The following is a 72089-nucleotide window of genomic DNA, read 5'->3' on the forward strand; positions in this document are numbered from 1 at the left end:
CCATAGAACATTTCATATAACAAAGCACATACCTGTACAAATACTATCATTATCATTAACATATCTATCATATAATATCATACATTTTTCCAATCAATACCCATTTCATCCGATGAATATGTATTCTAAATATTTGATCATGACATTTCAATATGCATGTATCTATTACATGATAACATATATAATCATATCATGCACATACGAAACTTACCTTCTTGTACCACTTTTACTTTAAAGTTTGTATTTCAATTGCCCATGTATATTATTGAGAATAGAGGTATGTGAGTACATTGAGGTTGTGCACTAATGCTGTCACCACAGCTCGTATAATTGCACCGAAGTGCCACGTAGAATTGCACCGTAGTGCCATATAATAATGTCCATAAGGACCTCATATTATTCCTTAAGAATCATATACATATACTAGGGATCACGTATGTGTCTTACAAGACTTCACACATGTTCCACAGAATATATATATATCCCGAAGGACCGCGTAGAATTGCACCGTAGTGCCATATAATAATGTCCATAAGGACCACATATTATTCCTTAAGAATCATATACATATACTAGGGATCAAGTATGTGTCTTACAAGACTTCACACATGTTCCACAGAATATATATATATCCCGAAGGACCGCGTAGAACCCTCGACTCTTGGCATGCCAACTATACCTATAGCTCTCATATCATATACTATGGGCATTATTCTTATGTTTCATATCACTTGTTCCTTTTCTTCTGTCACATACTATATGTATGTGTGAACGTACATCTCATATCATATAACCTTTATCTCAAGTGCATGTAATCACGTATATCATTTCATATGGATTATATCATTTCTCATTTTTCATGTAAACACACATGTCATATCTTATTCACATATGTTCATATATACATCATATATCACATAGAATAACATATAAACTTATACAAGTATTCATGTACATACTTTCATATAGTTCATATATCAATGCCCTATAACTTATCTCACATTATTTATATCCTAGTTTCATATATTTACTTAATTCAATTTCACATAACTTGTTACCTATATATATTCTTATAACTTATCATCACATAACTCCCATAACATCTTCCTATAGCTTCATAGATATTTACTATGACTTATTTATTATATGTTCATTTAATCACTTCTGTCAATGTCTCCTAATTTAGATATTATTTTTATATTGTCCTATAGGTCAATGTTATTTAACTTGTCTCACTTTTCATTTCATCTCATAAGTTGGTTATACTAATTCTCATATATTTAACTCGTGTAATTTATATCTTGTTATTATATCTTCAACTAGACCTATATCCACATGTTCATAATCACATAACTTATATTCTTTTTCATATAATCACATATGTCTATGTCGTTTAACTTATCATTTATATCAATATCATCTATTTTATATCATTTTCTCTTGCTATCACATAAGTCCTTGTTATTTTTACATAGTTTGTGATCCTATAGTCAATTATAATAGCATATGCTTATCTTATCTAATATCATATAGTTCTTTAACTTATGTCCTATATCACATATTTATATTATAAACTTATATAATCACATATACTATTTAAACCCGTTCACCTAACTTATCACACTAACATATATTCATTCAATTCATGTAACATATGCAATACATATAACATATATACCCATTTTCATGCACTCATGTAAACATAAGAATCACAATTCAAATAACATTTTTAGGAGTCCCTTCTTACCATAGTGACTCCATCACTGGCTCATTGCAAGCCAATGTTTATTTGATACATAAGTACAATTTAAATTGCACTCACCTGGGCCTCGTTGTTTGAATCAATCCTAATCCTTAGTTTGTTCCGGAACAAGCTTTCATTCTATATCTACATAATAATACATTAATACTTATCAGTATACTGATTGATATATTCGAAACTATCACTCCTTAATCTCAAAGAAAAGCCAATTTCATCTTTTAATGAAGGTATACATCGATGCACTACACCATGCATCGATGCATAAATCCTATTCGATGTTTGTATTTAATGGGGATGCATCGATGCACTCCTTATGCATCGATGCATAAATCCTATTCGATGTTTTCTATTTAAATTCATGCATCATTGCACCTTAAACAATTTCTGGTATTTATCATCGATGCATCGGTGCACAATGAATGTGCATCGATGCACATTGCCCAGAACTGACATTTTAGCACGTAAATCATCAACTCTTCCCTTAATTCTTCTATTTTAAGCCCCTATTTTGACATTAAACTCAATTACCATTACTTGAACCAACTTATATCCATGTAAATCATCTTTAACCTCAAAATCCTATATTCTTTATGAGATTCAAGAATCATACCAAATTTTCTATATGTTCTAAATCCAATTCTATCACTCCAAATCTCTTAATTTAACCATTGACAAGTCAAATTTAACTTCCAATTTAAGAAATGAACTCTACTTCAAGATTTCACTTTTCTACTTCCTTTCTTTAATTCTTCATCTACTCCTCATCTTATGGTTTTAAGATAATCTAAGCTTTCCTTAAGCTTAGTTATTATCTAAGGATCAATAAGCAACCTTAAATTCATCAAGAATTTGATCCACAAGAAAACTCACCTTTAGCTTGGCTCTCCCACGTATGAAGAAGAAGAAAGGAGAAGAGAACTCTGGATGTTTCTCATTTCCCACGTTTATATTACCTTTAAAAGAAAGATAAAAATCTTTCTGATCAAATGACCATTTAACCCTTAACTTCTTTTAATAATTACAAAATAACCTTCATCATATATATTCAATAATCATTGAACTATTTCATTCTTATACTTTAGTCACCAAATTCTGAAACTTTACAATTTGGTCACTAACCCGGTATTGCGGATGTTACAAAAACAACGTCCATAATTGTAATATCCATGATCTTTATGCAATAATAGTATATGCCATTAAAAGTTTGCAACCACAATACTTGCAATGACCGCAATATCACCCGTTATATCCGCAATAGCGATAAACGCAACGTGATCAAAGACACAAATACAAACTGTATGTCGAAACGGTTTTTTTTCTTAAGGAAGCGAGATTTTGAAAACCACGCCAATTTTTAATTATTCTCTTAAGATTAAATTTAAATTAAAAATGAATGTGATTAAGAAAAACCTCTCGTTTCGAAAATTTGGAAATTCCTTTATGATAAAAAAACAGTTCGAGGAGTCGCCACCAATCTTTGATTAGGGTGTGATTGGGCACCCAAAAACGTTTTGTCATTTTAAATAAAAAATAATTTTAATTAAAACAACAAATTTAGGTCCGCATTACCAGAAAATGAGTTCGGGAGTCTGTTACACGTGGGGAAGGATTAACACCCCCACAACGCCCTAAATCGGTACCTAGTCGATTAATTAATTGTCTTTGCAATAAAATGTACAAGTTCGAAATTAATTTGATTTATGATCCCCTAAAATAACATTTTTCGAAATTTTAGATGAAAGATGATAATATTTACTTATTTCCTATCGAGAAGAAATGATCTATCATACCTTGAAGCAATTGATTCTTACTCCAATCGAAATAAAAAAATATTAAATTTTCATTCTAAATTTCAAAATAGTAACACCTAAAATAATTTTTAGAGATAAAATAATAATATTTAATTATTTATGATCAAACATTATTATTTTGAAAACCCCTTAAAAACCACATGGAAAAGTAAAAAAAAAACTATCAAGCAATTGATTAATTATTTATTTACCAATATTTAATGAGAATAAGGATATTCAATTAATTAAATATCAAGAGACGAGACCATAGATTCGATCTAACTGTCTTTTCTCACTGAATTTAATTAAAAGAATACGATCTTTTCCTCAATCCCCAAATTTTATAAAATGGATTTAATTTAATTGGTGTCACTTGGCGGGATAAACTTTCATTTTAAAATTATCGAAAGTAACTTTCTTATCCGTTAAGACAGTCACTTTACAACAATATTAAAATGCTCAAATATTACCCTTAATTTATTTATTTTGAATCGAGTCGAGTGATGCTGATGAGGGTATCATACAAATTGTACAAAAGGAATGTCATGCCAAAATTAATTAAACAAGTATTTATTACAATTATCATATAATGTGACATTTTAATACAAAAATTATACACATATTTTAATTATACTATAAATTATAAATTAGATATATTAATATGTAATGAATAAATGTGACTTAAACATACCAAATAAAAACATAACATCTCAAATTACAAATCTTAGAAAATAATTGTACTTATTAAAATAAGGACTAAATACCACTTTACTAACTTGAATGTAAACAAAATAATAATTTTTAAAAAAATAATATTATACTATAAATAATAATGGAACTTAAACAAAACAAAATGCCATTCTAAGGGACTAACATCAAAATAAACCTTAAATATGTAGGACTAAAAAAAACATGCAGAAAATTAAAAGTTAAATGTCTAAAACAACCATAATTAAATATAATGATACACGGGACTAAAATTGAATACGGGTAAAATATGGAGACATAATCGGAACACGAAAACAATGATTTAAGGAACAAATCACGTGAAACTAAAAATTTGGATGGCCCCTAAAATAGATAACCCGTAAGTGAATAATCAAACTCCCCTAGACTAAGCACTACTGTTTTGATGTACTAACTAAAGCCTAATATTTAACTTAAAAAACAAAACCACGTTAATCCTAAACTTTTCTCTCCTCTATGCGCCGCTTATCCTCTTCCAAACAGCATCTCATCTTATTTTCTTCTTTGGTGGTACACGAAACCAGATTCCAATGGAACCAAAGCCGGCTATCGAGCTATGGCACCTCTCGTCATCACTCACCAGCACATATCGAAGGCTCCCCTTTTCAAACTTCAATCGGTGTTAAACTCCCAACTAAAACACCCTATAAATTTCCAGTCAAGGAATCCAAACGACAACCCCGAATAAACCGAAACCTTCTTAACCAATTCCCCTAAAAGTTACCCAAAATCTTGGTTCGAAACCTTAGAGGAGGAAAATAATTACCCTCAGTGACCTATGACATCTGACTACCGAGAAACACCCCGACAACAACCCTGACGCCCGATCAAGGTAAGCTATCTTTCTCTCTCACTCTTACTAATTTTAATTCAAAAAAAATTCATTTACTAATATTAACATCAGATTTTTTTTTGGCGACTAGACTCTAACAGTTATAACATGGAGTTACCGACTGGAATTTGAACGACTTAGATAAACCCATCCCAGATCATCTTTGTTTTATTATAATTTTTATATCGACCTAATTATTTTGCTTATGATGGAACATGCATTGATTTCTTTGGGTTAGTTACTGGAATATGAAAATGATTATAAACATAGAGAACAGATTGTTTTACTGCTGATTTGGGTTTAAAAAAATAAATAAAGAACATGTACTGGAAATTAAAAACCAAACTAGGATTACCTCCAAAATGATTTTATTGCTTTTGAATTGAAAGATGAAATATTTCCCCTGCTTTCAGTTGTTTTCTTAAAGAAAAATAAACACCTCTTTTTTTTTCCGAATGGGATTCCCCTTTATTTTATCTCCATTTTCTTCACCAAATTTCTTTGTCGTTGCATGTTGATTTTCTTCATTTTGGTGAGACTTTGATTGGAGCAGGTAAAGTGAAATCCCAAAATTTTCGGGATTAAATTGCTTTCTTTTTCTTCTGACTTTGGTTGATGTTGATGATATTTTGATTTCTTGTTTGCTATTGGGTGCAGATTTGGTGGGGAGAATGGCGTGCGTTACTGGCTTCACGTGGGAGGCATGACTGGTGGCAACCTTCTCTCATTTTCTTCTATTCCCCTTTTTTTAATCTCCTCATTTTCAATCTTGTGTGTAGTTGGAGTTGTTGAATTGGGGTAGATGAAATGTTGACAGGACATGGGTCTACTCAATTGGTAGTGCTTCACATGGGGTGCTGCAAAATATGTAATAATAATAAGTAATAATAATAATAATATTTATATTTAGGACGGAAAAATGAGTGTCAACAGCTACCCCTCTTTGTTCTATTTTTGTGTCAACAAGAATAGGGCAAAGACGAAGAGACAATGCATTTTTTCGTCTGATTAACTTCATGGTTTGAAATATGATGAGGGATATGTTTCGTTGTCACTCAGGGAATATCAGATCTGGGGATGTTGATCTATTCCATCTGAAGGGAATATCAAATCTTTGAGAAGAGAGACCTATTCCGCTTACTCTGAAGGGACTATCAGATCTGGGGAAGTTGATCCATTGAATCGAAGCAGACTTGTTCCACTTACTCTGAAGGGAATATCAAATCTCGGAAAAGAGAGACATGTTCCGCTTACTCTGAAGGGAATATCATATCTGGGGGAGTTAATCCATTGAATCGAAGCAGACTTGTTCCACTTACTCTGAAGGGAATATCAAATCTTAGAAAAAAGAGATATGTTCCGCTTACTCTGAAGGGAATATCATGTATGGGGGAGTTGATCCATTGAATCAGGATAGACTTATTCCACTTACTCTGAAGGGAATATCAAATCTTAGAAAAAAGAGACATGTTCCGCTTACTCTGAAGGGAATATCATATCTGGGGGAGTTAATCCATTGAATCAGGGTAGACTTGTTCCACTTACTCTGAAGGGAATATCAAATCTTGGATAAGAGAGACATGTTTCGCTTACTCTGAAGGGAATATCAAATCTTGGATAAGAGAGACATGTTCTGCTTACTCTGAAGGGAATATCAGATCAGGAGGAATTGATCCATTGAATCGGGATCGAACCTGAAAAGTAAACATTAACCTTTGTTAGTATGTGTTTGAGGATTCAAAAACATCATACCTGAAAGACTTGGGATGATAATTTTTTAAAGAGATTTCTCTTGCGGAAGCTTGTCTTGCCACGACCAAACATGGAAATCCAGATTGGGTATTTCTATGTTAGGTCTTTATATCTCTGTCGTTTCTTTTAAGAGAACCTGCAAGCACTCATTATTATGCATTTTATGTCATGATCCGGTTTATGCCTAAAATGTGTGCAATGATACATTTATTTTGAGGGTATTTTCTTTTCAAATGAGAATTTTCTTTTGTTAACGGCCTTGTAATTCAGTCTGATTTGGGCACACACAAAAAATCAACAGTTCATCTCGATCGATAACCCTAGTTGGACACTCTTTGGTTGAGCCTGACTTTGATTCTTTTTGAACCCATATGCTTCTCATGACTCGATATTTGATCGGTGATAAAACCTCTTGGGTTATCTCACATTGTTGAGCATTCGTGTGTATCTCAAGGCTTTAACTTCTTGTGGCCTGACATTGTGTAAGACTTATGCTAAAACCATTTTCAGGTTCAGAATATCTGTATTTTCCAAAACTTTTTGTACAATAATGCACAATGATCTCATGTTTCCCGAGCTATTCTACATGTTTTTATTTTTAATCAGGATGTTTGCAAAGTGGCTAAAAACATATTTTTATTTATAAATAAAGAGTTTTTGGATGAATATATGACAAACTTTTAGCTGGAATAATTAAAAGAAAACACAGTAGACGTCATCAGACATCAATAGTACGAATGCTTTTGAACTGGCACGCCCGTAAGAGGACCCGAGTGTAGCTTCTGTCAAGGGGATATTGAGGACTATGGTAATGTGTAAGGGTATGAAGTTCCCCCTGTACTGCCAAATTCCCGACTATCGAACTACATAGGCCAGTGTTTGAATCTCATTTAATTTCTGGTTACCCAACTAATTCAACTCCACCATGCACAAATTCTGAATTTACACAATTCTCAAGCCGCCCTTTACGGGTTTTCAACCTGAGATCTTTTCTGGTTTCAATACGCCCTTTACGGGTTTTCATCTTGAACCCTCATTTTATTTTTTTCTTTTCTTTTTTCTCATTTTTTTCTTTCCTTATTCTTTAATTTTTCATTTTTGTCTTTTTCATTTTTTTCAGGCGAAATATTTCTTGACTACATCAGCATTCACAGGGTTAGGTAACTCTGGTCCATCTATATCGGTGAGGATCAAAGCTCCTCCAGAAAAGGCCTTCTTTACCACATAAGGTCTTTCCCAATTTGGCATCCATTTTCCTCGAAAGTCTTTTTGAATTGACAAAATCTTTCTTAGCACCAAGTCTCCTTCTTGAAACTCTCGTGGACGAACATTTTATTATGTGCCCTTATCATACGTTTCTGGTACATTTGCCCATGACAGATAGCTTTTAATCTTTTTTCCTCAATCAGGTTCAATTGATCATACCTAGCTTGCACCCATTCTGCTTCATCTAACTTAACCTCTGACAGCACTCGTAGTGACGGAATCTCAACCTCGATGGGTAACACAACCTCCATCCCATAGACTAAAGAAAATGGAGTTGCCCCAGTAGACGTCCTCACTGAAGTTCGATAGGCAAACAGAGCGAATGGTAGCTTCTCATGCCAGTCTCTATAAGTCTCAGTCATTTTCTGTATGAGCCTCTTGATGTTCTTATTGGCTGCCTCTACCGCTCCTTTCATCTTTGGGCGATAAGTGGTGGAATTATGATGTTTAATCTGGAATTGTTTACATACTGACTCCATCATCTGGTTATTTAAATTCAAGGCATTGTCAGTGACAATCCTTTCTGGTAGCCCATACCGACAAATAATTTCTCTCTTCAAGAACTTGCAAACTGTTGACTGAGTGACATTTGCATAGGAGGCCGCTTCTACCCACTTAATGAAATAGTCTATTGCCACAAATATAAAACGATGGCCATTAGAAGCTTTGGGTAAAATTTGCCCAATGACATCCATGCCCCACATAGAGAATGGCCACGGAGCAGTCATTACATGTAATGGATGAGGAGGGGTGTGGAGCTTATCTCCATAAATCTGGCATTTGTGACATTTTCTGGAGAAATTGATACAATCAGTTTCTAGGGTTGACCAATAATATCCAAATCTCATTATTTGTTTAGCCATTGAGTGTCCATTAGCATGAGTACCACATACTCCTTCATGTACTTCTTCAATAATCATTCTGGCTTCTTTGGCATCCACACATCACAACAAGACTTGATCATGACTTTTCTTGTACAAGACTTCACCATCAAGCACATATCCTGCCGCCATTCTTCGAATAGTTTTTTTGTCATTCTCAATGGCATGCTTAGGGTAGATTTGATATTTAATATATTGCAGGATGTTGTAATACCAGGGATTTCCATCCTCTTCCTCTTCTATGCTATAGCAATGGGCTGGATACCCGTAAGCTTTCATCGTAATAGGCATCATGCTTGAATATTCATTGACTTTGAAAGCTGCTGCTAAAGTGGCCAAAGCATCCGCCATTTGATTATCTTCTCTGGGGAGATAATGGAATGTCACCCTCTCAAATTCTTTAATGAGCTCTAGAACCAACTTACGGTATTCCACCAACTTTGTATCCTTTGTTTCCTATTCACCTCTAAGTTGATAAATTACCAGGGCTGAATTTCCGTATACTTCGAGTATTTTCACTTTATGCTCAATGGCAGCTTTAAGACCCATAATACATGCTTCATACTCGGCCATGTTATTTGTGCAATCAAAATTCAATCGGCTGGTGAAAGGATAGTGTTTTCCACAAGGTGAGACGAGAATTGCCCCAATCCCTTGCCCTAAAGCATTAGAGGCACCATCGAAATTCATCTTCCACTGTTTATTAGTAAAGGAAATTGCCTCATCTGTTGAAATAACCATTAAATCTTCATCTAGAAAATCGAAGTTCAGTGGTTCATACTCTTCAGAATCCCTACTTGCAATGAAATCGGCCACAACACTTCCTTTAACTGCTTTTTGGCTTACATATTGAATATCAAATTTCGACAATAAGGTTTGCCAATGAGCCAATCTTCCTGATAAAGTAGGTACACCCATTAGATATTTCAGAGGATCAAGTTTAGATATGAGCCAAGTAGAGTGATACAACATATATTGTCTGAGCCTTCGGGTAGTCCAAACTAAAGCACAACACAACTTTTCTATTGGTGAGTACCTTATCTCGCAATCAGTAAACTTTTTGCTGAGGTAGTAGATTGCTCTTTCTCTTTTCTCAGTTTGATCATGCTGCCCTAATACGCACCCCATTGAATTCTCAAAGATTGATAACTAGAGGATTAATGGTTTGTCGGATATTGGTGGCATTAATACTGGAGCATTCGACAAATATCCTTTTATTGCTTCAAAAGCTCCCTGACAATCATCATTCCATAACCCTGGGTTATTTTTACGAAGAAGGCGAAAAATGGGATCGCACTTCTCAGTTAATTGCGAAATAAATCGGGCAATGTAGTTTAATCTTCCCAGAAATCCTCAAACTTCTTTTTGTGTTTATGGGGTGGTAAATCCTAAATAGCTTTGACCTTGTCAGGATCTACTTCAATCCCTTTTTTGCTTACTATAAACCCCAAGTTTTCCCGATGTTACCCCGAAGGTACACTTGCTTGGATTGAGTTTTAACTGGCATCTCCTTAATCTTTGGAAGAGTTTCCTCAGATTCTCGATGTGTTCTTCCTCCGTTTTAGCTTTAACAATCATATCATCGACATAGACCTCTATTTCCTTGTGCATCATGTCATGGAATAGTGTTACCATGACCCTTTGATAGGTTGCCCCTACATTCTTTAGTCCGAACGGCATCACCTTGTAACAGAACGTACCCCACATGGTGATAAACGTAGTTTTTTCCATATCATCTGGATGCATCTTTATTTGATTGTAACCTGAAAACCCATCCATAAATGAAAATAGAAAGTTTCCAGCTGTATTGTTCACCAGGGTGTCTATGTGAGGCAGAGGGAAATTATCTTTTGGACTGGTCCGATTAAGATCTCTGTAGTCGACGCACATGCGAACTTTCCCATCTTTCTTTGGTACTGGAACGACATTTTCTACCCATTTCGAATACTTGGCTACTTTCAGGAACCCAACATCAAATTGTTTCTTTACTTCTTCTTTAATTTTAAGTAGCATTTCGGGTCGCATCCTTCTGAGCTTTTGTTGTACCGGTTTATATTCAGGCTTTATTGGCAATTTATGTACCACTAATTCAGTATCTAACCCTGACATGTCCTCATACGACCAAGCGAACACATCTCTGTACTCTCAAAGTAGCTAAATCAGACTTTGTCGTCCCTCAACAGATATGATGATGCCAATCTTTATCTCCTTTTTATCCTCCTCTGATCCTAGATTTAAGATCTCAATGGGCTCTTCATGAGGCAGAATTTGTTTATCTTCTCTTTCTACCATTTTTAGTAGTTCAGAAGGTAAGTGGCTTCCCTCATCACTATCATAACCTTCAATTTCCCATTGACATATGGGCAACTCGAAATCTATCTTCAGGTCAGACTCATCAGCATTCATACTATTGATATCGGAGGTCCTGAAAGAATAACGAACGAGAGGATATATACATATACAAATACAGGAGAATCTATCCCATATCAAAATAGAATGAAATAATAATACATAAAAAAGAAAGAAAGAAATAAATAAATAAATAAAAGAATGGAAGGGATGATGTTTTCCATTTCGTGAATTAACAGGAATGCATCATTTATTAAAATAAAAAGCATATAGATTAACCCCTTACAAGAGATCACCTATTGCCCCAGGGTTTAGACAATAGGGAAAGTTTTTGTGCATTACTTTAAAATAGTTTTGTAAACTACAGGTAATTCTTCTGCAGTCCAATTGTTTAGCACAAAGCCTGGTGGTGCAGGATAGATGCCCATAGCCCTTCCGTCTTCGATTCCTTCCTCTGATATCACATTTATGCCCAAATCCTTTAGGGTATTTTCAATAACAGACTCTTTTGATGATCGACTCCCCTGAAACATATGGCCCCCAGATATTAAGGTGTCACGCAACAATGGGAAATTCATGGGTTCCCACTTAATATTTTCCCCGACTAACCTGGTTTTCCTCCTTTCCTGGCTCTTTTGAACATTTTTCAACTTTTCCTTTAAGGTCGGGCGATATCCCAGACCAAAATGATCTCGCTTAATACCAGGGAAAACTGGACTAATATTTTCCTGTAGGCGGCTTCCTAGCCCTCTTCCAACCTTGACTCCTCTTCCATAGTCATTTTCAGCTCCATTTAGGTACAATTAGATAACCTAGGCTTTGGAATTTTCTTTCTTTCGGCAACAAAGGTGGCATTAATGAATTCCAAGGCTTTGAAAGAGCACTCGACCGCATCTTCATCTATTTCGACATATGGAGCGGTAGTAGATATGGAAGCAATGATATCTTCCTCAGCATTAAGGCATATCAGTCTCCCCTCAATTACAAATTTGAGTTTTTGATGCAAAGTAGATGGCACAACTCCTGCCTGATGGATCCAAGGCCTTCCTAACTAGCAGTTATAGGAAGGCATTATATCCATTACAAGGAATTCAACTTCATAGGTTAATGGGCCTATGGTTAAAGGAATATCGATCTTCCCCAACACCTCCTTCTTTGTTCCGTCAAAAGCTCGAACGATGCTTTGGCAATTTCTCATGTATGTACTATCAACCGACAGTTTTTTCAATGTCACTAATGGCATCACATTCAGGGAAGAGACATTGTCGATTAGTACTCGCGATAACACATGTCCCTTGCACCTGATGGTAATGTGCAGGGCTTTAGGATTGCCCATCATTCCGGATGAGATCTCATCATCAGAGAAAGAGATGAAATTATCCGCCTGAATATTTCCAACCAGTCGATCTATCTTTTCCACTGGTATATCTTTCGGTACGAAAGTCTGATTCAAAACTTTCAGCAATGCATTTCGATGTGCCTCAGAGCTTAATAGTAGAGACAGGATTGAGATGCGAGCTGGCAACTTGTGTAGTTGCTCGACGATGTTGTACTCGCTATGCTTAAAAAATTTTAAAAACTCTACAGCCTCGTTCTCTATTACCGGCTCATTAATTATTGACTCATCCTCTTTCATCATTATCTCAACCCTTTTTCCTTTATGAGGGGCCTCTCTTTTCTCAGGTTCAATGGTTTGGTTAGGAGAATAGCATCTACCATTTCTAGTGAAGTGGCCTACCTCATCCACCTCTTTCTTAGCATCTTCTGAACTCTCAACATTCTCTATTTGGCATCCATACCTCCAAGGGACCTTCTTGTTGTCTTTATAAGGAAAGGACGACGGAGGCGTGATCATCAGTTTTGGGATTAACCTTTCTATAGTCTGAGCTTTTGGTGTGATGACTAAAGGGTAGTTAGTATTGTAAACTCCCTTGGATGTGTCTTCAGAAGCGCAAATCTCAATCTCTTTCTCTTTCATAGCCTTATGATAAAATTCCATGTCTTTACTATCCATCAACCTTTGAACCAAGGCCTTGAACTCGTCACAGTTTTAAATGGCATGATCCTCGCAACGGTGATAGGGGCAAGCATACGTATTCTCGTTAGCATTAAAGGTCAACCAGCCTACTTTGACCATTTGCCCCCATACCCAATGCATGGGTGACTTCACTTCATTGACTTTGGTTATGACTTTATTCCCTTTTTCTTCAATAACAATATTAACCCCTGTTCCTGCATGGTTCGACAGTGGGTTCTGAGCCACATTAGGCTGCTCACTATCACCGAAGTTGATAACATTTCTGTCTTAATCTCTGCACCAACTTTTTAAAGGCCAGGCAGTTTTCAATTGAATGCCCCAATACCCCCGCATGATACTCACATTTAGCATTGATGTCAAACCATTTTGGGTAAGGAGGTTGTATTGGAGAAGTGTGGTAAGGTGACACCACATGTTTGTCATACAGGATCTGGAATAATTCTTTATAGGTCATGGGGATAGGGTCAAATTGAACCCTTTCCCTTTCATGTCTTGGTTCTTTCACTCCTTGCTGGACAGGATTTAATGCTGACGACACAGTGGCCGGTGATCGAGATACTTTAATGTTATTAGAATCATATTTCTTCACATTACTGACCTCATTATCTTTTCTTCTCACTAGAGGCTTTCGGCTAGATTCTCCCCCGTCTAGCTTCCTACTTTTGATCGCCATCTCGATCATTTCTCCTGTATTAACTATGTCAGCAAAATTCTTGGACGAATTTCCAATGAGATGTCCAAAGAACGGGGCCCTCAAAGTATTTATAAAAACATATTGGTTTCTTCCTCCTCTAATAGTGGATGAACTTGCACAGCCACATCTCTCTACCTTTGGGCATATTGCCTGAAGCTCTCGTTAGATCTTTTTTCCATACTTTGTAACAAAATTCGGTTCGGCCTCACTTCTTTTACATGCTTATATTGCTCTAGAAAAGCCTTAGCCAAATCCTTCCAAGATGTAACTTGAGCCCGACTTAGCTGATTGTACCAACGGATTGCTGATCCTGCCAAACTTTCTTGAAAATAATGAATTAATAGCTGATCGTTTCCCACATAGCCTGTCATTTTTTTGCAAAACATGGTAATGTCTGCAGAAGGACAACTGATGCCATCAAATTTCTCAAAGTCTGGAACTTTGAACTTCGGTGGCAGAACTAAATCGGGGACCAGACTTAGTTCTCTGGCGTCAATTCCTTATAGGCTAGCATCTTCTTTCATAGCTCGGAATTCTTGTTTCATTTGTTCCTATTCTTTCTTAATCTCCTTATCCTGTTATTTTTTGTCTTTCTCATCCAAATCAGGGACATCTTCAATTGGTTGTGGGTTTGTCGAAGAGCCAGGTAAGTTCACTTGTATTTTTTTCAGTTGGATGGTCATGGCTTGTTGTGTGTGGATATACGGTGGTGTGAAGCCAGGGGGATATAAAGGTTCCTCAGCAGCAGGACCGATAACTGGAGCCTCTCCTTGGACCACACTATTTCCCTATAGCAAACTAACCAACTTTGCCATAATGTCGTCTTGAGCCTTAATTATCTGTTCGAGCATTTCCTCTTGCGCTTTCTTTAAATTCTCTTGTATTTCAGCTTGAACCTTCTCTATATTGAAAATTCTATCATCCATTACCTTTTTTCGCGTGTTGTATGGATGCTTATAAGTGTCCAGTATTCTGCCACAATATTTTTTATTAATCATGGTGTTTTATTAATGAGGTGTGAAAAATGTGATTAGAATGTTATTCATAAAAGGAAATGCAATGTAGATGCAATATGAATGCAAGATGAATGCAATACGAGGTGTTGACTCTGGGATGATTCCTTAGAACAACTTTTTATATAAGAAACAAAGCTCAATTACAAGGATTAAACAGATCACAAATAAAATAGAGTTATCTCTCCTAATTGTTGGATATGTCCCAGTAATTCCACTATCTTCTGGTTTTCTTCTGCCTCTGGACCAGTTCTTCGATCACATTATCAGCTTCCTATGATAGATCAACTAAGTGCTGAGCCACTCCTTGAGCTTGCTGTAGGTATCTTGCAATGAGATCCTCCCTTTGCTTAACTCTCCACTGAGCCTACTCCCAACGATAGCGCCATTGCATAACTCCTTCATAAGGGACCAATAGAAGTTCATTTGCTCTTCTTTGCAAATCTTGAACTAAGGCCTCGAGTTCATTTGCACACTTCATCAATCTTTCTACTTCAGCATGTGAACTACTTTCTCGACTTCGATATCGTTGCAAAACAGTCTCTAAGCTCAAGACCCTATTCTTTAATTTCTCATTCTGGGTCTGATTCTCTTGCAATTATTGTTCAAGGGCATTTTTATCTCTCGAGAGTAATTTGGCCTGATGTCTACTCCGTTTGAGTTCTTCACTGCTTTCCCCAACTTCTCTTTTTAGTCCTGCCACTTCTTGCCTCCATTCAGTAGAAGACTTACTAGAGCTAGCAGATGTTTGATCTTTGATCATTCGCTGGTGTGATAAATGGAGGTAATCGAAATCCAATCTAAGTTGCTTCTCCACTTTTTCAATCCGATCAGCCTGGCTCATTTGGATGTCAATCTCCAGCCCTTTCTGATACACTTCATCTTCTAGCTTTTGCAAAGTTACTCTCCATTGTTTCCTTTCTGCCTCAAAATCAAGCTGGCTTGCTCGAGCGGAGACGGGATCACCCTGAGGTGTTCTTCCATAGATTGGGTATTCTCTTGATTGCCTATTGGAATATTATTATTGACTCGGTTGCTTCTCCACTCCTCGTATCCTCGAGATAGCCTTGACTCAAAAGTAAAGAGATTTACCTGATGGGTGTGTCTCCAAGCATTAGTGACCCCTTTAACTTTATTCTTATACAGTTCTCCCCTGAATGCGAACTCAGACTTAGATAACTCCTTTATTGCCGGAATAAATTGTCTCGACCCAAATTTTCGGGAAACCAGTAATGGGGCATACCCTACAGATCCCCAAACACCAGGTAATGGAACCCAATCTCTGTGTCCACATTGATAAAATATGTCGGATGAGACATTCCATGAGGTACGCCATGGAATGTTACTGTCTCGGATACTTTTGAAAATGACCATCCACTTTTCCTCAGTAAAACCCCCAGGCCACTGTAGAGAAATGAAATCCTTCAACGGTGAAAAACCATCTAAGAAGACCCGACCAGGTGCTCTCTCGAAGTGTTTGAAATGACTAAGGATCCATGTTAGCAATAATGGTGCACAACCTATGAATCGTCCTTCCCCTTCTCTTCGGTAAGATCTCAGGGAACGAAATGTTTCTGCCAGAATAGCTGGAACAGGATCCACATGTCTATCCAGTCTTTCAAACATGTCAACCACTGATACATCAATATGTCTGAGAACTCTCAGGAAAATGACCAATCCATAGATACCTAGAGCAAAGAAGTCAATCTTTTTTCTTTGATCAGGATGACAGTCAATCAAATCTCTCAGAAGGGTCCAAGTAACGTATTCACGGTCTCTTTTCTTTTTTATGCCTCTCATAACCCATTCTTCACTCATGCCAGTCATCAAAATAAGTTTCTTCTTAAAGGAATGAGTATTCAGGGGTTTGGTGTACACTTTGTCTATCTGGAACCTCGAACAATGAATCAAGGCACGATACTCCTCTATAGTAGGCGTCATGTCTACTCGGTCAAATGTAAAACAGCTATAAGCGGGATTCCAAAACTGAGCTAGAGCTCTAAACAAATTCCGATCAATCGGGATATCAAGGAGATATGAAATGTCACCATGGAGTTGATAAAGCAACTGTTTATCGGATGCTTCCCATGTTCCCCAAATCTCTTTCAGTTCGTTCAGATCATTCTGACAAACGTTGATTTGAGTATACCCTCTCAGCTCTGATATATACCCTGGTGATAGAATGTCTCCATTTGTTAGTTGAGACTGCTCAGACCATATCAAGACGTTTGTATTGTCCTCTACTTTTTGAATCATTCGTTCCATAATACTAGTCTTCTATATGGACATCAGTCATGGATCAACACCAATGAAATGAATAGTGCAATGTAAGATGAGGATAAAGTAAACAAAAAGAAAGAAAATCGGTCAGTAATCATAAATTAATTGACTAAACATAATTTAATTTATCGATAAAACCTACCCTACATGTTAGCTACCCAATCATGCTTTAGTAGATCCTACCCAGTCATGATTTCTACCCATATGCTTTTGTTATTCACAAAAATCCTATCCGCATGATATCTAATTCACATGTTTGTTCAAGAAAATAATCCTAACCGCATGATTTCTAGTTCGCATACATTTATTCAAAAAGCGAAAATAAATTACTCCAAAACTTTTCCTTATGTACCCTCCTCACGGGACTCCTAAGTTTTGGGTCAGGCTCGACCTAAATTTGGGCTCTATGTTCACTATATGCTGGGTTCGGTTCTAAAGTAAGGGGTCCTCGAATTGTCCTTTGTCGGTGCCCCCTTGGGCTACCGAACCCTCAATCCTAGCCCATCACAGGCTTTCGGATCGAGTTTAATTTGAGGGGACACATTTCTTTATGTCATTGCGGAGGTGAAAACCTCACGAAGATCATAAGGTGTGTGAGCCCAAGGAGCATTTCACTATCCCGCACGGAGGTAAAAACCACACGAGGGAGTAGTTACTTACTCCTACTTAAATAGGACGGAGCGGGGTTTTAGCTCATGTTATGCAAATGCAGTTGTGCAGTGTGTGAGGAAAAGCAAAAACAAAGCAAACAACACTAAACATAAAACTTGAGACCCTAAACAATTATTTAATCTGAAAACATTAGCAAATAGATCAGTACAACTATTTAGTGCAAACAAAATTTATTTAAAACAAAACAAGGGATCAAAAACCAAATTAGAACGAACTTGTATTTTTTATTTGCAAAAACAATTAATTAATCAACTATTGGCATGACTCTCTAAAATTTATGTCCCAGTGGAGTTGCCAAGCTGTCGAAACGGTTTTTTTCTTAAGGAAGCGAGATTTTGAAAACCACACCAATTTTTAATTATTCTCTTAAGATTAAATTTAAATTAAAAATGAATGTGATTAAAAAAAACCTCTCGTTTCGAAAATTTGAAAATTCCTTTATGATAAAAAAACGGTTTGAGGAGTCGCCACCAATCATTGATTAGGATGTGATTGGGCACCCAAAAACGTTTTGTCATTTTAAATAAAAAATAATTTTAATTAAAACAACAAATTTAGGTCCGCATTACCAGAAAATGAGTTTGGGAGTCTTTACACGTGGGGAAGGATTAGCACCCCCACAGCGCCCTAAATCGGTACCTAGTCGATTAATTAATTGTCTTTGCAATAAAATGTACAAGTTCGAAATTAATTTGATTTATGATCCCCTAAAATAACATTTTTCAAAATTTTAGATGAAAGATGATAATATTTAATTATTTCCTATCGAGAAGAAATGATCTATCATACCTTGAAGCAATCGATTCTTACTCCAATTGAGATAAAAAAAAATATTAAAATTTCATTCTAAATTTCAAAATAGTAACACCCAAAATAATTTTTAGATATAAAATAATAACATTTAATTATTTATGATCGAACATTATTATTTTGAAAACCCCTTAAAAACCACATGGAAAAGTAAAAAAAAACTATCAAGCAATTGATTAATTATTTATTTACCAATATTTAATGAGAATAAGGATATTCAATTAATTAAATATCAAGAGATGAGACCATAGATTCGATCTAACTGTCTTTTCTCACTGAATTTAATTAAAATAATACGATCTTTTCCTCAATTCCCAAATTTTATAAAATGGATTTGATTTAATTGGTGTCACTTGGCTGGATAAACTTTCATTTTAAAATTATCGAAAGTAACTTTCTTATCCGTTAAGACATTCACTTTACAACAATATTAAAATGCTCGAATATTACCCTTAATTTATTTATTTTGAATCGAGTCGAGTGATACTGATGAGGGTATCATACAAATTGTACAAAAGGGATGTCATGCCAAAATTAATTAAACAAGTATTTATTACAATTATCATATAATGTGACATTTTAATACAAAAATTATACACATGTTTTAATTATACTATAAATTATAAATTAGATATATTAATATGTAATGAATAAATGTGACTTAAACATACCAAATAAAAACATAACATCTCAAATTACAAATCTTAGAAAATAATTGTACTTATTAAAATAAGGACTAAATACCACTTTACTAACTTGAATGTAAACAAAATAATAATTTTAAAAAAAATAATATTATACTATAAATAATAATGGAACTTAAACAAAACAAAATACCATTCTAAGGGACTAACATCAAAATAAACCTTAAATATGTAGGACTAAAAAAAACATGCAGAAAATTAAAAGTTAAATGTCTAAAACAACCATAATTAAATATAATGATACACGGGACTAAAATTGAATACGGGTAAAATATGGAGACATAATCAGAACACGAAAACAATGATTTAAGGAACAAAACGCGTGAAACTAAAAATTTGGATGGCCCCTAAAATAGATTAGACTAAGCACTTTTTGATGTACTAACTAAAGCCTAATATTTAACTTAAAAAACAAAACCACGTTAATCCTAAACTTTTCTCTCCTCTATGCGCGCTTATCCTCTTCCAAACAGCATCTCATCTTATTTTCTTCTTTGTGGTACACGAAACCAGATTCCAACGGAACCAAAGCCGGCTATCGAGCTATGGCACCTCTCGTCATCACTCACCAGCACATATCGAAGGCTCCCCTTTTCAAACTTCAATCGGTGTTAAACTCCCAACTAAAACACCCTATAAATTTCCAGTCAAGGAATCCAAACGACAACCCCGAATGAACCGAAACCTCCTCAACCGATTCCCCTAAAAGCTACCCAAAATCCTGGTTCGAAACCTTAGAGGAGGAAAATAATTACCCTCAGTGACCTATGACATCTGACTACCGAGAAACACCCCGACGCCCGATCAAGGTAAGCTATCTTTCTCTCTCACTCTTACTAATTTTAATTCAAAAAAAAATTCATTTACTAATATTAACATCAGATTTTTTTTTGGCGACTAGACTCTAACAGTTATAACATGGAGTTACCGACTGGAATTTGAACGACTTAGATAAACCCATCCCAGATCATCTTTGTTTTATTATAATTTTTTATATCGACCTAATTATTTTGCTTATGATGGAACATGCATTGATTTCTTTGGGTTAGTTACTGGAATATGAAAATGATTATAAACATAGAGAACAGATTGTTCTACTGCTGATTTGGGTTTAAAAAATAAATAAAGAACATGTACTGGAAATTAAAAACCAAACTAGGATTACCTCAAAAATGATTTTATTGCTTTTGAATTGAAAGATGGAATATTTCCCCTGTTTTCAGTTGTTTTCTTAAAGAAAAATAAACACCTCTTTTTTTCGAATGGCATTCCCCTCTATTTTATCTCCATTTTCTTCACCAAATTCCTTTGTCGTTGCATGTTGATTTTCTTCATTTTGGTGAGACTTTGATTGGAGTAGGTAAAGTGAAATCCCGAAATTTTCGGGATTAAATTGTTTTCTTTTTCTTCTGACTTTGGTTGATGTTGATGATATTTTGATTTCTTGTTTGCTATTGGGTGCATATTTGGTGGGGAGAATGACGTGCGTTATTGGCTTCACATGGGAGGCATGAGTGGTGGCAACCTTCTCTTATTTTCTTCTATTTCCCTTTTTTTTAATCTCCTCATTTTCAATCTTGCATGTAGTTGGAGTTGTTGAATTGGGGTAGATGAAATGTTGACGGGACATGGGTCTACTCAATTGGTAGTGCTTCACATGGGGTGGTGCAAAATATGTAATAATAATAAGTAATAATAATAATAATATTTATATTTAGGACGGAAAAAACGAGTGTCAACACTGTAATTTAAATCTCTTAGTAGGATCTAACTTTTTTTTGTTCGTACGAGGACCACCGAAGTCTCAAAACAGGTCTGATTTTATACTATATTCTCTTCCCATTTTAAGCCGAGTATTCTTAGATTCTTAGTCTTCCTATTTTGTAGAAGTATTCGTTGAATTCTAGAGGGTACGCATTTTTGCAAAATATCTTTAAGGATAATATTTGTGTACGCCTTGAACAACTCTTTCATGTTTTTTCATCGCTCGGATTCTACTACAATCTTAAGGATGATATTTCATTGAAGTATTTGATGGAAAAAACTTTAGGAGGTGACAAGAACACATATAATATGTTGTAGACATGCATGGTGTCGCCTTCGCATCAAGTAGAATGTTAGATCCATGCTAATAAGGTCCATAATTTTTACTTTATCAAATGAACTTTTTGATGTTTATTGTTCGTACAAGGAAGTAAAAAAAACTTGGTGTGTAGGTCCAGTTTCTCTTAGCCACACAGACGAGTCGGATAAGGCTGAAAGAGGTAACAAGGCTTCGATCGATGAGCAACAGTGTTTGAAGTGGCTTGACTCTCAAGAAACCAACTCTGTTATCTACGCGTGCCTTGGAAGCATCAGCACTGTAAAGTGTCCAGAGCTGATAGAGTTGAGTTTGGGCATAGAGGAATCGAACAAGCCATTCATTTGGGTGCTAAGAGGAAATAACGCAACATCGAACGAAGTCGAGAAGTGGATGGCAGAGGATGGATTCGAGGAAAGAACGAAAGGAAGAGGACTTGTAGTTAAGGGATGGGCTCCCCAAGTACTGATTCTGTCACACAGGGCAGTAGGAGGCCTCCTAACTCATTGTGGATGGAATTCGACAATCGAAGGCATTTCAGCAGGCATACCATTGTTACATTGCCACTGTTCGGAGACCAATTCATTAACGAGAAACTTGCAGTACAAATACTGAAAATCGGAGTGAGCCTTGGAATCACAAACTTACGAACATTGGTGATGAGAAATCTGGGTTCTTGCTGAAGAAGGAACATGTTAAAAATGCAATAGAGAAATTGATGGATGAAGGAGACGAAGGAATGGAGAGAAGGAAAAGAGCTAAAGAGTTTGGAGAGAAGGCAAAGAAAGCAGTTGAAGTGAGTGGTTCTTCCTACCTTAACATTACATCATTAATCAAAGATATCATCCAACAATCTCATGATTTGCGGTGAGAAGTGGGATAATTTACTCCCTTCTCGTGTCTCAAAGCCAAAGGTGTATGATGAATTAAAAAGGCTGCATTCATATTCGGTAAGTACTCTATTAGGAGCTCTTGTCTCCTTATTTGTTGTTAAAGTGAAATCATTTGCTGTTCCACTGAACGGTGTTAGTGGCAATAGTAATTCTTGGTCAACTATTTGCAAGCCACTTTTTTATAAGAACCTTGGATGAAGAATTACAATGGAGGGGGAAAGGCTGAGATTTCCCAAAGGGGATAATATGAGTCAACCATGAAACTTCGAAAGTATACCATCGGACCTATGTGTATTGTTATTGATACGTGGTTATGATCATTATCGGATGTTAAACTTTCCATGTAATTACTTAATTACTAAATTTTTCATTCAAATTTATTGTTATATTTACGACTATCTCCAAGAGTAAATGAACAAGTATTCGGTGAACTGTTCGTAATTATAAACCCTCCCTCCTTTCCTAGTAGGCTATGGCATGTCATGTATCATAAGTCTCCCTCCTTAGTAGGCTATGGCATGTCATGTATCATATGCGGTCCACTTGGACCCCAAGTCTCCCTCCCTCCCTTCCTAGTAGGCTATGGCATGTCATTTATCATATGCGGTCCACTTGGACCCCAAGTAGTATGAATTATTGAAGTACTCGATATGATTCTTTCAGGACTTGGTCTCCAAGTAATGTTATTGAATGGGTTCATTTGTTTTGACCACTAAGAGCACCGTCACATGTATTTTACAGACAACATCAAAATACTTGTGGCCACTGATTTGGCTGATAACATCTGTTTTATAGCAGTTTTTAAAATTAAATAATAATTTTATAATAATTTGATAAAATAATTATTATTATGTAATCATTTAAAAGTTTTAATAATCATTTTGTATATTCAAAATCGAAAAATATTTTAATATAAATTAATAATTATTTCGAGTAACCTAAATAACGTGCATAAAATTAAAAGATGAAAAGAAAAATTTAACTTGGATGATAAAAAATGTGGAGTGGTTAACCATATAGGACTAATGATACATATCGTAATTAATCTTTTAATAGTAAAATTATTATCAGATAACATTATAGTTATTATTCTTTACAACAACTTCCGTGTCAAACTTCTTTTCCCCTTTTTGTTTGTTTTTTACTTTAGTATATAATCGCCATATGATATACATGCGGTTCAAATATCCAAAACTTGGGACCCCAAGTACTATTAATCATTAAAGTATTTATCATTTAATTTATTAATAAATTAATTTAAATCAAATATTATAAAAATTTATTATGATATATTATCTTAAAATTCAGCTAGAAGCTTAGCTATATATAACAAACTTTGCATCCTTTGTGCTTACAATTCACTTTCTTTCGCAGTTACAGTCATGGCTCAAGGCCACTTTGTGTTGTTCCCTTTCATGGCTCAAGGCCACTTGCTCCCCATGCTAGATATCGGTCGTCTATTAGCACAACGTGGAGTGATTGTCACTATGGTTACAACACCCCCATAATGCAGGCAGAATCCAGAAATTGATCGATCGAGCCATCGAATCAGGACTTCCTATCCGTTTGCTGCAACTCCAGTTTCCCGGAAAAGTAGGATTGCCGGACGGGGTTGAGAACATCGATATGCTGCATTCGATGGAGAACTTGATCAAATTCGTATCCGCTGCGAACCTGATGGAAGATTGTGAGCACCATTTTTCCATTTTATTTACTTTACACTCAAAACCTAACTAAAAAAACCCAAACCTTATTACAATTTATTTTAAACTCAAAAGCCCAAATCAATTAAAACCCAAAACCCAACCTTACCGAAAACCCGATACAGGGCCCAACTAAGACCTGACCCGAGTTTAACTAGCAGTCCAATCCCCAATTGACTTGCGTCTTTCTCTACCCCAACCAACAACCAACTGACTCTGCCCCAATCATTCATGTACGCCGGCAGCAAACACTCCACACAACTCTACAAAAACAAGAGATAATAAACAAAAAGAATAATGATTGTAACTTCTATGTAAAATGGGTATAAAGACCCTCGCAAAAAACCAGAAAATCTTTGGTCAAACACACAACGTTTTTCTGAAGCAATAACAACAAGTTCAAAGGTTATTTCCTTTTAGTTTTTTTATATATTCGAATAAACGTTTATTTTTTATTTTGTTATTTTATTTTATTTTTTTTGTGTTTTGCTTTCGGTTTTGGATCTCAGTAAAACAAGTTTTTTTTAGATTTCAAAACAAAAACATAGCTTTCTAGTTTCGTTCAAAAAACATTAATATATATATCGAATAGCAAGCAATTTTTTTATTTTATTTCGAACAGAAGCAACAACCAATCTTTTCGTAGTAAATAATACAAAAAATAAAAGGAACTAGATCGGAGTGATACCTGGGTCGAGGGGTTGTCGCCGGAGTCCAGGAGTCGAAGGGTTTTGAGTATTTTCAACTAGGTTTAAGGGGTTTTCGGTATTTTAAGTCCTAAAATAGGCCTTAGGGGGTTTAAATCTAGGTTCGGTGAATTTTCTGGAGTGCTTTGGTGTTTTCGACCGCCGTGTGCGTAATTTACCTTTTTCTTGCATGCCTTTTATATGTTTTGATGAAATTACTTTTTAGTCCCTGTTATTTAATCATGTTTTTGCATTTTAGTCATGTATAGTGACCTTTTAATTTTTTTAAAAAAAATTGTTTGGATTGATTCTATAATTTATCCTTTTTAATTTAATAGATTATTTTATGGATTACTTTTTTGTCTCTAAAGATAATTTCGAAACATGCCTTGGCATTCTAGCAAAGGTGCTCAAGAGGTGTGAAGAAGCTGACCTAGTGATGAATTATAAGAAGTGTCACTTCATGGTGACCGAAGGCGCTATTTTAGGCTACAAGATATCACAAAAAGGTATAGAGTTAGAATTTGACTTGGAGGTTAAGGATAGAAAGGGTAGTAAAAATCAAGTTGTTGATCATCTTTCTAGGCTAGAAAACAAGGTAGAATGTGATCAAAACTTATAAATAAATGAGAAATTCCCTGAAAAGAAAATTTTATTTACTACGACAATTCCATGATATGCTAATATAATTAATTTTCTTGTTAGTGGTATTTTACCTCTTGATTTGAATAGCCAGGGCTGGAGAAAATTCAAGCATGATGTGTGAGTTTACTATTGAGATAAGCCTTATTTAATCAAGCAATGTGTTGATCAAATGATTAAAACATGTGTCCCCAAAGAGTAGCAAAAGGAGATTATATTTCATTATCATACAACTCCTTGTGGAGGTCATTTTGGAGGGGTAAAGACTGCTACAAAGGTCATACAATCTGGGTTTTATTGGCCCACACTCTTCAAGGATGCCCTTAAATTCTATATGGCTCGTGATAGATGCCAAAGAACTGGAAACATCTCTAGAAGGCATGAAATACCATTGCAAAATATCCTGGAGGTGGAACTTTTTTATGTATGGGGAATATATTTCATGGGACTTTTCCCTTCTTCATTTGAGGATTTATACATCATGTTAGCAATGGACTACGTGTCTAACTGGGTCAAGGTAGTGGTTATAATGAAGAATGAATCCAAGTTTATCCTCAAGTGTAATACCTCAAATTTTGGTTAGTGACCAAAATGTAAGTTTTGAAAGTTTAGTGGCTAAAGTATAAAATTAGGAAACATTTAGGGGAAAATTAGGAAAAGTTTAGGGACCTAAGTGGTAATTTTCCCAAAAATAATTTTATTCCATAATAGATAGTTTAATTTTGAGAGTGGGGTTTTATTGAAATCAGATTTTTGATCCAGAATTTACGTTGAAAACTAGAAATGGTTAAAGTCCGGTAAGAAATCGGTAAATCAGATCGAATAGAAATTTTGGAAAAAATTAAAGGATGATAAATTAGGCTGAAAAATATTATTTACACATGTTACAATGATATAAAATAATACAGATCATTAGATTTGAAGATTTATTTCCAAGTTTAATTTGGATCGTTTGATCAAAGTGGCAAGATTTCAATTTTTGGAAAGTTGCTTGGTTAAATTGGAAAAGGGTAAAATATTGTGTTTATCTTTGAATTTGGAAAGATGATAAGGTTATGTGACTTGGTATTATTATAAATATCAAGTTTCATTAATGGTAAAATGGATATTTCACATTAAATGAATTTTAATTCATTTAAGCTTAATATAGGTAAATTAAAATGAAATTCATGAGAAATTTCATTAAACTTAGGCCATTTTTCAGCAACCAAGTCTTGCACCCCCTAATAAGGTAAGATAAAATTTATTTCTCATTTTTGAGCAATTTTCTTTGGATTTTGGATCATGCCGTGAAATAGAAAATTTTTATATTAAAAAAACGCTATAATTTGGTACCATTATTGCTTGCTAATTTGGTTTGTGTTCAAAGATACCAAATTCTAGGGTTTATGTTCACATTATGTTTTATGGAACTTGTGAAGGATTTTGATATTTTTGAGGTTGTAAAATAATTCCAAGCATGACTTATGATTAAAATCAACTATATATGTCTATATAAGCTATGAGTAATTTTGGCCTAACCCTAATCTTGGAGGAAGTTTATGTTATGATGAAATTTGATTAGTTTTGATTTTAGAGATGTATAAGGTTGAATCGAGGTTGATCTCATGCTTGAATCGAATTCAAGTAAAATCATGAAAACCCTAGTCTTGGGTACATAAACTATTCGGGCTTGAGGAAGATGATGGGGGAAAATTTTGAAAAACTTTATGTGGCTTAGAAATGATATTAGAAAGGTTCTACAAGCCATAGAAATATTTTGGGCCAATATGTAATTTTGTGAAAGTTGGGGGACCAAATCGATAATTATGAAAAAATTGTAGGTTATTGTATAATTGCTCAATAATTGTTTTACTATGTTGGAAGTTAATATTTGGGGACTGAAATTGAATTTAGAATGTGAACTTTAGCCATTTTGGAAAGTTGACAAAGTTTGAGTGCTAAATGATAAACATTGAGAAAGTTGGTGGATTAAATGGTAAATATGGCATTGTTGTGGTATTTGGGATGAAAGTTTAATGTTGTAAATTATTGGGCTTATTTGGGCCTTGAATTGAAGAATTAATAACAAGAGCCCAATATAAATAAAAAGGAAAAGTTAAAATGAATTTTAGAAGAACTCGAAAATAATAGTACTTTTGGAGTATTATTATTAAGTATGAAATTTTAGTAAGAATACTAAAATAAATTTTATATTTTTATATGCTTTGTATGGATGCTCATGTAGATCATGATCGAACTCGTGATACGAGCAAAGCGAAAGGCAATCAAATTTCGATAGTAGGGAACAATAGTGAGGCATACCACATGAGTGCATTTATTATGTACTTATATGATATGAGGACGACTTGCGATAAGTCAACCTTGAGCATTTCTATTTAAATATGTTTTAATGCATTTTAAAATATTTTCATAAAGTTTATGAAAATGATTTTATGAATGATTTTAGGGTATGAACTGATGAATATATGTGTTTCACACAAATTATTATTTATTGATGGTTTGGAATAATTGTTTAACCTGCGATTTGGATTTTTAAAGCCTATTGTATATACATGGAGATTCATAGATGCAATAGTAATACCATAAATAAGGTGGTATTGTAGTAGTACTTTTTGTACTATAGCACCATGTATGTAATTGGCATACTTGGTGTGTGATGGATATCTATCGATTTTGTTTAATGCATTATTGCATTTCCAAACCAGTACTTTGTGTACTTGGAGTAGTACTTTGTGTACTATGGCACTTTGTGTGCAAGGATGGTAGTTGTATGGGATTACTACTCCGAAAATGGTTAGTATAGTGTTGATATGTACCACAGTACCTATATGTTATTGCGACACTTAGGTCTTATTGTGTGCCTTGCATTCTCATTTGTCATACATTGGACTATGAATAGATATTTTGGAATATACTGATTAATGAGTATGATAGGCATACAAAATACTATTTCGCAGGTTATTTGACAAAAACTTGGCTTATCAAGTCAGTTTTTATGCGTTTATGTATTTTATATGATAAATTGTATTTTGATCTTATAATGGTTTACTCATGTTTTTAAAATGCCTTTTTTTTATATTATGCCTCACTAAGTGAATACTTAGCGTGTGATGATTTTCACACCTAGGTTTAGTGTACGAATCGGAGTGAGAAGTGCAGTAGATATCATCTGTCAATGGTTGCCTTATCAATAACATTGTGACATCTCTATATGTTTATTTTTATATTACTAGTTGGCATGTACTTAGATATGTTGTGATACTCTGATAAGATACTTGGTATTTGGTTGTAGTATTATAGTACGTTTGAACTTAAACTACTGTTTGATGAATTTTTAAATGTTATTTATATATAGTTGAAGAACGTTTTATAAACTATATTATTAAACCGTTTATTTAAAGAAACAAAATTTTATTGGTTTTCAAGTGAGAAAATATTTTAAAAGTCACGTGACATCAGTGACTTGTGTATGGGGACGTATATGGGAAATGAGTGTTACATCAAGTTTCTTCACAATAATATCTTCACGAGATTTGGAGCCCCTAGAGCCATCATAAGTGATGAAGAAACCCACTTCGACAACAAGCTCATTGCCAAAGCATTACAAAGATATGAGGTAAGGCACAAGATTGCTATAACATATCACCCCCAAACCAATAGCCAAGTTGAGGTCTCTAACCGAGAAATAAGTAAAATACTTAAAAATATGGTCAACCCCAAAAGAAAAGACTAGTCTCCAAACATTGATGAAATATTATGGGCATATAAAATAGCATTCAAGAAACCTCTTGGGATGTCCTCATTTAAGCTCGTCTATGGTAAAGCATGTCACCTTCTGGTGGAGCTAGAGCACAAGACCTACTGGGTCATAAAAAAGCTTAATATGAATGCTCAACTGGCTGGAGAAAGAATGCTATTAGATTTTAATGAAATAGAATTTTGAGCTCAAGCTTATGAGAATGCTCATTTGTACAAGGAGAAAACCAAGAAGTGACATGACAAACATCTTTTGCCACAACATTTTCATGAGGGATAACAAGTGCTCCTCTACAACTCTAGGCTCAAGTTATTCCCTGGAAAGCTCAAATCATGATGGTCAGGCTCATTCGAAGTGCATCAGCTTTACCCTCATGGAGCTGTAGATATCAAGAACCTCGATGATGGCACAATATTCAAAGTTAATGGCCAAAGACTGAAGGCCTACACTAGTGCTCCCATATTGCGTGACAAGTCTTCACTCCTTCATGATGTATAAGAGTTTGCACCCACCTTTCTTTTTCTTATTTTGCTATAGATTTTTCTTTTATGTTGTGTTCATAAATAAATTTTTTATTTTATCTTATTCGTACATTCTTTGCCTTTTTATTCCTTATTTTGTAACCTATATTTCACATGTTTTTTTAGGTTTCTTGTGTTTCATATTTCGAAAAGTGGTGGCTTGGGATAAGGAGACAAGATAATTGCAACTTTTGGTTAGGTTTTTCCTAATTCTAACAAGAAAAATTGGGATAAAACCTTAACTTTTACTTCCTCAAAATTTTTGGGCAACAAAAGGAAGAATTTTCCTTAATTTTAATTTTCAAATCCCACTAAATCAAATCACATTTTTAATTTCTCTCTCCCACTTTTTATTTAACATTAACTCTTCATTAACTTTTTCCCTCTTCCCAAAACTACCACACATCAAATCACCCCCATTAAAACCCCCATTCCCTTTCTTTCCCGTATCTTTCCATCTCTTTCATTCTTTATTTTATTTTCCCCTATTCTTCTTCCTTGTAGCCACTGCAAACACCATAATCAAAACGAAAAAGCTTGTTTCACTTTATCTTAACTCCACTATGCCTCATTTCAAACAAGTGACCGATGCATCTTCTTATTTGCAAACTTCGTAAAAAATTCAAATCAACAAGCTCAAGGATAAGGCAAACAAATACAAGTTTCAATGCATCAAAGGTCGTCATGTTTATTTCGAATAAGGACTCGTATTCCCAACTAATGAGGAAGATGATTTCAGCACTGAAGTGGTGGAGGTTGTGAACGTACATAAGTGGAAGATTATTGAACTATGTTTTTATAATATTTTGATATAGCAAATTAAGGCAAAATGCTTTTTGGACGTGATTGAATTTGTTCAAAGTTTTTAAAAATAATTCAAAGTTCATTAAACTAGAATTTGAGCACAAACCAGGTTTTTGGGTACGTAGTATTGATATTGTTCTTACGGTATCGATACTTCATGAATATTACCGATATTGTTCATGTGGTATCGATACCAAAGGTAAGAGAAGTATCAATACTAACATATGTTTTCCAAATTTCTCAAATTCCAGAATGCAAAATAGGTGTTGATACTCAAAGGGGTATTGATACTACTTTACACAGTGATATCGATACCATGAATCATAGTAACGATACTGGTCAAGCCCAACAGTATGTAATGACTAATTTATTTAAATATTACAAAGGTAGTACTAATACTCATTAAAGGAGTACCAATACTCCCTGTCCTGGGCATTTTTATTTTGCACAAAATTTATCCCTAACGACTAGAAACAACCATAAACTCATTCCAATAAATAAAAATAAGTTGAGAAAACTTGAAGAAGGGTTAGAACCTATTCAAGCAATCAAATACAAGAGAAAAGTTTTCCATTCTTATATTCATTTCTCTTGTAAATATTAGTGTTTTAGTGAGCTTAATCTTGTAAACACCTTCCTTTTAGAGGTTTTCTTATTTACATCTTTATTCCTTTTGTAAAAGGGATTGGTTCTAGCTTAGCCTGTGAAAAGCTAGGGAGTTGTAAAGGTTATCTCTTGATACTGTAAAAAAAAGAACAAATTAGTGAATTTATAGACTTGGTTGAGAAGTCGAACCACTATAAATCCTTATGCAAAATTTTATATCTCTTTATACTCGTTACTCCCTAAACTCAAAAAGTCAATTCACCCCCTATTGGCAAACTATTCGGTTGATCATTTGAGCTTCATCGAAAATCTAAACAATTGGTATTAGAGATTTACTCACTAAAATGTCTAACAACCTTAAGACGATCATTGAAGAAGCTCTATCCATTTCCGACACAATCGAAAAGATAGCTTCCACCTCCAGCTCGTTCCACATGGAAGACTCCCAACCGATCAATAAGCATACATACTTAAATGGAGCCAACTACCATCATTAAAAGAAATTAATGAAGCTATTCATCTAATCTAATGATCTTGATGCGTAAGAGATAATTGAGAACGACTACTCTTCTCCAAAGAAGAAAAAGAATGAGTGAAGTGCCCAAGAACGAAAAAAAGCTCAATAAAGTGCTAAGGCCATACACATGTTGTTTTGTGTATTTGGTCCCGATATATATGAATTAGTTTCTTCTTGTTCAAATGCCAAGGAGCTTTGGAAAAAGCTCGAAGAACTTTATGGAAATAAGAAAGAAAAACCAACTAAGGTGGTGTGCTTAATGGCTCTTGAAGAGCCCGAGGTATCTTCTAACTCTAGTGAATCTAATTCATATTCTTTTAATGAGTTACAAGATGCATATGATGAATTATTTTTGGAGTTTAAGACCATGAACTCTAAATACAAGAAAATGATTTCAAAATTTAAAGTTGAGAATAATTTTCTTTTGAAAGCAAAATTGGATTTTGAAAAAAAAATGAAATTTTGAAAAATGATTTAGAGCTTTCAAAAGTAAAAATTGAAAGTTTTGAAAAAGAAAATATTGATTTAAAAGTTAAGCTTTAATGCTTAACAAAAGAAAATGAAATTATTTAAAATAATTCATCTAATTTCATAATGACAAATGCTCACATTGTCATTATCATGGTCACATTGAACATACTTGTCCTTTAAAAAAGGAAAACGTTTTAAAATCAGACAAATATGGGTTCCTGAGGGAACAATGGACATTGAAACTAACATTCAAGGATCCAAAGCAATTTGGATACCAAAATCCACATAAATGTCTCTTGTAGGTGTGTGGGAGCAATGGTGATGAAAGTGAAGATAATCAAATGCTCTAGCCACACTTGAAAAGGATGGGTAACATCTAAGAATAATGTTTTTTCTTTGATTAATTGGTTTCCTATTTGTTGTATGCATGCATGAGTTTTGATTTTAAATGATTTTATTTTTCTATCTCATGTATATTAAAAAGAATTGTGATGAACACTTTCTAAAGTTTTAATAATTTTTCATAAATGTTTGTTCATCACAATGAATTTTGGTCAAAATTGGTTTTAATGTTTTGTATTTACAATTTTTAATTTTTTATCTTAATTTAAATGTTTAAGCATGTGAATTATTGTAAATGATATCTCTCTAACAATTGATATCAATTTTTTAAATGCATAACATTTTTGGATAACTTTATGCACGTGCACTTAAATACAACAATTGGTTTTGCATAAAGTATATTAGACTTGAATATATTGAATTTCTTGTACTACTAACTTGTTTGTTTATCTTTGTTAAAATTCAATGTCTTTTAGGGGTCATGCTTTTAATGTCAAATTTTTTGAAATGCATTTATTGAGGGGGAACTTTGGTTTTTCAAATGATTTTATGCTAAAATTTACCACTTACTCTTCATTGTTATTTTTGAACTTTAAAGTTGAATTATTTTCGATATAACAAAAAGGGGGAGAAGTATGAGTTTGAAAAATTCAATTTCAATAATTAAAAGGGGAGCTTAATATTTTCCAAATGTTTATCTTTTCATGAAATATTTTATTAAGGAGGAGTTTTGTCAAAACAATTTTTCAAACGTTTTGTTATATCAAAAAGGGGGAGATTATTGAACCATGTTTTATAATATTTTAATATAACAAATTACGGCAAAATGTTTTTTGGACTTGATTGAATTTGTTCAAAGTTTTCAAAAATAATTCAAAGTCCATTAAACTAGAATTTTAGCACAAAACAAGTTTTTTGTGTACGTAGTATCGATACTGTTCTTACAGTATCGATACTTCATGAACAATACCGAAAATATTCATGTGGTACCGATACCAAAGGTAAGATAAGTATCGAACTATCTAGGTTGTATCGATACTATCAGATGTTTTCCAAATTACTCAAATTCCAGAATACAAAATAGGTATTGATACTGAAAGGGGTATCAATACTACTTTACACAGTGGTATGATACCATGAAGCATAGTATCGATACTGGCCAAGCCCAATGGTCTTTAAATGCTAGTTTATTTAAATATTACAAAGGTAGTAGTAATACTCATTAAAGGACTATCGATACTCCCTGTCCTGGGCAGTTTTATTTTGCAGAAAAGTTATCCCCAACGGCTAGAAACGACTACAAACTCATTCCAACATATAAAAACAAGTTAAGGACACTTGAAGAATGGTTCGAACACCTATCCAAGCAATCAAACACAAGAGAAGAGTTTTTCATTCTCATTTTCCTTTCTCTTGTAAATATTACTGTTTTAGTGAGCTTAATCTTGTAAACACCTACCTTTTAGATTTTTTCTTATTTACATCTTTATTCATTTTTTAAAGGGAATTGATTCTAGCTTACGTTGTGAAAAGTTAGGGAGTTGTAAATGTTATTTCTTGATCTTTTAAAAAGAAAGAAAAAATAGTGAATTTGTTAGAAATTTTTTAGTGTGGAGCTAAGGCAGTGGATGTAGACTTGGTTGAGAAGTCGAACCACTATAAATCTTTGTGCAAATTTTCCTATCTTTTTATACTCCTTACTCCTTAAACTCAGAAAGTCAATTCACCACCTCTTAGTAAACTATTCGGTTGATCATTTGAGCTTCATCGAAAATCCCAATAAAGATATTTGTGCAACACCCCGATGAAGTGCTTGTAACTTTGGTGAAGGAGTTCTAGCTGATCTCACCAACCCTTAACCCTCTATTTTCGTGCGAGGGGGAAGATTCAGTTCACTCCATCGACCATCAATCGATTTTTTAAGTTGAAAAACATGACATATCAACACACCTTTTTTGTTAAGCATACATATGATGAAACCTACCAAGGAATCCTCCAAGACTTGTGTTTCCAAGGTAGTAGTCGAAAGGGAGCAACACCAAATAAGCTGACCGTGGAGATGAGGTGTGTTAAACCAAAAGAAAAATTATGGAATCACATCCTTAAAATAAAGTTAATGGCTACTTCTCATCATACAACTGTCTCGCTACAGCGGATGTTATTTCTTCACTCGATTGTTGTCGAACGCTCTATTGACATCGAGAAAATTATTGTGGATGAAGTCTATGCTTGCTGAAGCAAAAATTAAGCCCCTTAATCTTCCTCAGTTTGATCACTACACTTTGCAAGAAGAAGAAAGTATATGACTACACGTTTGACGAAATCATCATTGGGAAAAGTGGTCTTACCAAAGACAAGATTCCCGAGTTGTTGGGCTTTAACGAGGACACCCCAAAGAAAACACTCGATATGGGTGCAAAGACAATTGCTGCAGCAAGACTAGCTAGTGTTGTGGAATCATCCTGAAAATCAAAGGAGATGCTTATGTGAAGCATAAAATTATTTCCCTCATTTTCCAAAAACCTTATTGGGGTCCAAAGAGGAATGATTTGCATATGTTCTTTACTTATGTGAATTTTAGAGATATTTGCATACATTATTCACTTATGTGAAGAAAAGAGATGAAGTATTATCCTCTTATTTTAAGGAGATTCTTCCCCTCACATTAGAAGATTTCCCTCCCTTTCTAGAATATTTACTGACAATTCCAAGGAATGTTATAACATCCTCTAAGGGTGAGCCAAAAAATGACGCAACTCCAACCTAGGATATTACCACTACGGAGCCCATCCCAGCTGAGCCCGACACTACTTGCCCTCCCTCCCTTGGTGGTTGATAAAGGAAAAAACAACATTAGGTGAGTAGAAAATTCGAGAGTCCCAAGTCAAGCAAAGGTATTTTGAACAAGATGAGAATAAACCCGACGAGTCAGCTGATGAAATCCCTCTATCACCAGAAATATCGCAACACAATATCGCACAAATGACCAGAAATCGATTGAAAAGATTAGCAGGTCATGCGTGAACTCCTCTTACTGAGGCGTCTGAGACCACTATGCTACCACGCACTGCCTAAGAATATGACCAGACTAGCCCTACACCAAGGAAGAAGCTCACCAAGCACAAAGAAAACAAGACAACGCAGCAGCACCACAGTGAGGTACTTCCATTTCCATTCCCATTTGCATTTCATGTAGTTTAGTTTAATTTAGTTCTCATTCATTGAGGACACAACATCCTTCAAGTTTGGGCGAGATAGTGTTCATAGTTAGGCATTTGCATTTAGACTCATGTAGTTGAATGTGATGGTATTATTGGGCGCATAAAATGATAAAAATATAAAGATATTTTATTTGCTGCTATCACATGAATTCCCTTTACCATCTGTCCAACCCACACTTGAACCTCATTTCCAACTGTACTTATCCCTTCACGTGAAGGGAATGCTCCCTTATGGTTGGATAGTAGAAAAGATGATTACTAGAGGGTTATGTTTAAATTGCAAAGATTCCCAATAAGGGGTAATAAACAATTTCCAACAGTGAAATTTTATGGGTGTTTTACCCGAAATATTAATCCCCACAATTGTTTAGCTATTTATCATTTCCCATCCATTTGGACTAAAATGTCCTTGAAACAAAAGAATTATTTCAAAAATAACTTTCTTCTGATCATTGATTTAGTTTCCATTTTTTTTGCTTTTATTTCTATTGAGAAAAACCTTTTGGCTCTTCTCATTTGATTTCTTTTTTATATTTCTTTTGGAAATAAAAAGATTTATGTTATTTTTTGTTTTTGTATTTGAGATGCCATGATAATTTGCAGAAAAACATGTAACCCATTTCAATTTTAATATTTGAGATGGATTGTGATCCTCGACAATGTTTTCACACAGACAATGTACACATGAAGATGGATGCAAAGTTTCCCTCACAAAGTGTTGCTCACGTTTTCCATAATTCTCTCTAAATTGATCCAAAGCAAAAAAAGGTTTGTTAATTCTTTGTTTTTCCATTAAAATTGAAGTTGCCATTGTTTTCTTCCCATTTTCACACATGACCTTCGAAAGTGGAAGAAAGAGAAAATTAAATAAAAAGGGTAAATTGCAAATTTGTTCCTAAAGTCTTTTAGATTTGTAAAAAAATCATTATTAGAATTTTATATGAAGTTCAATAGTTAAAATGAAATTAAACCCTTTTATTAAATCCATTTATCTTTTAAATTTTTTAAAATAATTATATAAATTTCATAAAGAAAATATATAAAAAATAAATATATCACAAGGACAATTTAGTAAAATATACATTTTAGTAATTTTTATTCATTTAGCCAAATATTGTAATCTTACATTCCTGCCAAACAAATCAAACATAATAATATAATATTTCGAGTAATGTGTGAGGTAATGTTATATTCCGGTAATCTTATTATAGAGATAATGTTACATTCTATGAACTAAACACCCATTTAGGGTAAAAATGGAATTTGGGCACAAAACCCTAGGAGCCCTTAGTATAAATAGATAAGAACACCCTTATTTTAAGGAGCTTTTGAAAAGTATGAGATAAGAAAGAGAGGAAGAGATGACTGCTACAAAGACTCCATTTTCTTTATTTTCTTCCCCCTTTCGTGGTGTCTTTCATAGCCAAGCTCCAAGGGGATAATAAAGCTAGGCCTTTGAGATAAGCTAGTTTGCTAAGGTGGTTCAAAGCTCACAATAGCTCACATTTTGGGAGTTTCCTTTCTCCTTTAGTTGCTTTTCATTTTTATTTTCTTGTGGTTTTGTAATGAAACAAATGTTAAAGATGTTTAATTCTAGCCCCGCCATGAACTAACTTATTTGGTGCGAGTTTACTAAGGATGAATATATTTTTGTTTGAACGAATGGTTTAATATTTTCCATATTTAAATGCGTAGATTTGTAAGAGCTTTTGAGAGATAGCCGTTATCTATGTTTGATGCTTAATATCGATAGCGTTAGGCTTAGATCGACGTGAACAATGGGGTTGAGCTGGGAAGCAAAAACCTAACTCGCCTTAGAGATAAAGATATGGTTTCAATGATTAAAATAGGTAGGAATTATTCGATAGAATTCTACTACTATTTACACTGAGAGGTATTGATGTAACATTTTTACTATCAAGTTTCTTACTCAAGATAGCCTAGAAACACTTTAGCAGACTTTGTTGAGTAATATACTCATGGAAGATGAGAACATAGAAGACAAGGCATATGATTCCTTAGTAAACTCGCTCATTTATCATTTTTGTAGCTTGTTTGTAATAGGTTGTCAAGTTATCTTATGTCATACCCTAATTCTCAAATTAATTTGCCATAGCATTTCATCCTCTTCAATACTTTGCCACAACATTTACATTCACTTGTTCATAACATTTTACACTTCCTTGTTTATAGTTTAAGTGCATAAACTTAACTTGAAGTCCCTCTAATCCATGTGGAGACGATACTCACTCACTACTATATTACTTGTTTGATGTGTATACTTGCACAAATTACATATCTAATATAGTACACACATACAAACAATAATGGGGTTTATTTTTTTATCTTCAAACTGCATGGCCCCTTGGTATTGAGTTCCTTCAGGTCCAATATGACTCTTCGACTTTTGTTAACCTTTTTTCTAATACTGAAACTATGTCAAGCCATTTTCCTCTAGCTCATTCTATCCACCATATACGACAAAAGTGTTGGGTAATTAATATCATCTAGATCCCTCATGAATGCAATATGGTTGCAGATATATCACAATCGCCCCTTCGGGGGAAAAGCCGACTAGTTACGATGATGGAGTTTTTTTGAAAAGGTTTTTAATGAAATGATGGGAAAAGATGAGAGTCGCCACCAATCATTTTAAGGTGTTGTTGGAACACCTAAAATCATGTAATTTTAATAAAATATTTTATTTTATAAAAAAGTACCAAGTTTTGGTATGCAAAATCAAAAACGAGTTCGGTGAGTCAGTTACGTGTGGGGAATGATTAGCACACCCACAACTCCTAAAATTTGGTACCTAGTTGATTACCCTATATTTTAAAATTATAAACTTTGAGTTCAGAGTTTTATTTAATTTAAAATTCATTATGTATGTTAATTTTGAAAAGGATGTTGATTTACCGAGACCAATAACGACTGCCCCTAGGCACTAGCGGAAGCTTCGTTATTGACCCAATAAATGACTTTGCCTCAATGATTTAGAAATCATGATGCAAGGTTTTGAAAAGGATGTTGATTTATTTCGAGAACTAACAGTGGTTACCCTAAACATTTATGTTGAAGATACTCTATTAACTCCTTAATAAATGAACATTATCTTTTTTTTTTTGAAATCAAAATACGATCAAACAATTTATTATCAAACCTAATCATACTAAATAGGTTAATTAAGGCTTTCATCTAACTTAAAGTGTCAAATTATGAACTTTAAAAGACCTAGAGGACTAAACCTGAATATGTAGGCTCTAATATTAATCCTAATAGATTTTAACCAATTATTGAATCGAACAATCGAAATGGAACCACTGGCATTAAGGCGAGGACAAAATTGAATATTCCATAAATTAAAGGACTAAAGTAAAAATAAACCTAAAATGAAGGCTATAATATTAATCCTAATTGATTTTAATCAATTATTGAATCGAATAATCGAAATGGAACCTTAACATTAAGACGAGGACCAAATTGAATATTCCCTAAATTAAATGAATAAAAATGAAATTAATCTAAAGTATAGGGTCTAGTAATTAACCCTAATTAATTTTAACCAATTACTTAATCCAATAATCGAAATGGACCTTTGGACATTAAGGCGAGGGCTAAATCGAATATTCTTCTAAATTTACAAGTTTAAGGACTAAATCTAAAGAAACGTAAATTTAAGGACTAAAACTAAAATTTAAGCAATCCATTAAGGACTAAATTAAAATAAATCTAAACCTAAAGGTTCAATCTAAAATCTAGATTCTAGGACTAAATTGGAAAGAATCTAAAAATATCGAACAACATTAAAAGTATTAAAAAATTGGTCTAAATTGAAACAATTTAAAGTAAGGACCTAAAATTGAAATACATCAAATAAAGGAATAAAAACGCATAAAAACATATTGTAAAGCTTAAATTAAGAAAATGCAATTTTTTTTAAAAAAATACTAGAATTTAAGGGATTGAAATGTAAATATTGAAAATTTAAATGTATAAATTAAAATACAAAAAATTAAAGGGCTGAAATATAATAAACAAAATTAAAGAATCAAATAAAATTAGAGAGTAAACGGTTAATTTAGAATTTTATCCGGACGATAAATAATGTGGATCTTAGGCCCCCCACAAGGTTGTCAAATAATTTGAATGAAAATTAAAAAGTTAGTAAGTCAGTAATTGGTAGGTTAGCGATTATTTTAAAATTTTATCTGGACCATAAATAATGTGTATCTTAACCCAGAGCAGCTCACCGTAAGGTCGTAAATTGATTTGGATAAAAAAGTTAATGAGTTAGTAATTAATAAGTTAGAGGTTAGTAATAAATCAATAACAGTGACCAAAAATATAAATGAAATAAAAATAGTGTTAATTCAAATTAAAATAAAATAAAATAAATAAGAGACCAAAATGAGAATAGACAAAATAATGCATCAAATTCGTAAAAAAATAAAAAAAAACACGCAGACAGGGACTAACTTATAAAAATTCATGCAAATATGAAGGACTAAAAGTAGATTTACCTCTGAAGTTTCAGTATAAAAGTTCTCTTTATTGTTTAAGCTCATTTTCACCTTAAACCTTAAAAAGGCTTTCTCCCTCTTTTATTTCTATTGTCACAGACCACGAGCCCACAACTGAGGTTAGCCCATGAAGAGCAGCCCAAGTAGGGTTGTAAAAAGCTGACCCGACTTGAAAAACTGACTGAAACCGACTCGAGTCAAAATTGTTTTTGACCTGTACTGTGGCGATTCGAAACCGACTCAAGTCCGAACTGGTGTTGACCTGAACCCGATTTGGACCTGGAAATTTTGGATCCGAACCCGACCTGCATGTTTTTATAAATCTTATAAATTATCAGTTTTTTAACTTATGATGTAATTAAAATATTAATATGATTACTTTTTAAATGTTATAATAAAATATTTATTATGATAATTATATTAATATAAATAGACCTATTATATAAAACTATTTAATAAAATTAATATAATTATTAAATGTAAATTAGATAAAACATTATTAATAATGCAAAGGAAAATTAATATAGTTTAATTTATATAAAGAAAAAATAATATTAATAATAAAAGTATTTATTATGTAATATATATTAATAGTTTACATTAATAACATAAATAATTTTGGTAATAAAATAATAATTAATTTGATAAAAAAATGAATATTAGTATTAAACGTGATTAATTCTCTAAAATATAAATATAAACTATACCGTTTAATTTTTGTACAAAAAATTATCTAACAATTATAATATAAATGAAAAATAATATAAATATAAACTATATATTTTACTACTTTATATAGTTTATACATGGTGTTTCTATAAATTGCATCGAATTGAAAATTTAAGAAGATATTTACAATTAAACCATGACTAAAATGAAAGAAATTAAAAATCAAATACAAGTGGAAAAATGATGATTATTGGAGGAGCATGAGCCTAATTAACCCAAAATATCTTGTTGGACACTATATTTGGCGCCAACTTCCCAAATTTTTTTATTCCCTCTAAATTTCCCAATTTCCCTCTAAATTCCCAATTTCCCTATATTCTCAAAATTTCCTAATTTCCCTCTAAATTCCCAAATAAAATCAAAAAATTTCACGCAAAAATCTTTCTTTTATAAAGTTTTGTCTCACCACTCACTTTGAATAAATATATATATATATATATATATATATATATATATATATATATATATATATATATAAGTATACATAAATATATATATAATTAACATAAGTGACTAAAATAAAATATTCTAAAATTAACATTAACATTTAATAATTAGCTTACATGTATTACAAATATATACATTTAATAAAAAAACCCTAAACTACTCTTAGCTGTCAGTTTTTATGGTGTAGGAGGGAAAAATTTGACTTTGGTTTTTGAAATGAGATAAAGCACTAAATGCTGGACTAACTTTTTAGGTGGTGTGATGTCACTGATCCATGGCTAAAGGTACCAACAAATTCCAACCCTTGGATCAAAAGTAGATCCAATGGCCAAGATATTGTCTTCTCCAAGAAGACTCCAAGCTTCATTAACGTCCTATATATAAATTCTAATTATTTTTAATTTTCCCTTCTTTCTTTAATATGCATAATTATTAAATGTTAATGTTAATTTTAGAATCTTTTATTTTAGTCACTTATGTTTAATTATATATATATATATATATATATATATATATATATATGTATATACTTATATATATATATATATATTATTCAAAGTGAGTGGTGGGAAAAAACATTTTAAAAGAAAGGTTTTTGTGTGAAATTTTTTGATTTTATTTGGGAATCTAGAGGGAAATTGGGAAATTTAGAGGGAATAGAAAATTTTGGGAAGTTGACGCCAAATATAGTGTCCAACAAGATATTTTGGGTTAATTAGGCTCATGCTCCTCCAACAATCATCAGTTTTCCACTTGTATTCGATTTTTAATTTCTTTCATTTTAGTCATGGTTTAATTGTAAATATCTTGTTAAATTTTCAATTCGATGCAATTTATAGAAACACTATGCATAAACTATATAAAGTAATAAAGTATATAGTTTATATAAACCTTAAACCCTAAACCCTAAACTTTAAATCCTAAACCCTAAACCATAAATCATAAACACTAAACCTTAAACCATAAACCATAATGTATGTATAAACCATGTATAGTATATATAAACTATATATATATATATATATAAACTATATAAGTAAATTACTTATATAGTTTATAGAAACACTATGCATAAACTATATAAAGTAATAAAATATATAGTTTATAGAAACCCTAAACCCTAAATAGACTAATACATACATATATATACTATATTAATATAAATTATAACATATAAACTATATATTTTATATAGTTTATACACATATAGTTATATATATATATATATACTATATATAATAATATTTTATAAACTATATACTTTTTATAGTTTATATACTTTTTATATTTTATACATATATAGTTTATATACATAGTTTATATATATAGTTCACATAAACATAATTTATATATATAGCTTATAATAATTATATAGTTTATAATATAAATATAGTTTATAATTTTATATACATAGTTTATATATATAGTTCACATAAATATAATTTATATATAGTTTATGATAATTATATAGTTTATAATATAAATATAGTTTATATATAATTTTATATTATATATATATTATATTTTTTCAATTTTTTAAATGAATGCAAGTTAGTATATTTTTCATTATTTCTTCACATTTTGCATTTATTTCGATTTAATCCTTTTGTATTTTTTAATTTATTTCAATTTTAAGACTTTCACTTTTATATGTATTCAATTTAGTCCTTAAATTTATATTTACATATTCCATTGTTAGTTGTTATTTATTTATATTTTTGTAATTGGCCCATAAATTTTTTAAATGTGTTTAATTTAGTCCTTTTTTATATTAATTTAAACCTCATATTTTAAATTTATTTTGATTTACTCCCTTACCTATGTATGTTGTTTAATTTATATTTTAAGATTTTATTTGTAATTTTACATTTCTTCAATTTTGTCATTAAATTCATATTTTTTACAAAATTGATCCATGAATATTTATTTTTCTCTTAATTTACTCGAAATCATATATAATTATAACTTGCAATTCAACAATCACGAAAGATGACAAAATAATTAATCCAAAAAATAAAAATGACCTGACCTGAACTCAATCCGTATCCGACCTGAATTTTATCTGTCAATGATGTGACCCTATCTGAACGAGATCTGACTGAAGTCCACCCGAACCTGAATTAACCTGGTCTTTATCTGCTTCGGACGTGAATTGTTTTTACCTGAACTGACATCGATCCGAACTGAAAATGACCCGACCTGAACCCGATCTGGATCTGGTGTCAAATCAACCTGAAAATAACTCGAACTGATTTGACCTAACCTGAACCCGATCTGGATCTGATGTCAAATCAATATGAGTTGTCATGTACCCGATTTTACCCGACCTGCCAAGATTCGATTGAAACCTGTCCAATTACCTAATTTTACAGCCCTAAGCCCAAGTGGTGTTTTGGACCTTCTAGAAGCCACAAAGACTTTGGTGGCTTTTAAATTTGTATAGATAATGCCCACTTGTTTTTGTAGGTAGGATTCAATCTAGACCGTCGATGTAATTAGATCTTAGTCGCTCATTGAAGGGAGCTTTAGCTATAAAATAGAGGCCTCCCCTCCTAATTTGTACTCACTCCTTCACTTTGAGAAATCATAAGAGCAATATTCTCTCAAAGCTTTCTTATCTTCCTTTTTGTGCTAGTTCTTCTGTCTAGCTTCCGTCGAGGTTCTAAGCATCCATGCTTGGGATATTTTCAGGCTTACTTAGCCCCAATCACTAAGAAGAAGACTAAGGCCACACATTCCGAGGCATCGAAGTTCCAAGGGCGTGACAAGTGGTATCAGAGCTAGTTCTACGAGAAATAGCACAACACAACCAAGACGAGATCCCAACAAGCGAAGTAATGGAGACTCGCGCTGCCGTGGCGAAGAACCGAGGAAGCTCGAAGGATATCGTGGCCTCGTTTGACAACAGGTTGGAAGATCGATATAATGAAGTCCAAGAGACTCAAGACTCGGTTGAATCTCGCTTGGAGAAAGTGGAGTCCGTGGAGGATATGCTCCGCGAAGAAACCCAAGCACTCATCAGCGAGTTGACAGAGAATGTAGATGAGCATACCAGAGGCCTTGAAAGCATGTACTTGGCCATGAGGGCCGAAATAATGCGGGAGGTAAAGGAGCTCAAGAGCGAGCTGTTTGTCTACAAGGCTACAGTGTTGAATGGAGTGACTGGGGAGACGCAAGCACTAAGACCCAGGATCGACGTCCCTAAGCCGAAGGAGTACAAGGGGAGTCGAAATACCCAAGATGTGGAGAATTTCATATGGGGCATGGAGCAATTCTTCCGTGGCATGGGTATCTTGGAAGATACCACCAAGGTAAATGTTGCTTCAAATTAGCTAATTGACGTTGTTATGTTATGGTGGCGACGTAGATGTTCCGAGAGAACAAATCCAATCGGGACATGGGAAGAGTTCATGGAAGAACTTAAAGAGCATTTATATCCGAAAAATGTTGTGCTCGAGGCTCGAGCAAAACTAAAACAATTGAAGCACGATCGTTCCATCTTGGAGTATGTCAAAAACTTCACTGAGATAAAGATACAAATCCCGGACTTGGGCGAGTCAGAAGGGTACTTTGCATTCATGGATGAACTACAACGTTGGGCCAACATGGAAATTCAAAGAAAATGAGTGATCGAACTTTCCAAGGCATTGGATGCAGCCGAGGCCATTGCCCCGTTTGAAGTAAAGAAAACCCACTCTCTCCAATCCAAGCTGAAAACCAAAGGTAATAATGGGGAAGAGAAGGCCAAAGGAAGCTTTCACAAGCCAACAGGAAATCATGGGAAGCCGAATGATCGACCCAAAAAGCTCTTCAATCCTTGGGAGAAAAAGGGTGAATTATCATGCTTCAGTTGTGGAGGAAATCATATGAAGAGAGATTGTCCTCAACTTGTGAAAGTTATTGCCATCAAGGAGAATGATGGGGTGGAGAGTGAGACTCTCAAGCTTGGCTCCATCCTTAGCACCATGGAGGTCAAGAAGGGTCGCAAAAAGAATGGATTGAAGTACGTAGACATCACCGTCGCAGGCCAAAAGATGAGCGCACTGGTGGACACAGGTGCCTCAGAGTTGTTCTTGTCTGAACAAGCTGCCAAGAAACTTGATCTTCGTGTAGAGAAGACAAATGGGTTCATCACAACCGTCAATACCAAAGAGGTTCCAAATGTTGGGGAAGCAAAAGGAATCCAACTCAGCCTTGGAGAATGGACCGAGAAAGAGTCCATAAAGGTAATCTCACTCGATGATTTTGATTTTATTATTGGGATTAGTTTCCTCGATCGGATTCATGCGTTCTCCTTGCCATTTGTCGATTGCTTAGTAATCTGTGATCCTAAGCACCAATACATTATTCCGGTAAGTCGAGAATCAGGAATCGATGCCAAGATGTTGTTCGCAATCCAATTCTCAAAGGGGGTGCCCAAGGAGGAACCCACCTTTGTGGCTTCATTGGTGGGAACTGAACCCACAATGACCGAGGAAGTCCCAAGTGAAGTGGGATAAGTATTGGCGGAGTTTAGGGATGTGATGCCAACTGAGCTGCCAAAGCATTTGCCACCAAAGAGAGAGGTGGACCACAAGATCGATCTTGTGCCAAATACAGAGCCACCCGCCAAAGCACTATACCGAATGGCCCCACCGGAGTTAGAGGAGCTTCGCAGATAATTGAAAGAGCTCCTAGATACTGGATATATCCGACCGTCAAAGGCACCCTTTGGTGAACCGGTGCTATTCCAGAAGAAACATGACGGCTCCCTCAGAATGTGCATCGACTATCGAGCTTGAATAAGTTCACCGTGAAGAACAAGTACCCGATCCCGTTGATTGCCGACTTGTTCGATCAACTTGGTCGTGCAAGGTGGTTCACCAAGTTAGATTTATGGTCTGGATACTACCAAGTTCGGATAGCGGAAGGCGATAAACTGAAGACTGCTTGCGTGACACGCTATGGTTCATATGAGTTCCTGGTGATGCCCTTCGGCCTCACCAATGCCCCTGTAACCTTTTGCACGTTAATGAATAAGGTACTACAACCCTTTCTTGATCGTTTTGTTGTAGTTTACCTTGATGACATTGTTATGTATAGTAAGACCTTGGAAGAACACGTTGAATACTTGAGAAGGGTGTTCCAAGTCTTACGAGAGAACAAGCTTTATGTCAAGGAGGAAAAATGCTCGTTTTCGCAAAAGGAAGTGTCGTTCCTAGGCCATATTGTTGGAGGAGGCAAGCTCCAGATGGATAAAGACAAGATCCGGGCGATTGATGAGTGGAATCCACCCACCAAGGTAACTGAATTGCGAGCATTCTTGGGATCAGCCAACTACTACCGACGGTTCATGAAGAGCTATTCCAAGATTGCCATACCTTTGACTGAGCTACTAAAAAAGGACAAGGTGTGGGAATGGAGCACGAAATGCCAGGACGCTTTTGAAAAGCTCAAGGAGGCCATGGTGAATGAGCCCATGTTGGTGTTGCCAGACTACACCAAGCCTTTTATAGTTTTCACTGATGCGTCCGATGTTGCCATTGGTGGAGTCCTCATGCAAGAGGGACATCCGGTTGTATACGAGAGCCAGAAGCTCAATGAGACCGAGAGGAGATACTCGGTTCATGAGAAGGAGATGACAGCAGTTGTACACTGCTTGCGCACATAGCGACATTACATGCTTGGGTCCAAGTTCGTGGTTGTCACGGATAATGTTGCTAACAGTTACTTCCTCACCCAGAAGAAGCTTTTTCCCAAACAGGCTCGTTGGCAAGAGTTTCTTGCCGAGTTCGACTTTTCCATGGAGTACAAGTCAGGGAAGGTGAATTGTGTTGCAGATGGCTTATGTCGGAGGTACACCATCGAGACTATAGAAGGTACCTTGCTCGAAAGAATCAAAGAAGGGTTACCCCATGATCTTGCGGGCGAGCGAATTATTGATAGAACTAAGGAGGGGTGAACCAGAGAGTTTTGGCTTGAGGGGGAACTACTATATTATCGAGGAAATCGACTCTTTGTACCTCGATATGGGAAGTTACGCAAGGAGCTCATGAAGGAATGCCATGATTCCAAGTAGGCGGGACATCCGGGAGTTGATCGGACTTTGGTATTACTCTCGGAGCAATACTATTGGTCGCACATGGCTGAAGATGTGCAGGCCTATGTGAAGACTTGTCTTGTGTGCCAGCAAGACAAAATCGAGGCAAAGAAACCGACAGGACTGCTACAACCTTTGCCCATTCCTAAACGCCCATGAGAGAGTATATCTATGGATTTTATCATTGGTTTGCCCAAAACCGATGGGCTTTCAAGTATAATGGTTGTGGTTGATAGGTTTTCAAAGTATGCGACGTTCATACCGGCATCTAAAGTATGTCCAGCCGTGGAGGCGGCTCGACTTTTCCTCAAGCATGTGGTGAAGTATTGGGGAATGCTGAAAACCATCATTAGTGACCGGGACACGCGGTTCACAGGCAGGTTCTGGACAGAGTTGTTCAAATTGATGAGGATCGAGCTTGAACTTTTCCACCGTAGTTCATCCACAAACCGATGGGAAAACTGAGCGAGTGAATGCTCTATTAGAGATCTATCTGAGGCACTACGTGAGAGCCAACCAACGAGACTGGCCAAAGATGTTGGATGTGGCCCAATTTTTCTACAACTTGCAACGGAGCGAGGCGACAAACCAAATTCCGTTCGAGATCGTGACCGGGCAACAACCGTTGACACCCAACACGTTGTTACCAAGTATGAAGGGCCCAATCCATCAGCACACAACGTTGCCAAGGAGTGGCACGAGCAACATGACTTAGCCCGAGCTTGTTTGCACAAGGCGGGAAAGCAGACCAAGAAGTGGGCTGACCGAAAGTGGAGGGACGTGAACTTTGAAGTTGGCGACCTTGTCCTTGCAAAGTTGGCCAATGTTTTGCGCCACGCGGATGTGCACAAGGGGCTTGTGCGAAGATACGAGGGTCCTTTCCGAGTCGTGAAGCGGGTAGGCAACATGGCCTACAAATTGGAGTTGCCTCCAACCATCCGAGCGTATCCCGTTATCCATATTAGCCTACTCAAGCCGTACCATCAGGATGCAGAGGATCCAGATCGAGGCAAGTCACACCGAGCGCCATCGGAGTAGCGGTCTCCTATGACAATGAGATCCAAGATATACAGGCGGAGAGAGTTATTAGACGACCAGGACACCGCCCAAGGCATGAGTACTTCGTTTAGTGGAAGGGACAACCCGAGTGAGAAGGAAGTTGGGAGCATGTCGAGGGACTTTGGCAATTCAAAAACCGAATAGACCAATTTCATGACAGACGAGTGACGAGGGCGTCACCGGAACGAGTAGGGGAGAATGTCATAGACCACGAGCCCACAACCGAGGTTAGCCCATGAAGAGCACCCAAGTGGTGTTTTGGACCTTCTAGAAAGCACAAAGACTTTGGTGGCATTTAAATTTGTATAGATAATGCCCACTTGTTTTTGGTAGGTAGGATTCAATCTAGACCGTCGATGTAATTAGATCTTAGCCGTTCATTGAGGGGAGCTTTAGCTATAAATAAAGGCATCCCCTCCTCATTTGTACTCACTCCTTCACTTTGAGAAATCATAAGAGCATTCTTCTCTCCAAGCTTTCTTATCTTTCTTTTTGTGCTAGTTCTCCTGTCTAGCTTCCGTCGAGATTCTAAGCATCCTTGCTTGGGATATTTTCAGGCTTACTTAGCCGCAATCACTAAGAAGACGACGAAGGCCGCACGTTCCGAGGCATCGAAGTTCCAAGGGCGTGACACTATCAACTGATCACTCCTTAGCCGACTGACACTCATCACAAACCCAAAGCCACAGTGGTTTCTGCAGTAGATCGGCGTTAACCTCCTCATCGACCACCACCTATAGTGATCGAGAAACTTAACTCTTCTCCAAATCAAACTTAGACTCTCTGATCTTCCTTCTTTACCATAAATTAGAGCCTAAAATGGCCTAAACAAAGCCCTAGCCTTTCAAAAGCTCTCGACGATCCACCTCCCTGACTCCGGTGGTGGAGAACTTTCCCCATTTTACTACCCGAAAACCTAGAGGACCAAAATGGTCCTTAACTCCTTTAAATCGATACCCCAAAATACTCAAACAAGGCCTCTGCTCCCTCTCATGTTCTCGAAGTTGAAGCCTCTAACGGTGTGTGAAAAAATCGAAGAGACCCCGACTGATGGATCTCCACCCTCAGGTAAACCGAGCCTAACCTTCTCCCCTTCTATATTATTTTCTTTACTTCGAAACCCACATGCACACACAAATAAAAAATGAAAACCAAAGGACTCGAACGAGAATACCTCTGAAAGGTTCTTTTTATTTTTTTTTTTCTATTGCTTTTCGAATCTAGGGCCCAGACCCCTTACAAACTGATTTTAGGGGTTTTAATTACCCATGTTTTACAAATGAAAATCCGAAATAATATTTTTTTTCGCATGTGACTTGCTGATATGGATTGTTGATGGGGCGGATTTGGGGCCATTGTGACTGTTGAGAGCTTTGCTGGAAGCCATCGTGGAGGAGCTTGGGATTGTTGTGGCTTCAGGAACACTTCGTGTTGCTCGAGAGAATCCACCAGCATGGATTTGGGACCACCAGTCTAATCCTCGTTGGTAGGGGGCCACTTGTGTCTGGCTCGACCAATGGACAAGACCGGGAAATCAGGGGGCTTTGGTGGCAGCTACTCATCTCTAGCTAGGGTTTCTTTAACAATTTGTGATGTGGGTTGTTGGGCTTCGATTTAATAATGGGCCAGGATGATGAGTTATGCGGGTTATATTGTAAATAGGCTTTGTAAATATTTGTATGGGACTGTATATTGGACTTGGTACATTTTAATTGGGTTGTGGGTTATTTGATTTGGTTTTAAGATTACTCGAACAACTATTTTTGAAATTTTGGTTTACGAATTTAAAGCTCAATAACCCTTTAATCAATTGAGAGCTGCTACAATCCGTTTTCGTGCAATTCAATTCAACTTGATACAGACTTGTTCCCCTGTAGCTCGAACTAATTTAAAATTTTCACGCGAACGATCTTCAACTTCGTCCTCGGTCACTTTCAATTGTCCAGGCAAAATTAGGGTATGACAAGATGCAATCTTAATAAACCCCTTCCAAACCTTGGTACTAGAGGAGCCTCCGACACGTCTTCAAGCTCTCTTTGCTCGGGACATCTCTGGCACACATATTATCATTTTAGTTCTGCTTAATTTGATGTTTTGACGTTCTCTTTCAATTAAAAAAAATAAAAATAGAGAAAATGATTATTTTGAAATAGTTGATTTATTTTAGGGGTAATTTGTACAAACCAATTGGAATTATTTTTTTAGGTATAACCACCTGTAACTGATCTATTGATCGACTAATTCAGATCGAGTATTGCAGAGGCAAAAGTGACCCTCCCAATCTAATTTGCTTCATTCGTAATCATCAGAATTGAACTCTAATCTTGCTTAAAGGATATAGTGTCTCATCTTATTATACCAATTAGTTGTTAGAGGATAGAACGAGATATTCCGGAATCAAGCCAAAATATTTATTGTAGGTAATATTCAATTATCCCTAGAAAAAATATTCTCAAACCAAACATAGGTACGTATTTTAAAAAAGATTATTCCCTTGATAATGATCATTTTCTTTGATCCAAATGCGTCTTATTTCATCCATTACCCATCTTAAAATCACCCTTATTTAAACTTAAATGTTAACGCCTCACGGGACATGCGTTGAATGGGTGAAGAACCACTTATAGTCACAGCATTGCCCGAACACAAATACAGGCACATTGCCCTAGCCCTTCCACTCATCACCATTTCAAGTCATAGCCCTACTGTCGAATTACCCACCACCCGAAACACCTTGTTTCCCCTTCACTCGAAACCTTACCCCAAACATTCACGTCCACCTCACCCTAAAGGATAATACGACTTAAATAGCTTAAGGGCATGTATGTTTTGAATGTAATTGGTTTTCTGGAAATTGAATTATAGAAATTGAATTTAAAAAATGAATTACTGAAATTTGAATTCTGGAAAATGAATTACATTTCTGAAAAATATTTTCCGTAAAATGAATTACATTTTCTGAAAAATATCTGGAAAACGTTTTACGATGTTTGGAAGATGTTTAAACATTTTTTCCACTAGTTGATGAATTTTTTAAAAATTATTTATTACAAATATTAAATACAATAAATAATATTTTTTATCATAAAACTTAATATTATTATTTTTAAAATATTAAAATAATTTATTTATTATTAAGTATTTTTTAAATAATTTTATTAATAAAAATATTAATATTGGTATATTTTATTGAAATAAATATATTATAAATTATATTAATTATTTATTAAAGTAATACTGTTATATTATATTTTAAAAATATTAATTAGTATATTTTAAATATCTTTATTAAATTATTATATTAATATTAAATATATAAATAATATTATTCATTATTAAATATATAAATAATTTATTATATATTATTAAAATAAAAATATAATATCTTATATTATTATAATATAATTGATTATTTTATTATAATATTAAAAATATAATATTATATTATTAGAAATATTAATAAATATATTTTAAATGTTTATTAATTAATATTTTGATTAAAATGATATTAAAATATTTATTAATATTAAATTCATAAAATTTTGAGTATTTATTCTTTGAAGTGAAAAGTTCAGAAAATGACTTACGTAAAATCAGACCGTAAGTCATTTTCCAGAAAACACAAAGGAAATTCTGTTGACCAGAAAAATGTTTTACGTTGACCAATCATTTTTTCTCCAACCAAATATTGGAAAACATTTTCCGGAAAACGAATTACGTAAAACAAACACGGGAAAACATTTTCTGGAAAAACGAATTACGTGAAACAAACACAAGATTTCGAGAAAAACCAATTACATAATTCATTTTACGGCAAACAAACAAACCTTAACTCAAAAAGTTGCAATATCTAAAAAGATAATTTTCTTACATACAGGGCAATATCTTAAAATTCTCAACAAATCTTTCATCTTTTATCTATAGTTTATGGTGATTATAAGATAATATATTTTAAGAATTATTCTTAATTTAACGACAAAGCAGACACACTCTATTGACACAACTATTCAAATTCAAATCATTTAAAAAATATTTTCTCTTATCACTGAAATTACTTAATCGATTATAAAAATATCTTTTCTCGAAACTCAAACAGAATGAATCTTTAATTTGTTCATGGACAAGTCCCATCACCAAACAAGTGCGTTGCATTTTTTAAGCTATCCCATCCCCCACGGACATTACTCGTCTTTGAATATTACGTTAAATAATTCAAAAAGCCTTAATTACGTGAAGCCAAATCAAGACTTTAGACCAAAAGAAAGCAGTTGGTAAAAGAATTTAGAGCGAATGAAGCTACCAACATCAAAATCAGTGGCAGTCATGAACGGCAAGCATGCCGGTAAGGTCCAAAGTAAATGAAAGCAAGTTGCCTCTGTACATTAGCAAAAAAATCATGCATAGAGCCACCACCATTCATCACATTTGCACCACTCGATTTAAATTTTTAAACTCGTACATCGAATTGATCTTGGACCTGCAGCTGGCGGCTTCAATTGACCATTCATCTCCCACTATTTTCCACACTTTCAACCTTCGGTCTTTGGTCTTCAAACGCATGCAAATAATTTCATTATTTTTTTATAATATTTACTTAATTATTTATATTGACCCAGGGGAGCAAAATGAGCTTTAGCTCGAGAGTCAAGACCTTCTTCCACCCTTACAAAATAATAAAATAATATGTCCGACAATATTATAACTTAATGATGTTCTCTTATTATTTTAGTTGTATTTAAAGAGTTTTTTTTAATAAAATAATAAAAATAATTTGTTTGAAAAAGTAAGGCTAAATAACGTGTTTAATACTTAAACTATCAATTTTTGTATATTTTAGTACTTAAACTTTTAATTTTTTACAAACCATATCTAACCTTTAGTTTTTTTTTGTTTTAGTACCTCGCCGTTAAAAACTTGACGGGTGATTTGCAAGCGGCACCTTTTTTATGGGTAAATTGCATCATTCAACACGCATCTATCTTCTCACTCATATTTTGTTCACTAAGTTTATTTTTTTAAATTTAATCATTTAACTTTCAAATTACTCCTAATTTAATCACTCTAACTTCCAAATTTTTTTATTTTTAATTATATATTAATAAAATAATAAAAAAATATCATGTCACAAAATTATTAATAAAATAAATTAGATTGATTAAAATAGGAGCAATTTGAAAGTTGAGTAGTTAAATTGAAATTTTTTAAACTTTAGTACCAAAATAGGAGTGAGAAGATAGTTAAGTGATAAATGATGTAATTTATCCATAAAAAATGCAGTTTGTTTTTAACGGCGAGGTGTTAAAATGAAAAAAAAAAACTAAATGTTAGGTGTGATTTAAAAAAATAAAAGTTTAGGTACTAAAATGGACCAAAATTAATAATTTAGGTATTAAATATGTAATTTATCTAAAATTTAATTATTCAAAATAAAGAAATATATTCTAGTTTTATATGAAATATATTTTTTTAATTTTCAATCGTGACCGAAAATGAATTAGATCTGTGCTGTTGTGGTGGTGGTGAGGGATTGTCCAAATATTGAAAAATCTCTTATATAAGGTATAGATAAAATTATTTCTTAACTAGTATAAATATTACAGTGTATATCGGAAGACATCCAGATGATATGGCTGTTTTGAGAAGACAATTGGACAACTTAACGACTTCTAAAGATAACAATTTTTACCGTATATGGCATGTAAAACCATTTCAAAGATTTTTTTTGTTTAGTTCGAGGATGATTATAAGAGAGTATACGTTCAAAATATTTTATAACCATTAACAACACACATCATACATATACAACAGTTTAAACTCAAAATCTCTAAAAATAATAAAATTAGCGATATATTGATGAGTTGAAAACCATTTTAAATTTTAAAAGAAATATATAGATTTGGAACTTATTTTACATGAGAAAGGCTGAGGCATACACTGAATTTATTACGGCGGATAGATTTGAAAACCAAACATTTAATATATATTAGTGTAAACATATGTATATGTGTTATCCTTTTCGTAGATTTCTTATACGATAAGTTCCACCACGTAAAAATAAAGAATGGGCCGGGAAAACACAGAGGACAGAGAAGGGATAAATTTGTTTAAAAGCCATATTTTGACAACATTTTTGCAACATAATTTTACGTTTTTTTTTAAATTTTAAAACTAAAATAAAATTGAATACGTTTTTTCTCTTTAAAATACATAAATAATTATTAAATTATATATAAAAATTAGACTAAAGTTTCAGAAATTCTAAAATGATCAGTATATTTATCAAACTATTACAATTTGATTATTATACATTATAAAATAGTGATAAATTTTAATAAATTTAAAGACCATCTTATAATATTTTGATAAATTTAAGTCTCATTTCTTAACATTTATTATTAAAATGCAACGATCATTTGTAATCGTTTAAAAGATCTAATAATTTTGATTTGGAAGAAAATTTGGTATCTCCAATACCCTCAACACGTACGTGTTTTCCTCTAGTTAGCTCTGCGGGATTGCCTAATGACCAATCAAAAATGTTTCCGCCGTGGCTTAGCTGAGACTCCAATTTACCCTCTTTACAATCACCATACTGAAACCACCTTACATGTTCTCCATGATTGCCACAAAGTCAGAGCTACTTGGGAACGTCAGATCCCACCCTCGCTTTTGTAAACTTTCTTCAGTGGCTCCATCACCGAATGGATCCAGGCTAACTTAGTCTGTCTTGATACTGTTGCACGCATGCCTTTTTCCTGGGGGTTCTATTTTCCCACTCTTTTATGGAAAATATGGAAGCATAGGAGCTGCTTCTTGTTCATCAGTTCGCGTTTAAATATTAATGGTGTTCTTCACTTGAGCCTAGCTTTGTCTCTACACACCACGACACTCACCAGCTTATTAACGTTCGCGATGCCCACCATACACAAGAAATAAGATGGAAACTTTCGTCTGATTACTGGTGCTGTCTCAATAGTGATGTTACGGTTGACATTATCACTAGTTTCGTCTCTGTTGGTGGGGTTATTCGATCAAGCGAGGGGATATGGTTGACTGGCTTCCATAAGTCGATTGGCATAGTGACCCCAATCCAAGTGGAACTCTGGGCCATCTATATTGGTTTACATGTTGCATGGTCTCATGGGTTTGAGCTTCTTCAGGTGCAGTCGGACAATTTTCAGATTATTCGTTTCCTCAGTGACAATAAGATGGATTGTGTTTCGCTCCCCCTCGTTCGAGCTATTCTCTCACTCTCTAGGCGCAGTTGGTAATTTGTATACGAAATTCCTTTGGACTCCTCGCGAAGAAAACATGGTAGCCGACAGTATGGACCACCTTATGTAAAGTCCTTTATCTGTAGCTAAGGCTTATTGCCTCTTCTCCATTCAAAAATAATAATTATTATTTTATAAATTTTTAAAATTTTATTTACCCATCATTTTTAGCTAAATTTAACTTTTTAATCTTTTGAAAAGAGTTATATTTAATCCTAAAAAACCAAATTACTAATTTTTTATAGAAATGTCGAGTAAAACATTAAATTTTGAACTCTATCAAAATAACACCCTACCTAGTAGTCCAAGTATACTTCAGGCTTAATAAAAAAAAAGTATACTTCAGACAAAAACTAATACATATTCAACTTTTGGAATTTTTATATTTTTTTATAATTTTAAATATATAAAATACTAAATAATTGTAACACCCCAATTTAGGGGCTAAATTTTTGAAATTATAAAGTGATGGATTTAATTGGTATTTTGGAAGAAAATTAAGGATTAAATAATAAATCGTAAAGTTGGCAGACTATTTTAAGACGTGCAGGAAGTTCAGTGGCTAAACTCATAGTTTACCCATTTTTCTTTTGGAATGAATTATAAACTCATTCTCGTATTTTCTGCGCATATTTCCCAATTTTCCTCTTCTCCTCAACCCTCCTTTCAACTCTGATCTACTCGGTGTTTAACCTCCAATCGACAAACCGAAACCACCATCGTGTTCGTTGTCGACCGAGGAATAAAACCCCTCAAACCTTTCGTCGTGAATCGTCGCCGTTCGTCGTTAATTTCAGTTGGAAGTATCGTCGGTAATAACTCGATTTCAGTTGGTTTTTCGTCGATTCACGACAATCTGACCATCCGTTTTCGACACCTCCTGCACCATCGTGTTCCTTGTGTCGTTCCGAGTCCACCGGTGTTCTCCATTTCTCTGTCGTCGCCGGCGCGTGGAGGGGTGAGACAGTCAAAGTTTCTGACGTTTCGGAATCGAGCTCTCCGTCGTTCAAAATTGTGAACCGAGCTTTGTAAGTGTCTCAAAATCGCTTAAAATAATTTTTAGGAATTTTTCGGGAATTTTCCTACACCGTAGCACTGTTCACGCGCAACACGCGCCACCCTCCGAGAGTGGCATCCTCTGGGTGTTAATTTAGTAATTAATTTCTGTTTATGTGCTATTTGTGTAAAATTTGGGTGTTATATTGATAAATATTTGCAGAATGTGGCTATTTGTGTAACATTTGGGTGTTAGATTGGTAAATATTTACAGAATGTGGCTAATTTGGTAATTAATTTATGTTAGGGTGATATTTGTGTAAAATAGTCGACTGTTGACTGTTGACCGGCATTGACCACAGTTAACTAGAACTTTGACCGGCTTTGACCGGGCATTAAACGACCTTTGACTTTGACCGAGTATACCTACCTTGACATTTTTCGACGTTCCAAATCCGATTCCGCAGTCCGTTTCTCGAAATTCGAATCCGGTAAGCTGTTTTTCATTGATTTATCATCCGATTCGATCTATTTTTCAAATTAAACTCCTTTTTTTATATAATTTCTGTTGATATGGATCCGAGGAAATATTGGGAGTTGAATTAAAGATCAAAGACGTTCAAATGGAATTTATATGGTCGATCAGTATGGCACAAAAATCGAGATAATATTTTACTACTTCTTTATGCTTTATAAAACATGTTGATATTGGTAAATGCATGAATGGAAATGTTTGGTCTCATAGGTGTAATTAATGAAGTTCTACACTCGATATGAATGTGATAAAAATTCTGTAACTGAATACGGATCGAATGACTATTATAAGAGATTGAGGAATTGTTAGAATTAAATTACAAGTTTGGGATTAGTGATAAAGAAATCAGTCATGGATTTGTAACTTATATTTTATATCATTAAAGGATAAATGTTAAAGGTACTTGGATGGGAAATTATGAGAATACTTCGATATGGTAAAATTACGAAAATACCCTTATGTTGTAGGATGACAAGAATTGTCCCTGTAAGTTGGTTAATAACTCTGAAAAGACATATTGATCCGATATAATTATAGATGTGCATAAGAAATGATAGTTTTGTTTAGAAAATTTGGATAACTGGTTTTTAACGCTAACAAGGGTTTGCGCAAGATGCTAGAAGTTTGTTAAGGAATAATTTCAAGATCAGAGAATGTCCGGGAAAACAATTGATCATAGGATCTTTAAATTATAATTATTTTCGTTAAGAGCTAATATCTAAATTATCTGGTTAAGAAATTACGAAAATGCCCTTGAGAGGTAAAATAGTCCGAGTTAACCCTGAATGAGAAAGTACTTTGAGGATTTGTACTTAACTCGATTAAGTACAAATTTGATTGTTAAGATCCCGACTTAGTGCAGAAAATTCTTGATATTTCGTTGGTAAAAATCTGAGAAGGCACTTAACCCGAAAATATCTGAGTTTCGAGTAAATACCTGAAGAATAATTTATCGGGGTGCTCTTTTATTAGAATTGTTCGAAGGGACTGAAATAGATGATAAATCAGAATTAAATAATAAGACAGGATAGAAGGAAATGATTGAAATACATCGGATCTATAGAATGACCATAATACCCCTGTAATGGAAATGACCCAAGAATATCACCAAGCTTAAGAATGATTGGATATCCTCGAGCTCTGAAATGAATGGAATAAAATTGAACACCAAAATGACCAAAATACCCTTATGTCCTATACTAAGTAAATGTCTTGGATTAATTAAGAAATCTAAATAAGCATAGGTGTTGGACTACCTTTAGAAGTTATGGAATAACTTAAGTGAGCCGATCAACTGTAATGATATATCAGTACCTGAACGACATAGGTATCATTTGAATGTGTGTTCGTCTTCTCAAGTGTGGTTCGATGATAATTTTGAAAGTACTCAGCTCAGCTCAACTCTAGATCGCATTCGGTAATAAGAAATAGATATTCGTTAGACAAATCAACCACGAAGACCAAATTGAATTGAACGAAAGTACAATATGTATCTGAAATTCAGAAACGTCTGGATTACCCTGGAAAACTCTGAAATAACCGGAATAAACTTGACTACTAAGTGAAATAAGTAACCTCAATGACTAAGGATTAAATAAGTGATTTGGATGATTCTGGAAATGTTAATGAACATACATGATGTAATGTTCTTATGGATCATGAATTACAAATCAAGCACGTCAGCTTTTCATGATATAGTGGAAGCGTGAACATGAAATAAAGACATTGGAAGATTTATTCAGCGATGATTCCGAAGATTATATATGGACTAGAATTTGAGGATTTAAGTGTAAATACCTTGTAAGGAAAATGAATGACCAATCGATAAACATTAATTCTGGGAAATATTCATCTGAAGTTGTTTGATAATGAAATCAATTGACATAGACTGTAAATGTCCTAAACCTTCATTTCTTCCTTATCAGCTCAAGTCTCATTATGAATAATTGATGATTCCATCAGTTATTGAACTCTTCCAATAGTGATTTTAAATTTCGATATTCTATCGGTATACCGAAGATCCATGTTTCTCTGTCTGCCAAGATTATCCAGTACCTCTAAATAATATTTGTAAACTCTGGTGTGTTCCCTACTCACATGAATATTTTATTTGATTTTTGATTTGAATTCTGATATGATACTTGACATGGATTCTGATCTGATATCTGACATGGATTCTGATATGATACTTGACTTGGATTCTGATCTGATACTTGACCTGGATTTTGATATGATACTTGACATGTGACATGAATTATGTTTTGATTTTTGATATATCCGTTTACGGACGGAACATGTTTTATTTGGGGGGTATTGTTTGAGGAAGAATACATGGAGGCTCCTCGGCTCTGTGCTCAGGGCATTACTTACCGGCTCCTCAGCTGTGTGCTCAGGGCCTTACTGGACTTGACGGTGGGTGTATGGTTCTGGGGAACCTACACATTTTGGACTTGACGGATGGGGGTATATATATGTGTTTTAAAAAGATCTGAAAAGTTACATGATTTTTGGGAACACACTAGAAAACCTATTCTGATCTCTTGAACCTAAACATCCCAAATATTTTCCATCAGAACTGAATATTATCTGTCAATATCTAAAATATCAATGGGACCTCAGCTCAGCCAAAGAAATCTGTAAATATCTGAACCAATAAGGAAAAATATGTTTATCTGTATCTGCACGTTCTTTAGCATCATTTGGTAGTTCTGTATTACTGAGCTTTTCGAAGCTCACTCTATTATTCACCATTGCAGGTTAAAAGAATTGTACCAGTGCAGTTATCGACTTCAGTAAAGGAATTCTTCCAGCGTTGTTGCAGAGTATGGTACATGTTATTAGGGGGCATGTAATTGAATTTTGTCTTATATAAGAGTCTGAAAATCTGTTTTATTTTTTAATATTGATAAATGATTTTATAAGTTTACATGTTCTGATAAAAAGTTTTAAATTTTCCGCTATTTTTATAGTGGGTCGCTCCGGTGGCCCTAATGACACTCCAGATCGGATCGGGTTATCCGTATCGGTCTGAGGGGGTTACAATAATACCACATTTGCATAAAGTTTATGTAGGCTACCAACATTATTTGTTACTTCAATAGCGTTAAAGAAAATCAAGTTGATTTTCTTTTTTTAAAAATATGATCAAATTTAAATAAAAATAAAAATTAATTTAACAAAAAATATAAATATAAAAATTAAATTTATTATTATTATTATTATTTTCAAATATAAATACAAATTTCATTTTAAATATTTACTTTCACATTATTAGTGATATTGTACAAATCTATATTATTAATCTCTATATTATACATTTTTTATCTTATTTAATATATTGTTATTTCTATAAAATTTGTTGAGGATGGTTACATCAATCTTTCATGTCAAATAGAATATATTAGGTTAAAATAGGATCTAATCATGTCAAACTATCAAGAATAAAAATATTATATGCAAAGGTGTACATAGATTAATTGATAGGTTAAAATATTTGAGTGTTGCTTTGGTTGTGATTTTTCAATAAGATAAAATTCTCTTTAATATAAACTTTGTGATGGAGATAAGAGAAAATAAGAGATTATCTATTTATTGTGGACCATAACTCCTTTATATAGATGATTTAAGAATCAATTATTGTTTGTACTTATAACTATGCCCCTCTTCAAATTATAATACGTTATGACTTTATAACATTATTGGTCAATTAATTTATATCATATTTTATGATAATAATATACATTAAAAAATATGTGCCCATAATTATGAATTTTAATATAACAATCTCCCACTTGAACAATATATGTTTCCTGATAAATGTATAACCTTATAAGCTCCAAATTTGTTACCAAGAAATATGTATTCTATAATAATCTTATCCATCAAATACATCCATATAAGACCAAAGTTGTCTCTGTCATGACTAGACCCATCAATGGTCACATATGCAAACACAATCAAATGACATATATCAATTATGGAGTATATCATGAAAATACATGTAATGTGAACCACGCATGTTTATTTCTTACTTGTCCTCTTTAAACATTAGTTAGATCAAATTTTACCAAAACTAGAGTGTGGATAAACCAAAAAAATTTATTTATGCAGAAAATAAGTTTAAACTAAATATATTTAAACTGAAGTAACTAAAATTGTGTTTCTAACAACCGATCACTTTAAAGTTATGAACGCCACTATAACTAAATTTTATTAAATGATTTATGCACAAGAGTAGTGTACTAATGAAATACCTTGGTTGAAAATCCTTAGTAAGTGCGCAATTATGAGTTTGTACTAATATGCTCTATAAATGCATAACCATTTTGAATTTTCTTTAACAACCAGAAACATTATGTCTATGTGGTTAGACTTTAAGGTGTTTCTATTGTATATGGAATAAAGGATTATAACTTTTTTTCACAAAATAATTCAAGTGATCTTTCTTATCAATTCATAATTAGTAGTTCATGTGACAAAATTTTACATCTATATGTTACTTGCTAGACCTTCGATATGTGAGCATGTAATATTTTTGTTCATAAATGTATCGTATGAATCAATTTGACTACTATTCAACAATCTAAACCCAAATTCATAAAATATATACTTAATATCCTAAAATCATACACTATGTTTGAATGCGTACAAACCTAAGTATAAATTAAACTCTTTCTTTATTTTGATGATTAAGGAACCCTTTTGCATTTCCTTAGTTTCAAAATCATCCTCAGGGCAACTGATTAAGACTATTTTTGTTTCCTTTAACAACAATGTGTATCACGTGGTTTACTCTTGCTGGACTTGTAGTTTATTCAATCATCAACAAAATTTATCTCAAAACCAAACGAGATAATAAGTGAATAAAATTTGTTATGCCATTGAAGAGAGTCAAACTTAAGCTTATAAATGGATTTTCCTAATTTTCATATCATTAATTGTATTCATTAGACATAATTTTCTAACTTCATCGTATAATCATTTTATCAATATTACTATTGAGAAACAAAATTTTGAAATCCAATTTATTTAACTCAAGAACAAATATGAGAAATAGTATCATGATTATCTTGAAAGAGTCTTTCATTGAAACTAAAGAAAAAGTCTCCACAAAATTAATATTCTTTCTAAGTATATTCTTTAGATACAAGACATGCTCTCATGAGTGTTTAAATTTGCATATACTTTGTTAATAATTATTCCTCATTGTTGATTTGATATTACTATTTTGTTTCTGTTTTGACTTGTTTTTTTGTACATGAATTTATTTTCCAGAACTAGTAGTAAGAGGGCAAATTCTGTATTTATTTATTTATAGAATCATTATTGTAGTCATAGGCACGACTTGGGGAACAACATTTTTTGACTTGACATTTTTGGATCGTATAGTAAATAACGACTTCTAGAAGGTAGTCTAGTCAGCATCTTATAGAAGTGGACTGGCCGAATTATTTTAGGGAATTTAAGTTTGAATTTGAAAAGAATACTTTGGAATAAAACTTTTGGATTATTTTTAGGATATTTTGTTTTGAATATTTCTTCTATCTTTAGGATACTTTTAGACTATAAATATCCCCTTAGTGTGAAGCTTAAGATGTACACTTTTACTTTTGATTTATTAAATTTTCTCGAGTTTTTATTAAAGTTCTTTTTTCATCTTTTATTTTTAATTTAGTTTTTATTTTCTTTTTAAAAAATGTTAAGTATGATTCCAATCATGCTTAGCTAAATTTTCAATTAGCCAAAGGCTTAGCGATGACTCAATTTCGATTATGAGAATTAAAAAGCACTTAATATCTTTGGCTAACATTCTGGATTTTCTAAAAACTTGGATTGATAATCGATATTTCCTTTAAAAATCTCGACACTTTCACAAAAAGTGCATGTTAACTTGAATGTTGTTTTGGTTTACTTTTGGGAGAAAGAATCAGTTGGTCGTAATTCGACTTCCTATGAACAAACTTAGGGACAGTTCACTAAGGTGAATTGAGATTGAATTCGATTCTTAGTGAGACACTATAACCCGAGTCGAGCGTTTCTAAGGCTTAAAGTTGTACTGGTGCTAATGACGATAACCGTGGTTAGTCTAGCAAGGACTGAATTACGGAGATAGACTTGAGAATATTGGTTTATCGAAGAGAAAAGTAAGTTGCAAGAGTTAGGCCTTGTAGACTGTAACCGACATGTATCCCGAAGTAAAATTTCTTTGATGATTAATTGAGAATTGAGGCAAAGTGAAGCTTGAGGTTATTTTTCATCTTATTATATTGTTTCTGAAATTTAATCTAATTTTATTTCATCATTTTTAGATTTTTACTAATTTATTTTTATAACCCCTTTTCTCTTATTTTTCATCAAATCAAGATTGAGACAATTCAACATTGGAAAGTCCAAAGTCCTTGCAGATCGACCCTACTTCTCTATACTTCCTTTCCATTTATTTATTTTGAGAAATAAAATTATTTATTTGACAATTATGAAGCTTGTCAAATTGGCTTGTTATCAAAGACTTTGGCAAAGTTACTAATCTCTTTTTTTATATATGATCAGGTTGTTTCTAGGGAAATTAATAGAATAAGAACCTAAAATCAAAGCACTTGCCCGGAGAATATGTGGAGAATCACTTCGGCGAAGGAGACAAGAACAAAATAACCAAAACCTCATATAGATTCAGGAGATATATTTACACTGAAGCATTTTCACGTACGAAGACGAAGAATCAGTGTAGATGGTTGATCAAACAATCTGACACCATTCAAGTTAAAGACATGATTGATCCATCTTCTACCAAACTTCTATGGCTTACAAAATGAAAACTCAAACATCTTAAAGAGTTTCATATTGTTTGCTTAACCATGAAACCACAAAGAGTATTTGAGGACCAGATCAAACTTTGTACTTTCCCTTTTATCGGTTACTGATTGATTATTTGATTTACCGTTAGGTTCAATTGATACATGGGTTGATAAGTCTCGATTATTTCTTTATAGTTCTTCCCTGTGGTGAAAATAAGAGAACTGAGGAGGAACATCTTAGGGGTTCAGCAGAAGGATGACGAGTCATTATATGACTACTGGAATGCTTTAAGAAATTATCAGTCAATTGCCTACAACACAGTTTCTCTGTATACAAGGTTTTTGAAAGATCTATACACAAATAAAAGAAAACTTATCGAGAATAAAAAGGTAAACTTAGGTGAAAATGTTTCTACTTTAATTCAACGTAAAATTCCACCTAAGTACAAGAATCAAGGTATGTTTGTGATTCCTTGTAAAATTGGTATGGTAGGTATTAAACGAGTTATGCGTGATTTGGGAGCTTCAATTCCATCACTCTTTCAGTTTATAATTTACTAAGTATTGAGCCTTTGAAGGAAACAAGTGTAATGATCCAACTTACCGATAGATCTGTGGTGTATCCCGAAGGAGTTCTTGAAAATGTGCTTGTAAAGGTAAATGATTTGGTTTTTCTGGTGGATTTTTACGTCATTGACATGAAAGATGATCGTTCCAATAACTCTTTCAAAATTATACTCGGAAGAGCATTCCTAAGCAAACTCAAACTAAGACCGACTTTAGAAGTGGAATTCTTACTATGTGGTTTGACGATGTAGTAAAATTTGATGTTTACACAAAGCAATGAAGCATCCTAAATCTATTACTAAAGTCAAGTTTGTCGATATAATTGAGTCTTCTGTGGATGAAATGTTGAACATAATTTTTTTATGAGTTGCACATGAATTCGAAGGTTAGAATTGTTAAGGCAACTGAGTTGGATATTGTTTCTAACGTGGTCTCACGATCACATGACAAAGAGCTAAGTAAGAATTTAAATTTGACGTCATCTCAATCTAAACCTTTTCCACTTGGAACCACTGCCAAAACATTTAAAGGATACGTTTTTGAGTTAATGAGATACAATGTTAGTCACTATTTTGAACAAGCTTTCAAAGTCTATGAGAATGAAAGAATCTACAAGGATAAAAAGAAAAAATTCTATGATCATAGATTTCACATAAGGAAACTCTTAGTTGGACAAAAGCTTTTGAAATGGAGGAAATGTCTATCGTTGGACCTTTAGTTTGAATCAGACCGTCAAGCTAACGACATTAAAAAAATGTTCTAATGGGAGGTAACCTATTACTATTACTTTTTTGGTTCCCAAACTTTTGACTTGTCGAATGGAATTATGGTATATTTAATCACAAAAAATTGAGTATTTTTGGTTCTTAAACTTTGGACTTGTCGTGCGATCCAAAACCCGTAAACAACACTCACCATTTCATTAAACCTACCTAAGAGAACCCCTCTATGTTCTAGTACCCAAACCAAAACTTAGAAAACTAAGACACCTCCCCCTAAATCGTCCAAAAGACCTTCGACCCTTCGGCGACCTAATTCCTATGATGAGCTAGACCCTTCGTCGTTCTCAAGACGGTGAGGACTCAAACACAAGAAGTTATAGGTCCATACTTTCTCTCTTTTTCCTTTTCTATATGCTTCTAAAAAATAATTAAAATATCAAAAGTTTGAAGCCTAAAAATAACTTTTGAAAGTTGTTGAAAACATTTTAATGTTTCAATATAACAAATTAAGTGTTATTGAATATTAAGATTTTATAATCAGTTTTAAAGTATATTCGATTAAATTATTTGAATATCAAAATATTACTCCAAGTTTTTCAAAGGTCAATTTCAATCCTTACTAAAGTGTAAGATTGTGTTTTAAAGTTAAAATATTTTTGAAACAATTTTTACAAAGAATTTCGAACCATAATCAAGCCAAAAATAATTTTTAGGAAGGGATGTATCGATACACTCCTTGGTGTATCGATACACCCAATATCGAACCTATTTTGTGTACCGATGCATAGCCATGAATCAACGCACTCTTAGCTCTATTGAAACATCGAATGCAATTAGTGCACTGATGCACTTGGAGTGTACCGATACACTAGGTCTTATAACGGTTGAAATATTTAAATTTTACACATAGTGTACCGATGCACCCTTGAGGGTGTAACGATACACTCATGCTCCCACCAGATTTTTAAATGATAATTACATCATAACGGCTCTATTGACTTCACCAATGATCCCCAACGTTCAGAATTAATTCAAGGTGTATTTAAACAAGCTTAGGAGCCATTGATCCAAAAACAATTGTGAGAGAAACAAAGAGAAAGCCTTAAACATCAAGTTTGAGCAATTCAAGCCAATTTTTCATTCAATATTCATTTTGATTTCAAGAACACCCTTTGTACTCAATTGTATTATTTTTTAGTGTTCTTTCTTTGTTCTAGAATTATGCAAACATCTTGCCTTGTGAGGTTTTTCTGTAAGTTTGCAAAATTTGTATTGTTCTCTTTGGGAGAGGGTGTTCTCAAGAATTTGGTGTATAATTCTTGAGGGATTTGTAATGTTACTCTTTGTCATCAAAAGAATGACAAATTAGTGAATTTATGGAAAATCCTTAGTGTGGATAGATAAGGTAGTGGACATAGACTTTGGTTGCGAAAGTCAAACCACTCTAAATAGCTGTGCAAATCTGTAACATCCTCCATACCGGGTTAGTGATCAAATTGTGAAATTATAAAATTCAGTGACCAAAGTAGATAAATTGAATAGTTGAAAGATTTAATGGGAATGTTTTGTGTAGGATTAATTAACAAAGAATGAGGAACTAAAGGGGTAAAGGAGTCTTTTAATAGGGGAAATAATTAAATATTAGATGAGGATATTTAAATCCACGTAGAAGGCAAATGAAGAGAACAAAAGTTTCCAGATTTCTCTTCTTCTTCACTTCTTCTTCTCCATCGAGAGACCAAGCTAAATGTGAGTTTTCTTGTTGATTAAATTCTTGATGAATTTAAGGTTTCTTATTGATCCTTAGTTGATAACTAAGCTTAAGGAAAGCTTAGATTATCTTAAAACCATAAGATGAGGAGAATATGAAGAATCAAAGAAAGGAAGTAGAAAAGTGAAATCTTGGATTAGAGTTCCTAATAAGAATTAGAAGTGGGATTTGACTTGTCATAAAGCTAACTAAGAAGTATGAGGTGTTAGAATTCAAATTAGAACATGTTGGAATTTGGGTTAGATTCTTAAATTCTACATGGAGAATTGGATTTTTAAGTTTCAAAAGTATGGAATGGATAATAATTAGTTTAAGTAAGAGTATGCAAGTTAAGGATATATAAAGAGGGGAAATATAAAGTGTTAAGTATACTAAGAAGAGATTTTCGTGCTAAAATGACAATTCTGGGCAATGTGCATCGATGCACATTCATTGTGCACCGCTGCATCGATGATAAATCCCAGAAATTGTTTAAGGTGCATCGATGCACATGCAGTGCATCAATGCATTAATTTAAAAAGAAAACATCAAATAGGATTTATGCATCGATGCATAAGGAGTGCATCGATGCATCCCCATTAAATACAAACATCGAATAGGATTTATGCTTCGATGCATGGTGTAGTGCATCGATGCATACCTCCATTAAAAAATAAAAATGGCTTTTATTTTAGCCTAAGAAATGATAGTTTAGAATATATTAATTAGTATACTGATAAGTATCAATGAATTACTATGTAGATATCGAGCCTAAACGAGTTCTGAAACCATCAACAAGTAGGATCAATCGAGGGAAAGACAAAGAAATCTATGAGTGCATATGCATGCAAATATGTATTTTATTCAGTTCTAGACTTGTGATAAGTCTAGATTCAATATTTTGATACATGCTAGTATTTCATATTATGATATATGACATGAATCCATACCATATGCATTATGGGACATGAATATGCAAGAAAAAGTTATATGAGTTATGTGATAAAGGTATGAAAATAATATGTCTACGTGATACAAATAAGATAAATTGTGAAAGATCATGTTATGTAAATGAGAACTATAGGTATAGTTGGCATGCCAAGGGTAGAGGGTCTATGTGGTCCTTCGGGACATATATGTATTCTTTGGAACATGTGTGAGGTCTGGTGAGACACATACTTGATCCTTGGCATATGTATATGATTCTTAAGGAATGATATGTGGTCCTTCGGGATATATATGTATTCTTTGGAACATGTGTGAAGTCTGGTGAGACACATACTTGATCCCTAGTATATGTATATGATTCTTAAGGAATGATATGTGGTCCTTATGGACATTATTATATGGCACTACGGTGCAATTCTACGCGGTACTCCGGTGCAATTCTACGTGGCACTTAGGTGCAATTATATGAGCTGTGGTGACAGCATAGTGCAGAACCTCACAATACTCACATACCTTATGTTCTCTGTATGGTACCATGGGATAATGAACTTACTAAGGCGAACTTATGAATGTGAATTTGATAAGTATATGTGTAAGAAACATGGTTCTGGTTATTGCATTGTTTACATACATCTTATCATTGCAACCCATCTTATTTTGGCAATTACTTTATATTTATCGATATTATTATTATATTGCCTCACTAAGTCGATGACTTAGCGTGTGAGTGTTTCACACGTAGGATCTGATAAAGTAGACGATCGAGATTAAGCAGCTGGACAATATTACTCCTGCAACTATCATATCAGAAGCAACTTAATCAATAGGTCATTTTGTTATGAAAATGGATGTTGGCATGTAACTAAAGGGTTAAGTTGTGTATCCTCGGAGTATTTTGATAAACTTGTATTAATATATGTATATTATTATATTTTTCTTAATATAAGTTCAAGTATTTTGCTATTATTTGTAAGAGTTGTGTTTAAAAGTCAATGTAATATCTCTTACTCGCATCCGGGTTGGATACGGGTTGGGGGTGTTACATTTAATGGTATCAGAGCTATGGTTTAGCCGATTCTAGGCATAAACCAGAGTCTATAGAGTCTTTAAATGGAATACATGCCAACAAATAGTGAGAACTTCTGATCTGGTATAGTATGAGTATGTTGTTTTGCTAATAGAACAATGTGTTTATTCTTATTAGATGTCCGGACATAATAGCTCCCGAAGTGAAGCGGGAGAAGATAGGCCTACTGAAAGCAGTAATTCACCTGCCCTGGCTAGGCAAGGTGAAGAACAGGCATCTCAAGGAGTGCCTATGCAAGATCAAGATATGTTCTTCAGAACGTTAGACGCTATTCTAACGCGTATTCAACCTCCTGCTCCACCAACTCAAAGGATGAATGTAGCAAAAGAGTTGAGAGGTTTGGGAGCTCCGAATTTAACGGAGAAACCGAAGAAGGTTCGGTTGCGGCAGATCTTTGGTTAAATGATTTAAAAATCATGTTGGATGGTCTCCACTGTTCTGAAGTGGAGAAGTTAGATGGAGTTGTCTCGTTGTTGAGGGGTCAGGCCAGAATATGGTGGACGAATGTCACCATGAGGATGCCCAGTGACCAATTGACTTGGTCTTTATTCTTAGATGAATTTAAAAACAAGTACATTGGAGATCAATTTATTCGACAGATGAAGCAGGAGTTTTTGAATTTGAAACAGATGAACCGCTCTATATATGAGTATGAATGTGAGTTCAACAAGTTGAGTAAGTTTGCATCCGAGCTTGTGCCTACTGAAAAAGAGTCTTGTGAATGGTTTGTGGAGGGTTTGCGCCCTAGATTGAAAGAGATGCTGATAGTATTGAATTTGTCCTCGTTCCAAGAGGTGATCAATCGTGCCAAGGCTCTTGAAAGAGCTCAGAATGAGAGATTTGGGGATTTTAGAGTTCAGACATCAAAGAGAACGGGTGTTTCTTCTAGCTCAGCACCATCAAAAAGGGGAAGAGACTCAGGATTTCGATCACAAGCTAGATCAGAATCAGTTGCATCGTCTGCTAGGGGAGCAAGTCAGGCAAGACCTAGACAGACGCAGTCAGTGGGATCTGGTGTTGGGAGATCTACTCTGAGTCAAGCGAGACAGTGTCAGTACTGTGGGAAAATCATTTTGGGGCTTTTCGGATGGCTGTTGGGACTTGTTTTCGATACGGAGATGCCGGACATTTTATCCGGGATTGTCCATTGATGGTTGGTGAGCCTGCACCATCTGAAAGAGTTGGTTCTTCCTCACAAAGAGGATGAGGAAGAGGCAGAGGAAGGAACCCGTCTGAATTCTCTGCTCAACCTGAAGTTCGGTCGACCACACGGGTGTACCATCTAAAGACAAGTGAAGACCGTGATGACCTTGATATTATAGCAGGTACTTTTCAGCTGTACGATAAATTAGTATTGGTACTGATTGATCCGGGTTCTAATTATTCTTATATTACAAGTAAGTTAGTAAAGGAATTGAGGACTCCCTTAGAAACTACGAGTAATGAGATTATAGTAATAACTCCTTTAGGCCATAGTGCTCGGGTGAATAAAGTCTGTAAGGGATGTCCCATAAAGGTTCAGGGAATTGAATTCCCTGCTAATCTGATGGAATTACCCTTTGACGAGTTTGAAGTGATTCTGGGAATGGATTGGTTGTTCCATTACTATGGGGATGTTAATTGCAGATTGAAAAAGGTAACCCTGAAAAGTCCAGGAGGAACAGAGATAAGTGTGAGCAATGAAAATTTTAATCCCTTAGCAAATGTAATGTCAGTAATGTCAACTAAGAAGCTATTGCTACAAAGATGTCAATGATTTCTTGCAAATGTGATAGATTTAAGAGCGATAGAGAAAGGGCTAGAGGAGATTCCAATAGTTCAAGAATTCCCTAAAGTTTTCCCGACTGAGTTGCCAGGATTACCTCCAGATAGAGAGGTAGAATTTCAAATTGAAGTAATGCCAGGAACCGCTCCAATTGCAATGGCACCTTATCGGATGGCTCCGAAAGAATTGCAAGAGTTGTTAGGAAAGGGATTTATTCGACCAAGTGTGTCACCTTGGGGAGCTCCGGTGTTATTTATTAAGAAAAATGATAGATCAATGCGTCTCTGTATTGATTATCGATAGCTTAATAAGGTGACCATCAAGAACAAGTATCCCCTTTCCCGCATTGATGACTTGTTTGATCAACTAAAAGGAGCTTCGGTATTTTCGAAGATCGATCTACGTTTGGGTTATCATCAATTGAAGATTCAGGGGAAAGATATTCCGAAGATGGCTTTTAGAACGAGATATGGTCATTATGAATTAATCGTAATGCCATTCGGAGTAACGAATGCACCAGCTGCTTTCATGGATCTCATGAACAGGATTTTTCAGCCCTATTTGGACCAGTTTGTTGTTGTCTTTATTGATGACATACTGGTTTACTCGAAGTCCATTGAAGAGCACAGCGTACATCTGAGGCTAGTTTTGCAAATTCTCAGGGATAAAAATCTCTATGCGAAATTGTCCAAATGTGAATTCTACCTAAACGAAGTAATTTTCTTGGGGCATGTGATCTCGGCAGTTGGGATTAGAGTGGACCCTCAGAAGGTTAAAGCTATAATGGACTGGGAAGTTCCAAAGAATGTATCTGAAGTTCGAAGTTTCCTTGGACTTGCCGGTTATTATCGAAGATTCGTTAAAAATTTTTCAATGATAGTGTTGCCTTTAACAAAGATGATGAGAAAGAATGTACCGTTTGTTTGGACTTCTGAATGTCAAGAAAGTTTTGAAGCTTTAAAGAGAATTCTGACAGAAACT

General features: G+C 34.0%; 1 protein-coding gene and 1 pseudogene across 1 annotated transcript; both read left to right on the forward strand.

The window, feature by feature from the left end:
• Positions 1-21715: 21715 nt before the first annotated feature.
• On the forward strand, positions 21716-37324 carry LOC120177841 (annotated as a pseudogene).
• Positions 37325-48664: 11340 nt separating this feature from the next.
• LOC120177842 lies at positions 48665-55941 on the forward strand. Its single transcript, XM_039183843.1, has 3 exons — positions 48665-48794; positions 50054-50156; positions 55647-55941. The coding sequence occupies exons 1-3, from the start codon at positions 48665-48667 to the stop codon at positions 55939-55941; spliced, it is 528 nt and encodes a 175-aa protein (XP_039039774.1).
• Positions 55942-72089: the final 16148 nt, after the last annotated feature.

The sequence above is a fragment of the Hibiscus syriacus genome, unplaced genomic scaffold, assembly GCF_006381635.1.
Source record: "Hibiscus syriacus cultivar Baekdansim isolate YM2019G1 unplaced genomic scaffold, ASM638163v2 tig00112339_pilon, whole genome shotgun sequence".
Classification (NCBI taxonomy): Eukaryota; Viridiplantae; Streptophyta; class Magnoliopsida; order Malvales; family Malvaceae; genus Hibiscus; species Hibiscus syriacus.

Coding starts and splice junctions, on each gene's coding strand:
- LOC120177842 (XM_039183843.1), top strand. CDS start 48,665: ATGAGATCCAAGATATACAGGCGGAGAGAGTTATTAGACGACCAGGAC. Junction 48,795..50,053: donor GAGCATGTCGAGGGACTTTG/GCAATTCAAAAA, acceptor CTTTGCTGGAAG/CCATCGTGGAGGAGCTTGGG. Junction 50,157..55,646: donor CACCAGTCTAATCCTCGTTG/GTAGGGGGCCAC, acceptor CTGTCTCAATAG/TGATGTTACGGTTGACATTA.